The sequence below is a fragment of the Rhipicephalus sanguineus genome, chromosome 4 (genome assembly GCF_013339695.2).
Source record: "Rhipicephalus sanguineus isolate Rsan-2018 chromosome 4, BIME_Rsan_1.4, whole genome shotgun sequence".
In the NCBI taxonomy this organism is placed as follows: Eukaryota; Metazoa; Arthropoda; class Arachnida; order Ixodida; family Ixodidae; genus Rhipicephalus; species Rhipicephalus sanguineus.
Genome location: NC_051179.1, coordinates 170,211,961 through 170,284,049, shown reverse-complemented (window position 1 = coordinate 170,284,049; position 72,089 = coordinate 170,211,961). Strand labels below are relative to the sequence as shown.

At 45.8% G+C, this 72,089-nt stretch overlaps 2 protein-coding genes across 2 annotated transcripts; one reads left to right on the top strand and one right to left on the bottom strand.

The window, feature by feature from the left end:
* Nucleotides 1-27,092: 27,092 nt before the first annotated feature.
* Nucleotides 27,093-52,993, bottom strand: LOC119390890 (uncharacterized). Its single transcript, XM_037658594.2, has 3 exons — nucleotides 51,694-52,993; nucleotides 45,387-45,570; nucleotides 27,093-28,157 (listed from the first exon to the last, which is right to left on the bottom strand). The coding sequence occupies exons 1-2, from the start codon at nucleotides 52,983-52,985 to the stop codon at nucleotides 45,564-45,566; spliced, it is 1,299 nt and encodes a 432-aa protein (XP_037514522.1). The 5' UTR covers nucleotides 52,986-52,993; the 3' UTR covers nucleotides 27,093-28,157; nucleotides 45,387-45,563.
* A 15,522-nt stretch (nucleotides 52,994-68,515) lies between these two features.
* Nucleotides 68,516-70,924, top strand: LOC119391832 (neprilysin-1). The gene has a single exon (XM_037659481.1). It carries the CDS (start codon nucleotides 68,516-68,518, stop codon nucleotides 70,922-70,924), a length of 2,409 nt encoding a protein of 802 aa, XP_037515409.1.
* Nucleotides 70,925-72,089: the final 1,165 nt, after the last annotated feature.

Below are 72,089 nucleotides of genomic sequence, written 5' to 3'. Positions count from 1 at the left end.
TTGCAGCATTAAGCAGCCTAATGAAGTTAAATAACCGCTATTTGTCCACTCAGGAAGCCTGCGCGAATGTGCACACTAAGTTTCAGGCCGTTTGAAGAAGCACGCTGTGCGTGATGCCTGTGTACAATTGTACACACCGTGACTGAAAGGGATAACGACAAACAGCCGAGCACTACGTGCACAAGCGTCCCACATATCTTCAACCGTGGCCTCCATGACTAACTCGTGACGTGCCCTTGCCGGAGTTAATCGAAGAGGCCGCGCTTCAGCAGTGCTGCTGTTGCAGATAACGTGACGTACCGAGGATGACGTCACCGCGTTCGCTCGGCATCTCAAGAAGCCCTGCGGTCACAGCCTCCGTTTTTTCGCCAAAAAGTGCTATTTGCGTTCCCGTTTGAGAGATGTCACATCCCTTTTCGAATTCAACAGGGATCAAACTTACACGCTTAAAAGTCATTTTTTTTTAAAAGTGCTTCAGCCAACCGGCGGCATGATGCACAATAAACGGCTCGCAAAAAAGGAAGTTACCGTGGTAATGCGGCTCCGTCAGCTCCGTCGTACTGAAAACTGTAGTCGTACACCTGGTATACGCACGGCTTGTCTGTGCGGCTATTCACCAATATGGCGACCGCAGTAGGACCGCAGCAATGGTGACGTCACGTGCAAGCCGCTCAAGATATTTATTATGCGTAAATAACTTCATTCTTGCCAGCTGCTATTTGTTGTGGCTGCCGAAATGATCAGTGGGCAGGCATATTCTAATCCGTTCGCAAAAAGACACTGTCTGGTAATTGGCAGTTTTAAAAAAATTCACCGACGATCACGATGCTGCCTAATGCGAGTTCTGAGCGCAGCTGTTTAGGTGTTATGATTTTGCGATAAGCTGACGCGCAACTGCCTCGCTAACCGGGAGACCGCAGAAAGCAGCGCGTGGGCGCTTCCCACAACAGCCGCCGCAGACAGGCCTCCGTTCATGCAGCGCTTTATTTCTGAACGCTGCTAAATGAACAAATGATAATGTTTACGCTTAGTTCTCATGCGAGTGCAGCGAGGTGCTCACGCGGCAGCGCGTTTTTCGATCGCGCGTCCCCTTTGCTGTCAGTTTTGTCACAAACATAGAAGGATGTACATACGTGTGTGTGAACGCAGTGCCGAGGGTTTTGTCACTGCAGGCGGACCGTCATCGAGAGCGAGTCGCATTCGGCTTCATCAACACGCATCGGCCTCCGCTTGCCGTTTTTCGTGTCGCTGTTTTTTTCCACGCGCTCATGTCGCGCAGTGCCTGTATGCTTGAAGCTTTAGCCGGTTCTTTATTCTATGGCCAAGTCGTAGAAACGGCGCCCAGCCTGGTTTCGTCTCGTCGATCAACGGGGACGGCTTTCCTGCGAACACAAAAGAGCACACGCGTTAATTAGTGTCTTCATATCTCCCCTCTTTTTCGCTTGCCTACTATGTCAAGTGCGCTCCGCACACGGGGTTTTCTTCGTCGCAATTTGCACGCCTTATGTGCGCCAGCCAGGTCTTCCGACGGTTGGCGCTGAGCATTTTAGTGCGCTCGCACTGGCCTTCAATAACCTTTGGTATTCGAAAGAAGGTCATATACTAGTTGGCTGCTTCTTTCCTCCGCAGCTGTGGCTTCGATTAAAGCAGCCTACAACTGCGCATACAACCATAGTGAAGGGAGAAACTCGCCGGTGCGGCACAGCAGCGCTGAACAAGGTCTAACCACTGTTCACCAATGTGGCCGACTCGCTCCAAGCAGTGACGTCAAGTGACGCAGGTGCAAGCCATGTATAATGCTGTCGTTTCGTTCGTGTGCTCAGAAGACAGCATTGCGTGAACTCTTCTTTACTGAGGAAGCTTTCTTTTTAAATCCTAGTTGCAAGTCACTGCGATCTTTTCAAGCCACCGCATGATAAGCAAGGCAATGTAGGTTAACCTTACAGAGCATAAGCTTGGGCATGTCGGTAATCCATGTTAACCTTCATAATGCACAAAAAGAACAAGGACAGAAAGGGGCGACGTCGACACTGCGCGCTGTGTCCGCGTCGCCCCTTTCTGTCTTGGTTATTCCAGTGCGCTGTAAAAGTTAACGAAGAAAATGAATTGAGGACGCTGGCGCAACCCTTATACCCCAGTGTTTCGATTTAGCTCTGCGAATTCGGCCCAATTGAAACACTCAACACTTTTGGCGCTCATCTGCTCACAGCAGGGGCGTAGCCAGAAATTTTTTTCGGGGGGGGGGGGGGGTTCAACCATACCTTATGTATGCTCGTGCGTGCGTTTGTATGTGCGCGTGTATATATACGCAAGCAAAACTGAAAAATTTCGGGGCGTGGGGGGTTGATCACCCCCCCCCCCCCCCCCGCTCCTGGCTCACAGCTAGAAGCCGAGGAGGCAAACCAGGCAATGCTATTCGTTCTCGAAGGAAGGAAAAATAATTTACTTTAAACAGCAAGGGCGTTTTATTAGCATCTTCAAGAAAGTGTTGCCGGTTCCCGCCCCTCCTCGCGTGACTGGTTATTTGAAGTTGACGTCAGACAAAACGGAATCAAAAATTCACTGACGATTACGGTACTGCATGATGCGAATTCTGAGCGCAGCTTCGTGTTGGTGCAAGGCCAACTGTGTTTGAAGTTTTGGCGTTCCGCAAGGTATCGACTACGACATAAAGCATAATTTTTGTGAAGTACGAGCACCCACTACGCCATTATTCGTCTTTCTGCGGAGGAGCGAGGTACCGGCGGCCGCTACACATTAGTAAGCTATTGTGCACACTTTGTTGATGCTGCACGCGGCTGATGACGATGAAGAATTATGGCTGAGCACTTTGCAGCGAGTGGGAATCATGAAACTACACACTCGTTGCGCAATTATCATTGTGTGATGACTGGTTGTTATTTTACTTTTCTGCCACGCTATATTACATAGGTTAACGCGATTCCTTGCCCGACATGACGCCTGTATAGCGTCTTTTTGCAAATGAGTTTCAAGCAGCAGCGTGGCTCTGTGGTAGAATACTCGACTGCCACGCACAGGGCCCGGGGATCCTGGGTATTTTTTTCCTGATTTTATTTTTTCATGCCTATCGGTTACGCCACCGACGGCGACGGCGACGCCGCTAAACGCAGGAACGGGCGCCTAAGAGTTGCGCTCTAAAACAGGACGGAACAGTTTCACGCCACAGGGTGTTTCAAGAAATGTGTTCCAATACATGGCTTGCACCTACGTCACTCGACGTCACTGCTCGGAGCGAGTCGGCCATATTGGTGAACAGCGGTTAGACCTTGCTCAGCGCTGCCTCGCAGCACCGGCGAGTTTTTCCCTTGACTATCGTTATATGCGCAGTTGTAGGCTGCTATAATCGTAGCGACAACTGGGAAAGAAAGAAGCAGCCCACTAGTACGAGCTTCTTTCGAATACCAAAGGCTATTCAAGGCCAGTGCGTGCGTACGAAAATGCTCAGCGCCAACCGTCGTATGACCTCGCTGGCGCACATAAGGCGTGCAAATTTCGACGAAGAAAACCCCGAAGTTCGTGTGTGTGGAGCGCACTTCGTAGCAGGCAAGCGAAAAAGAGAGGAGATATGAAGACACTAATTAACACGGATGCTCTTGTGTTCGTAGGAAAGCCGTCCGCGTTGTTCGACGAGACGAACCCAGATTGGGCGCCGTCTCTACGACTCGGCTACAGCTTCAAATGCAGGCGCTGCGCGACATAAGCGCGCAGAAAACAGCGTCACGAAAAGCGGCAAGCGGAGGCCGAACGGCGCCGAGCACAGGCCGATGCGTGTTCATGAAGCCGAATGTGGCTCGCTCTCGATGACGGTCCGCATGCAGTGACAAAACCCTCAGCACTACGTTCACACACGCGTACATACGTCCCTCTACGTATATGACAAAACGGACAGCAAAGGGGAGGCGCGATCGAAAAACACGCTACCACGTGAGCACCTCGCTACGCTCGCATGATAACTAAGCGCATTCGTTGATTTAGCAGCGTTCGTGCATCGCTTTTGATAACTCAGGGCTGGCGAATGGGTCAATTTGATGAACCATTGAACTTACCTCTACAAGCACGATCACATTCGTGGTCGCGAAGCTCTTTTGCAGACAGGCTCTTTACCCATCCGCTGGTAAAGTAGTTGTGCGATTCCATGGACTTGTACGCCTTTATTTCGCCCAGAGTAACAAGGTTACTGCTGAAAACCAAATAGTTCGCGATGTCGCCGTGCGACACTTCTGGGAAGGTGGAGGTGTTCCAAGTCGTGTCCGTTCCGGGTCGAAGCGTATGATCCACTCTGTCGCACAACCGCACTTTTACATCATAGCGAGAACACGCTTGCCCTATCAGTTCTGAATGTTACGCCGCATTTAACAGCTGCCTTGTGCCAACCGGCGGCACGATGCACAATAAACGGCTCACGAAAAAAAAAAGTGACCGTGGCAATGCGGCTCCGTCAGCTCCACCGTACTGAACACTGTAGTCACACGGCTGGTACGTACGGCTTGTCTGTGCGGGTGTTCACCAATATGGCCGCCGCAGCAGGACCGCAGCAATGGTGACGTCACGTGCAAGCCATGTATATCGTAAAACGTAGGGGGGATGCAATATTTATTTGCTGCCTTCGTAATTACATTTATGTGTGGAGCACTATAGGGGCCCGGGCTATCGTACGATGTATGTCGTATGCTGTCGTCTCATGTAGCTTGGCGTCACGCAGGCAAAACCATGTATAAACATAGCCATGTATATTATAGTATTAGCCCCGGATGGATGGATGGGAAAGTACAGGAATTCAGAGTTTCTCTTCAGAATAGGTACGCGGCTTTAACCGAGGAAACCGACCTTAGCGTTGACGCAATGAATGATAATCTGACTAGTATCATTAAGGAGTGTGCAGTGGAAGTCGGGGGTACAGTCGTTAGACAGGATACTGGTAAGCTATCCCAAGAGACGAAAAACCTCATTAAGAAACGTCAAGCTATGAAAGCCTCAAATGCAACAGACAAAATAGAGCTGGCGGAGCTTTCGAAGTTGATCAATAGGCGTAAAGTAGCCGACATAAGAAAGTATAATATGGAGAGAATTGAGCATGCTCTAAAGAACGGAAGAAGCCTCAAAGCTACGAAGACAAAACTGTGCATAGGCAAAAATCAGATGTATGCGTTAAGGGACAAGGATGGCAAGGTCACAACCAATATGGATAGAATTGTTGAGATAGCGGAAGAGTTCTACAGAGATCTGTACAGCAGCCGAGACAGTCAGGATGATAACGTAAGAAGCAGTAATATCCCAGAAGAATCTGACATCCCACCAGTATTAACAGGAGAAGTAAAGAAAGCCCTAAAGGGAATGCAAAGAGGCAAAGCCGCTGGTGAGGATCAGGTAACATCAGACCTGTTGAAAGACGGTGGAGAGATTATGTTAGAGAAACTGGCCACCCTGTATACGAAGTGTCTCTCGACAGGGAGGATACCAGAATCTTGGAAGAATGCCAACATCATCTTGATCCATAAGAAAGGGGACGTCAAGGACCTGAAAAATTACAGGCCCATCAGCTTACTGTCCGTTGTCTACAAGCTATTCACAAAAGTAATTGCTAACAGAATTAATATGACATTAGAGTTTAATCAACCAAGGGACCAGGCAGGATTTCGTACAGGCTTCTCAACAATAGACCATATTCATACTATCAATCAGGTGATAGAGAAATGCGCGGAATACAACCAACCCCTATACATAGCCTTCATAGATTACGAGAAGGCATTTGATTCGGTGGAGACATCAGCAGTCATGCAGGCACTGCGGAATCAGGGCATCGACGAAGCCTATATAAACATAATGGAAGAAATCTACAGCGCATCCACAGCCACTATAGTCCTTCATAAAGAAAGCGACAGAATCCCAATAAAGAAGGGCGTACGACAGGGAGACACGATCTCTCCAATGCTATTCACCGCGTGTTTACAGGAGGTTTTCAGGGCCCTAGATTGGGAAGAATTAGGGATAAGAGTTAATGGAGAGTATCTCAGTAACCTGCGCTTCGCTGATGACATTGCATTGATGAGTAATGCGGGAGACGAATTACAGCTCATGATTACTGAACTGGATACGGAAAGTAGAAGAGTAGGTCTGAAAATTAATATGCATAAAACTAAAGTAATGTGGAACAATCTTGGCAGAGAACAGCGCTTCGCGATAGGTGGCGAGACGCTGGAAGTTGTAAAGGAGTACGTCTACTTAGGACAGGTAGTAACCGCGGAGCCGAACCATGAGAGTGAAATAACTAGAAGAATAAGGATGGGATGGGGCTCATTCGGCAAGCATTATCAAATCATGAATGGTAGTCTACCACTATCTCTCAAGAGGAAGGTATATAACAGCTGCATCTTACCGGTACTTACCTACGGAGCAGAAACCTGGAGACTTACAAAGAGGGTTCAACTTAAATTGAGGACGACGCAGCGAGCGATGGAAAGGAAAATGATAGGTGTAACCTTAAGAGACAGGAAGAGAGCAGAGTGGGTCAGGGAACAAACGGGGGTTAAGGATATCATAGTTGAAATTAAGAAGAAGAAATGGATATGGGCCGGCCACGTAGCACGTCGCCAGGATAACCGGTGGTCATTAGGGGAACTGACTGGATTCCAAGAGAGGGCAAACGCGTGAGGGGAAGACAGAAAATTAGGTGGGTAGATGAGATTAAGAAGTTTGCAGGTATAACGTGGCAACAGAAAGCACAGGACCGGGTTGATTGGCGGAACATGGGAGAGGCCTTTGCCCTGCAGTGGGCGTAGACAGGCTGATGATGATGATGATGATGATGATGATGGATGGATGGATGCTATGAGCGTCCCCTTTATAACGGGGCGGTGACATGTCTGCCACCAGGCTCGAAGGCGAAAAAAAAGAGAAAGAAGAAAAAAAGCTTCCTTGTTTCATGTTGTCCTAATGCCTTATCTACATTGATTAAATCTATGTTATTATACCAAAAAATATAAATTCACGGTCCATCTCTCTGCCTCTTAAGGCAGAATGACCTTATTTTCCCCCATTATTTATTTTTGTACTTTATCTCTACTTTTCTGCCACCAATACTCTAACCGTCTCTTACTTATTTCTATCGCGGACGTGTTCAGCTTTCCATTGTTGTCCCTAAAACCCAAGGCTTCATGTAGACTCGTGCCCACACGTATACCTGGGTGAATATCGCCACATTCAATCAGTACATGTTCCATCGTTTCCTTAGTTCCCCCGCAGCATGTACAATGTTCTTCTTCGTTACTGAATCTCGCTTTATAACTACGCGTTCTAAGGCAGCCCGACCTTGCTTCAAACAGTAAAGCGCTTCCCCTTGAATTATCATAAAACCTTTCCCTCCTTATTTCGTTTTTTCCTTTTCGGTAGTTACTCAGAGCCGGCTTCTTTTCCATCGCTGTCATCCAATAAGTCCTCTCCGCCTCTCTGACCTTCCGCTTAATGCTCCTTGTTGCCATATCGCCCGCACTGCCAGCCGTATATTTACTGGTGAGCCTCCTAGTTCTTTTTCTCCACTGCGTGTCAACGCTTTTTCTATACAAATGCCTGAAAACCTTCTCTGCCCATCTACTCTCCTTCATTTTCCTCAGCCTCTCTTCGAATCTCATTTTGCTCTGCGCTTCCCTCACTTCAAAGCCTGTCCATCCCATATCACCCTTTACCGCCTCATTTGTCGTCTTCCCGTGAGCGCCCAACGCGAGGCGGCCCACCGTCCTTTGATTTACATCCATTCCTGATTGCACCTCTGACTTCATGCACACCACTGAGTTCCCAAATGTAAGCCCCGGAACCATCACACCCTTCCACAGCCCTCGAAGCACCTCGTACCTATTGTATCCCCATAAAGCTCTGTGCTTCATAATTGCAGCATTCCTCTTTCCCTTTGCTACCGATGCTTTCTCTTGTACCTCCATATATCTATCCCCCTCATTTACCCATACTCCGAGGTACTTGTACTCGCTTACCCTCGGTATTTTCTGGCCCTGTATTAAGACCGTATGGTCTCCGTGATCATTGAATACCATCAATCCACATTTTGTTGCACTAAATCCTAGTCCTAGAGCCTCACACTCCCTTCCGCATATATCTGCCAGTCGCTGTATATCATCTTGACTGTCCGCAAACAAGACAATATCATCAGCATAAAATAGACCTGGAAGTTTCTGCTCAACCATCGCTCCGACCTGTTTGTGTGACAAATTAAATCCAATGTTGCTACCTTCTAGCGCTTTTTCCATCCTCGCCATGTACAGCATGAATAACAGCGGGGACAAAGGGCATCCCTGTCTCAGCCCCTTGCTAATTTCAACGCTGTCCTTGCTACTTATTCCTTCCCATTCTATACAAACTGTATTTTCTCGGTATATTTCCATCAAAAGCTGTACACAGTCGTCACCTATGCCCACTTCCTTCAATATATCCCACAAAATTTCCTGATTAACGTTGTCATACGCCCCGGTGATATCTAGATAAGCTACGTATAAGGGCCTGTTTTCTATTTTAGATATTTCTATACACTGGGTAAGAACAAACAGATTATCGTCTAACCGCCTGTCGATTCGAAATCCATTCTGAAGGTCTCCCAAAATATCATTTTGTTCTACCCACGCTTCTATTTTTAATTTTACTGCCTGCATCGCCAACCTGTATAGCACCGATGTAATTGTTAGCGGTCTATACGAGCGAATGTTATCCCTTTCTCCCTTGCCTTTATAGATTAAGTTCATTCTACTTTTTCGCCAACTGTCTGGTATTTCCCTCTCCTGTAAGCACTTTTCTACGGCTTTCTTTCAGCAGTGTTTCTTTAGTGTTATGTCCGAGTTCGTTCATGAGGCTGACGGGAACCCCATCTAAGCCCGGAGTAGTGCGCTTAGGAATTTTTCCTTCGGCCTTCTTCCAATTGAAATTCTCTAGTACTACATCTTCGTCGGTTGCACCCCTTTGCGTACTTTTACTCACCGGGGGAATCCCCTGGGGGACCTTTTTTAAACGAATCGGCTGTTATCTTTCGGATGTAACCTAGCGCTTCATACCCTTCCAATTGATTTCCTCCTTCATCTACCATATGTTGTTGCATTGTGACAGACTTCCTACCCAGCGCTTTTAGGTGGCTCCAAAGTATCCTAGGCGCGGCCTTCTTCTTTTCGCGAATCTCTGTGATCCAGCGTTCACTTTCACCTTTAATTTTTGCCTCGACTAATTTCTGCACAATGGATTTTTGCTCTAAATATATTTCCCATATTTGGTTGACTTCGTCCTGTGGCCGCTTCTCCTTTTTTGCCTGTCTGTGCTCCCGTGATGCCTGACGTCGCATCTCGATCGCTTCCCGGATTTCTTTGTTCCACCAACTTTTTGGCTTTTTCTTTCCTTTCCAACAAATAGTTTTCTTCTCTATTTCCATTTCTTTCGTGATTACATGTAGCAGCTCACTATACTTCCAGTCTTTGCCTGGTAGTTCGTCTACTTTTTCCTCGACTCTTGCGGCTATATTTGTTATTTGTTTGTCATTTAGATACGAGCTGCCAAACTTTGATTCTATGTTCTTATTTTCAGTTTTATATCCCATTTGTAATATTATGCGTTTATGATCACTACCCAAGCTGTTAATGCCTTCTTCGTCTATTCTCATCTCTCTAAGTTTGTCATATATTCCTTCTGTCATGAGACAGTAATCAATGCTCGATTGCCTGTTTCTGACTTCCCACGTGATCTGCCCCTCACACTTAGGCCCCACGTTAACTATCTCAAGACTATGTTGCTCGCAGAGATCTAGCAATAACTTGCCATTGGTGTCTGAATATCCGTCAAGGTCATGAATGTGAGCGTTCATGTCCCCTAGAAGGATTATCTCGGCATCATGACAAAATTCTTTAATATCGGTGCTTATGCATTTCACTATCTCCAGATTCTTTTCTCAGCAGTTATTCCCTGTCCACAAGTAAGCTACACCTAGCCACGTTTTCTTTCCACCTACTGTGCCCGAAACCCATATGTGCTCTGAACACGTTTGTTTCACTCTCTCCCATTTTGTTCTGCTATGAATTAGCATTCCAACCCCCCCACCTCTCCTTTCTGATGTGATCCTGTTACATCCTTCCCAAACATAATTTTCAGTATGTGGTGGCTCTTCCAAGTCTCTAAGGTGTGTTTCTGTAACCGCATAAACACCTATCTGTTCCTTGTTTAACTGTCCGTCAATCTCTAACCATTTTGCCTTTTTTTGCCACCCTGCATGTTAATGTAACTAATTGCAACACGCGCCTTCTCCCTTCTTTTACCTTTTCTCTGTTTTTTCGCTATACTACACTCTTAGAAGAAAGGGCATCGGGGCACTCCCTTTGTGAGAGTTTTGGCTTGTCCCGCTGGGCACTCCCTTTTCCGGGGTGAAACAACTCCCTGTAGACAGGGAGTGATTCAACGCCTCCTCATGGAGTACAGCACTCCGTCTGCGATAGAGTGAAAGCACTCCTCCGAGGGAGTAAAGCTATCACGTTGAAACAGCTTTGAAATAAAATTAATCGAGCACAGAAAATGGCACATTCATACGCGCACACATTCACGCAACCAAAACACGTAGAGCGCTCGCAACCGAAACGCATACATTAGAGGATTTTAGTCTGTCCGGCACCGGAATACCGGGTGTGAACTGCGCATACGCACGCCCGGTAAACATGGCCGCGCCGCTGAAAGCGATTGCCGTCCACCTCGAATCTATGAAGTGGTCGTCGCGCGCTCTGTCGCTCGTTATCTCCGAACTGATGCTTTTATTTGCTTTAGGTTCACGTCCTGAAGCTTCGACAGCAAGGTATTCGTGTCGATTCGGCACCGTTTTCGAGAGCCATACTCAAATAATCAACGATGCGGGCTTAGCGAGCGACAATCCCGGAATCTCGAAGGTCATACATTATGTATCGGTTAGTTGTTTTTATCCTCCATAGATGGCGCAACTTGACGTGGCGGCAGCTACGGCACACAAAGCGGCTGCGAAAAAGAAAAATTTTGGCACTCGAACAGCGTTTCACGGAATAATTTCTGCAATGCTTATCTCTAGGGGTAATTAGATAATGGACATCAATGTAAACACGCACATATGACAACACATACAAATCGCACATGACACAGGAATCGAACTCATGACCACAAGCACCGAAAGCAGACACTCTAACTACTACGCCACAGAGGCACCGCGTGCTTCGTTGACTTTTCACGGCCTTATATATTTACCAAGTGGTTTGCAACGAGAGGGCGGAGCTTGCTACTTCTTTTTTTGCATCATCGGCGTGTGTTTGCGCGTGGATTAGGTTAGTAAATAGTTAGCGCGGCGCCATGAACTCACGAAGGCCACCGTTAGCACCTTCAGCTCCGACTTCTGTTCGTCGTTTGTCGTGCCGCAAGAGAAATGATAAACGTGTGTTTTTTGTGTGTTCACCATACATCGTGGATGTCTCGCTCGCCCAAAAATTTGCCCATACCGGCGTGAAAAGTACCTTTAGATAGCGAAACTCACGTATGTGTATTCTACGAGCGTGTGCTGTTGGAGCAGTTTTAGTTATTTTTGCCGCGAGCTGCAAGTGTCGGCAGTGCGTTCTCAGCTGTTCGAAGACCATCATATGTCGCATATTTTTGTTACATACGTCGATGTCAGAGTTCCAAGGGTATTTTAGCGTACACCTATACAAGCATGTGCATTTATTGCGCGTGTAGGTGCTGTTGCGATCTGCACGCAGGGTCAGCGGCACCTCTGAGCAGTTAGACGAATATTTGCGTGATGAGCACTTACGCGCGTTGAAGCACGACATACAGTGCTTCTGAATTAGTCATAGTCAGTATTTATTTGCTTTTATACTCGGAGACTAGCTACCTTTTACTAAGTAACCCTTACTCTTCCGTATCACGCCGTCGTTCAAATGTATGTCGAAGGTGTCCACCAAGGTTAAGCACGATGTCCATTAATTCGCGAGTGACATGTCTCCCTTAAAATAGAAAAGATAATACTGTTGCGCCTCTGTATTGCGAACGTCCGCGTGTAGTTGGCACTACTCCTGAAGAGATTGTGCAGTACCTATTAAAAAAAAAAAAAGGCATTATTGTATGCCTCAGTGAAACAGCTGTTCTTCAGAAAATAAGGTGTCATTTTAATTAGAATATTTTTGTCACGGTAGGACACAACTTGACTTTTTCGTGATTCAGGATTACACATAGCACGAACATGAGTGCAGCAGATAAATAAAAACTGAAAAAAGTGGGTGCCATGTGCACTCCTACTACCTCGTGTACCTGTAGTTGATTCCAAATCTACAAATTATGCGACCATTGATAAATGATCAACCCATCAATGTTCGATCACAGTTGATCTGTTTCCGTTTACTGCCTGTCGCTTATTTGCACGATGTTTTGTAAGAATCATTAAACCCATCTGGTAACGCAAGCATTATCTATAGCATGCAGTGGTTCTAAAGCGGGGGGGGGGGGGGGGGGGGGGGGGGGGGGGTTCAGCGAAGCCATTTCTGGGGGTCCGCGAAACGCATCTTCGAACAAAAAAGAAAATACGCCTTTTTTGAAGAAACAATATGTCCAATGACAGCGGCCCCCACTATTTTTTGTTTTGCTTCACCGCATAACGGTTATGCATTGCAGCGGAGCTGACTTATCCTTTCCATGAGATGGCTGTAAAGCTTTTACTGCAATTTTCTACCACATGTGCTTTTCCAGGCTTGCATATTTGAAGAGAAAGCGTAGCGAGAAACAGCTGAAATGTGGCGGCAGATCGCACAACTTAGTGACAAGCTGTTGAGATTGAATTGGCGTGGCACTTTAGTTTGACCATTCTTTGCCACGGAGAAACGCAAGGCACCTGTTTCACGCTGCATGTTGTGCTAATTTATAAGCCCTCACCCCCCCTCCTTACTTCTCACTGCAAGGGGTCCCTCATCACTTCCACCAGTCCACAAGGGGTCTCCAAAACATCCATGGCTGAGAACCACGACCTATATATCACAGCCTGAACAATTTCTTTACATGTACAAGGACTTTTTTGTTTGAATGCATTACAAATTCTTAAACTTCAAATGATACAATAAATGCTGGTTGTAGCACTTTATTAGAATCAAACAATAACATTCACAATGTCAATGTAAATTATACATTTTCATCTACCACAGAACCTATGCTCATTATTGAAGAGATGAAACAACATACACAATGCAACCTGAGCACTAATTCACAGCAGTAAAATATTATGAAAGTATAGTTCGAAATTCATCACAAAGCAAGACACATACACTTCGAAATGCCAGTATGCAAGTACAATCCAAGAGATGGCATGCACAGCAGTGGCGTAGCCAGGGGGGCACACCACCGGGCATCCCTCGCCCCCCCCCCCCCCTCGAAATTTTTTTTTGCTATGGCATACAGAGCCCAAAATGACAACTGAACACATCTGCCTGCCCGGCTCCCACTTCAAATCAAGGAGACGACCCCCCCCCCCCCCCGAAAAAAATTTCTGCCTATGCCTCTGATGCACAGAGAACTTGGTGTCTGCTTACACATGAAGGCAACTTGATAAGTAATAAAGGCTTGCAACACTTAGGCATGGTGGTGTACCATTTTTCTTATATATAGCATTAGTTTGCCCTCAGGCATGAAAACATGTTACGCATGATTGTGCAGTTCAATGTTTTGTATAAAGACCTGTGGTGTCGACCATAGATCCATCTGCCAAGGTTTGTAAACACAGTCGCCTTTATTCACATATTTTTAAGAAATAATGTAAATTTATAAAGTTAAGCTTGGGAACATGGCATTATTTCGCAACCCTATTCACCCGCATTATTATGCATAAATAGTAGACCAATGGTTACAATATTTATATGCCCGCTAGTGCCATGAAATGCGACCGGAAAATTGGTTCCTCGTCACCTTCAACAGCTCAATTTATGGCTCATGCAGAAGTGCCACATTGAAAATGAATCCGCGAATACCGTGACAGGAAAGTTACCTCGGAGTTAGGCAATAACATGCTTTGAATTAAAAATTGCCCATCAATACTGGTGCTGGCTTGGCACATTAGAGCCAAGGACTGGACATGCCATGAGGTTGAATAAAAATTGACCAGGGAATAAATAACGGCTGTAAAACAGTAAAGAACCATGCTTAGTAAATTAAATGAGTTTACATTCAGCATCTTTTCAAGCCATGTAAAATTTTCAAATGCATACTGTTATTGGAAAGTTTGGACTCAGCACCGTGCATAACACAGTGCAGCAGTCTAAGTGCTGACAATCCTAAATACTGAGAGATGTACAAGATCATCAGTATAGTATACTGTAAGGCACAGGAGTGTTCACAGAAGAGACCGTCTTGTAGACAAACAGGTGGGCCAGGACTGTTGCTGCTTTGCCAAAAGTGTTCAGTCTTCCTGAAAAAGATATCAAGCAAAGAAGTCTTAAGCTTTCTGCATCCATACAAAATACCCACTTGTCTTCTCTTACTGCAGACTTTTCCAAAAAAACAGAAAAATACAAAATTAAGAAGCTGCCAAGTATTTTCTTGTGAGATATGCAGAGTGTGCAGCACACTTTCATTCTTGTAATATCTAGAAAGACGCAGCATTATAATACAGAAAGACGAGGCTCAATTGCTTGTCCATGTTTTGCTGCCATGTTTTTATACACCTAGCAAAAGAACAAGGTACAATAGCTAGTGTGCAGTGTTGTTGTTTTGTGGAGGCAACTCCTATTACAAAAATAATTCATTTATCCTCAAAACTTAGTGCAAGTTCTCCCAAATAAATTATTTAAAATCCTAGGCTAGACGGGACAAATATAGATATATAGTACTTATGAGGCATGCCACAGTGGACAGCCTCAATTTTTTAATTTACATTTAAACATAAAGCTCTGTTTATGCCAAAGCAACATCTAGATGTTGTCTTTCTCACAGCACTTCGGACTAAACCAGCTGTGCACATAACACCTGCCTGTAAGCACTGCACCATCCTGCTTCTGCCAACTATGAAATGCGTGCATACTGAAAATTTTATATGCTGCTTACTGCTTGCTGTTACCTTAAATCTCCCCTAGCCAACACAAACTAGACAAGCAATTAATATAACTATCAAGTGGAAATGAATGTAAAAATTTTCCTAACAGTAATAACTTAAATCACAAGGCACATGCAGCCCATCCTATGTTAGTCCTGTTGTGACTCACAACAGGACTAACATTTGTGTCGCAAATTGTGAATGGTTTTGAAACTACCAAACACAAAAATAAAGTTAAACACCATAATAACAATGCGCTAGTGAGCTTCAATGTATATCGATGTATATGCCACTTCATTGTTAAGGTAATGCATCACAATACTGACTGTTTGAAGCAAAACGGGAATGTGAACTAGTTGGCGGGTAATAGGCGAGGTTCAAGTTTAGGCAATAAAGCTTTCAGTTGTGAGTAAGCGCTCTTGATGTGCACTTTCTTGTCCTTGTCTTCTTAGCACTGCCGTTATATAAGTACTGATCACTTCGCCAGGAACACTATGAATCCCTCACAATACAGTCAATATCATGCTACAGGTGTCTATTATCGAGGCACTCCACTGTAAATTAAATATAGTGTTATAGGCATGACAGAGTGCAGGTGCAGATTCTGCATACTGTATCGGATGACTGAGATAAGAGCTGCCATGACATTGGACTCAAAATAGTGATACTCTCAATGTTTCCAATGTATCAATGACTTGCTTCATTAAACACAGGTATGCATTGCACAATTCAGAAATGGATTCTATTTGATCACTCTCTCCTAACGAGATTACTGCTACCAACCCAGGTTCTGTGAAGCATCCAGATGAGCTTCAAGAGTTCTTATCAAGCTGCTGGTGTCCACAGCTGCATAGCGTTGCATGTGCCATCTTGAGCACCATCTGCAAAGAAAACAAAATGTACAGATTTTTTGCAGTGACTATTTCATGCTGCACTAAACAGCTGTAAAGCACACCAATACCTGATTCAGATAACCGGCATAAATTCAGTTAGACGTCCATGCATGTAACAATCTTTTAACTCTAAATTTATTATCCTAATGCACTCGAACACCAAGAACTAATTCAGTACATAATACAAAACTGGCAGTGTAGATTAAGCGTTTTTTTTTTAATCTCAGGAAAAACAGATTCCACAGCTTTTTTATTGCTGCTCCCGTTTGATGTTAGCATTGAAAGTGCTGCTGTGCTTCTTACGCAAAAGTGAGCTTAGAGACAGACTTTACGAGGCATCATACTCTTCTTTCCTGCTTTGTTCTTTTTCTGTAAAGTTTCTTTTGTATATCCTTTATTCCTCGTACCCTCTTCGTTTGCATAGCATGGCCAGCCAGTTTGAGAAGTGGCTAACCTGCCTGTCTTCCCATCTATTTCTTTCTTTCCTTCCTTCATTTTAAGTCTTGCAGCATTTACAAATATACACATCAAGTTCAGTAGTGTAGTGTTGCCAACTGCACAAACATTCATAACCTACAGCCAACCTACAGCCAACCACAAATTTCACTGCCTGTGCGAGACTAGAAAGCAAATACTTGTGGTTTCAAGTTCACCCCACACCTACCATTTCGTCAAAAACACAGCATTTGAGTTTCTGATAAATTAAGTTGTTTGCCGTGTATCATGCTAATGAAAGAGCTCAAAACAAAGCATGATACAGCACGGAGAAGGTGCACAACAGCGCATCCTTTGAGAATTTGCGATAGAGTCATCTGGTGATCTGCGTGCCATTGTCTACTGCTTCTGGTGCTGCACTAAACACAATATTCACATTCATCAAGAAGCATGAAGGTAGGAAGCTTACATATGACTTAAAGAAGTAAACCATAAGAAATGACGAAAGGTGTTCTGTTCTTGCTGAACATTAGTTTTTTTTTAACTGTGATAATGTTTAATGGCTGCTTAGCCTTGCTTCAAAGCTTCATAATAGTCTTATGAGAGCCACATTTTTTTAATTATTGTCCCTCTGCCATCAGTATTGCATTGAGCTGACTTGCACTGATGTGACTGAATAAGCCTGGCACAGCTCGCACATCTTCAACTCGATGAGAATATCCACATGAAATTCAGGAAAGTTCAAGATGTCACTAATTATGTCACAAAATTGTCACGGATTAAGTGACAATATCGTAAAATGCACGTGCTTCACCATAAACGCTGTCACTTAGCAGACAACTTTCACATAATATGGCCATAATCATATCTCTGCAGCATAATTTATTCGTTCTAGTCCAACCTAATGACGTTATTACCCTATATATGGTATGCTGTTTCTTTTTTTGTCTTAGAGACGAACAAAGTGAGCAACGCAAGATTGTTATCGAAAAGTATTCCCACTTACTAATATTAGGGATATTTGGAATAGCGTACGCCAGGCCCGTAGCCACAGGGGAAGGGGGGGAGCGAAATTCTGATGGAGGGGGGTGTTTTACCGAAAATGAATTATGAAAATAGGCGTTTTTCTAAAAAAGTGAAGGGCGCGACGAAGGGCTCCTGAAGTTTCGCCCATCTGTTTTCTTTAACGTGCACTGACATCGCAGAGTACACAGGCGTTTAGCGTTTCGCCTCCACCGAAATGCTACCGCCGCGGCCGAGATCGAAGCCGCGACTTTCGGGTCGGCAGCGAGCACCGCAACCATCGTACAACCGAGGCTGACAACTACAATAACTGAATCAACTGAAAACAAAAGTTAGCCTTAATACACACATGACGGAGTGATAACCGCGGCCTCTCGCTTGTTTATATTTTCTGAAAGCACGCTGCCGCATTCACGCTTTATGTCAAGCAAAGAAATTGTATAGCACAAATTGTCTTCATTGAGGCGTGCCCGCTCTTCGATAGACTGGCCGTGCGAAGCGTGTGCCTTCACAAAAGCTTTTTAAACGCGCATCAGGCATCACACGTATGTGCGCCTAATGCTTTTCCATTCTGCTTTTTATTGTACTTTCCACGCGACACACTGTGCAGCACTACACACGTGAGCGACACGAAACTGAGAACACAGAAGCACCACTTACCGTTCGCATTTCCGACTGTGCCTAACCAGGTGCTGGCCGAACACGAATACACGAAGGTGCAAGCACGCTTGAGTCTTCAGACCATCATGAAACCAACACGAACACGCTCACAGTACGCGATGTTGCACTGCCGTCGCTAAATGCCGTTCACGTCCAGCGTTGAGATCAGAGTCGCGCACACACAGGACACGGGCACGCACAGCCGGCACAGCTGAGCAATTCGGAAACTTCGATGACCGGGTTGACCGGGCAACGGGAGAAAATGGCGAACGCAGCGACGGGCGACGGCGAGACTTCGACTTGAGCACGCACGCTTCTCCTCTCCTGGTGCGCGTGTGTGAGTGTGTGCGTGTGTGTGTGTCTGTTTTTTTTTATTTTGTCTTTCCTCGCTCGCGCCTGCGTGCCTGCGTCGTAAGGTTGCGTTATCGTGTTGCTCTCGGCGGCTCATGTAACAGCCCTCCCGTTTAGCGGCTGCTTGAAGGAAGTCGCGTTTATATATATATCATTTTTTTTTTGGACGCGATAGCGTCAAAGAGCTCGTCTCGCAGAAATTCCGGTGTCGGCGGCGTCGGCGTCATTGGTTCTGAGCGAAAAAGCCGCGTTGGTTGGTCGTGAGCGAAAAGTCCAGGTAGATGCAAAGAGAGAGAGGGCGTTTGCACTTTGGCTTTCCTTGCGCCACTGTGTATACGTCTCCATCGAGAAGCGCAGGCAAGCTAGCGATTGAGAAGGCGATAGTGCGTGTGTGTGTGTGTGTGTGTGTGTGTGTGTGTGTGTGTGTGTGTGTGTGTGTGTGTGTGTGTGTGTGTGTGCGTGCGTGCGCGTGTGTGTGTGTGTCAGGGGCGTAGCCAAGGGGGGGGGTTGGGGGGGTTCAAACCCCCCCCGAAATTTTTCAATTTTGCTTGCGTATATAGGCACGCACACATACAAACGCACGCACGAACATACATAAAGTATGGTTGAACCCCCCCCGAAAAAAATTTCTGGCTACGCCCCTGGTGTGCGTGTGCGTGTGTGTGTGTGTGTGTGTGTGTGTGCGCGCGACCATGCGTGTGTACGAATACCGCTGTCGCGTTTTAAAGGCGAAACTAAAGGTACCCCCCCCCCCCCCTTTTTTTTTTCTTTTTTTTTTCTCGTGCTTTCTGTCCACAGCATTTTATTGCGTACGCTGCGGCGTGCCGCCTCTAGACAGTTAATAACTAGGACCTGACTCAGAGTGTGCGTACGTGTGAGTATAATCGCGTACATTTATGATCGCAGATTCTTTGTGCATGTCAGCGGTTTTCGTTGCGATAAGTTGACGAGGAATCTATCGCCGTCACTTCATCGATTGAGCTACTGCCAAAGATATTAGAATGCACGAAATTTTCTTTACAGCTCGTTATATTTGGAGCGTTGCAAGACTAAAACAAGCTCTGAAACAAGCTTTTATATGGCAAGAGAGTAAAACAACCTTTTACTCTCTCGTGCGATGCGGGAGTGAAACAGGCACTTTACTCTCTTTCGCCAGGAGGAGTGAAAGGCCTTTTCACTCCTCCTGGCCAAAAGAGAGTAAAGCGACTCCCTGAGAGAGAGTATAATGAGATCTGTGGGAGTAACAGAGCTCTATAACTCTCACTGCAGGAGTTTCAGTTTTTAGAGTGTACCTGTCAAAGAGTCCCCCTGGTTGTTTTCCTCATTACAAGCTACCATGGGCACCGAAGGGCCCGCGTGCCCCCCAAAAAAGCTACTGCGCGTCCTGCAAGACGCCAACCCACCTCATGGCCAAGCCTCCTATCGAAGTGTATTCCGTCTCTTCGAAAACCACCCCACGTGTGCACCTCTCTGTTTATTTCCACTACCTCGATGCCTTTCTCTCTACTCATCTGCCATATCTCTTTGTTTGCGTCGACAACCGCTCTTTGCAGGTTGCCGTCACGCACCGGTACCTCCGGTATTGTGCATACCACTATCTGCACCTGAGGGGAAATGGCGCGCATGTCATCGACCCCTTTCGCCAATGTGGTCGCTAGTTCGGCTGATTCGTTACTCAAGACGTCGTTTAGACCTCCCGCGATTATCACGAGGTTACGTCCATTAGACTTAGTTGCGAGTTTTGCGTTAGCTTGTCTCATCACTGATCCCAGCCTATGGCCCGGGAACTTCCCTATTAAAACTCGTTTGTCGCCTCTCACCCTTTCCTTGACTGCTTCTGCGCATGTAGCTAAATTCGAGTCCCCGGCGATTATCACGTGATCCGACTTTTCTGCTGGACTTTCCCGCACCTGGCCACTGCACCTGTTACTAGCGCGTGCTACTGCTGTTGTTTTGTCCCCTCCCGTTCCCAAGACTACTTCGCGGAAGGTGGGTCCTGTGACCCTTGCACCTGTCTTTTCCAAACCTGTTTCCCCCTTCGCGCCTACCACTGTGAGGGTCGATGCCCCATTGTTCCCGCTGTCGCTTGCTTCCTTGTTCCCCGTGGCTACCTTTGCTGGCATGGCTACCTTTGCTAATCCCTCCTCGGCTGACTTAAGCCTTTCCGCCATAGCCATCGTTTTTTCCCGCTCTGTCGCTACCGCTTTCTCCAGCTCGGAGATTCTCACCATGAGCTCATTCTGGGCGGCCATCATTATTTCCATCTTCGCCTCTAACTCGCATTGCTTACACTTGGCGTCAGCTCTCTCTGTCGTCTCATCCTCACAAACCTCTATTTTCCGCCCCATTCCGCATCCTGAACACTTTACGGTCTTTTTGACCATGGCTATAGATCGTTCACGCGGCGTATTGGATACACTTAAAGCCAAATGATATCACAAAACTCCGCAAGTATGTTACACTTCAAATCACCCGTGCACCTTTCAGCCACGTGGTGGCCGAACAAACAAATATAAAAAAAACAAAAAAAAAACACCCGAAGCGACTGTCACACCCCTTTGTACCAACAGTACAAAGTTGTAAGCTCTATTAAGCTGCAATAAGCTCTATTAAGCTAGTGGCTTAACTAAAAAAACAAGCTCGAATCATGCAAAAAAAAAAACAACTTATCTGACGCTGTCATTCCGGAGCGGCGCCACCGAGAAGTTGTGGTGGCGCCGCCTGGCGGGAGGCCTGGATGACGTCACGGCACGGACTCTTCGACGCCCGCCGTGACGCGCCGGCATATCATGCGCTTGCTTCGTACGCTGTTGCGCTGTTTGCGCTTGCTTTTTGCCTGTCTCAAGCTTCAGAAGATTGACGAAAAACCAGCATCGATAATGTTCCTATTAAAACGACAAAAAGCTATACAATTTTTCTTCACAGTCGCCAACGGTGCCCGCGCTCCATCGTGCACACTTTGAAAGGGGTGATCAGGTTTGTTGTGTCGCGCTGCTAACCTCGAGGATGTGTCTGATTCCCGACCACAGCAGCTGCATTCCGATGGTTGTGAAAAGCAAAGTCATTCTGCTTAGATACAGGATCACGTTAAAGAATTCGAGGCGGTCAAAATTAATCTGCACCGCGCCTCACCACCATGTCGTGGTCTTTGCACGCAAGACGCCTCAATCACATTGTTAGGTTGCGTTGTTCACGGGCGATTGCATTAAAAATTATCATGGCTTCGCCTCCACAAAAGTGTCATTTGCATCGGACGTATCCGCGATCTGCGGACAGCGTTTTTGCCGGTGTCCCAAGCCCCGCGCACGAATGCAAAAACGCATGCAGTATTGGCTTTCGCAAAATATCTAGAAAGCGCTCGCCTGAGAATACCGCCGCAGTTGTGTTTGTTTTCTTGTGTACTCGCTCAGTCATCACGTTGTTTAGTTTCACGTTTTCCTCGAAATAATTTCGGGGCTTCATTTCACTACAAAAACAAGTTGAGGTTCATTGCGGAAACTTCTTATTGCTGTCAGATTGTGTCTTCATGCAGCATCGCAGCAACGGCGCTGTTACACTTGTATAAGTACTAGTTTAGATAGCCAGCTCGTAAATTATTTTTCCTTGCATTTGATTCACCCCTGAGCATCATCAACCTTTATGCGGACATGACGTGCGAGACAATTCATTGACTCATTGAGGCGAAGGACGTTTAACTATTACGTGGGCCACCTCGCAGAGAGCGCCATCGAAACAGTTCATGACGCTCATTTCGACTTTCAGGCGTTTGTTTTGCAGACGATTGCTAACATTGCTCCCACGAGAATTTAACATTACCGCTTGTGACCCGGTGGTTGATCTGACCAGCAGTTCATGCAAATCAGGATATACGGCCACATAATCCCAGACGAGTGTTGAGAAGAAATCTTTACATAATCTAGGTATACTAAGATCTCAGCATTTCCGAAACCATTGTGTGTGGCGGTATTATTTTGTTTAATGTATTAAGTGATTCTTTATGATAGACAGATTCATCTAAAGTCTCCTGAAGCAGAAAGCGCAATTATGTCAAATCACCTAGATAATCTGCAAAAGCAGACATAACTTCTACGATAAGCCGCAATGTAGTTAGTGAATTGAAAACGTCCTCATTTCATTTGTAATTCTTCGGGACGCATGTTCTAACCGTGGAGTCCACGCCAAGTAGTAATGAAGTTAGAACCACTAGCATAAGTTTTATTAGCACAGATGTCTTGGAATACGCGGTGAAAACAACGAATGTCTTGCTCTCGTGCCTCGCCATTTTCACGGTGAATCTTCCGTTCGGACGGGAATTCGCCCATCATAAGCTATATTATCCAAACTTTCTACAACTTACTTAGCTTTCGCTAGTAGTGTAAACTTCCACCTTCTACCTTGTGATATTTGCATCGCAAGAATGAGCAGTCATCACCACCGTATCGCGAAAGAGCGGATACGTGGCGGGCGCAGAAAACGCGCTTGCTCCGCGGCCGCTTGCTCCTGAGCAAGCGAGTCCTTGCCGTGACGTCACATCGCCGCGACTGCCGCGCCGCCAGTGTTCGTTCTCGGGGCTAATAGCTAAGGGGCGGGGAAAGAAAGTGAGAGTGAGGAGGAGGTAAAGGAGGAAGGGAGGGAGTAAAGCATAACGTAGCCATGTATGGCGTCACGCAAGCAAAACGATGCGTAGCACAGCCATACGTAGTAAATGTAGCAAGAGGTGGGAAAGGGAAGTAAGGGTGAAGAGGAGGGAAAGGAGGAGGGGAGGGTAATGTAATGTAGCCGTGTATATAGTATAGCAAAAGGGTGGGAATGGGAAGTGAGGATGAGGAATATGTAAAGGAGGAGGGTACAGCATAGCACGGCCGTATATAGTAAAGTATAAGAAGTGGCTGGAAAAGGGACGTAAGGGTAGGAGAGATGTGAGGGTGAGGAGGAGGGGAGAGGGCACCACTGCACAACAAATGAAGGTTTCCCTTCCCGCCATGGACGGGCTGCACGTTTGGAACGCCAGCGCGCGCTTGACCGTGAACGCGAGCGTCGCAGGCGAATCACTGCTCCGCACTTTCTACAGCTTTCATGTTGAGTGCAACTGCACACATTTTTCTGTGGCAGCACACATCTTAACATGACCGGAGTGGAGACATCAATTACGGGAGCAATTATAGAATCTAAAATTACCTTTTTAATTGGTGCAGACAGGTGGCCGGGTCAAATGGAAGAATTGGAGCAATTCCTGCGAAGAGCCCATTGCTGCTTTGAGATTTTATGAAGCTGTCACTGGTAATTTTAGCAGAACGATGAAATCGGATCAATTTCGCCGGCAAAACCGGAACCGAAACGCAAAAGAGCGCAACTGCCGTATTCTTCCAAGATGTCCAAAAGGGGGGATGCGTCGTTATATCAACCATTGATCGACTTGTAAACAGGTGCGCGGGCTGCACCCTACAATGATCGATTGCACCACTGCAATCGTCGTTGTGAACAGTGATGTCTTTATGGCCATCTGTTGGTTGCGCTCATCTGCGCTTCGGTTTCGGTTCTGTCGGTGAATCTGGTCACATTTCATTACTCTGCAATAATTAACAGATCTCGCTTATTCGGAATCTCAGAGCACCAATGGACTCGGCGGAGGAAGGACTTTAACTCTCTCATTTGATTCGACCCTCTGCTAAAGGTTAATTAAAAAGTGAATTACTTTAACTATTATCGTGATTGGTGTCTCTAGCCATCTTAAGATGTCTGCCACAAAAGAACAGGTAATCATAAAGGCAGCGAGCAAATGTCCCCTTTCCCGTAGTTTCTTAGCATCTTTTGTACAGATTTATTAAAACACCCTGTGAAGCAGCGGTAGCCTCCACCGCGATGCTGGCGCTCGATCAAGGCGCGAGAGCATTACATAGGCGGAGGAAGGGGGAGGTGGGAGGGTACACAGACGATGTGCCCAAAAGTTCACAAAAACAGGGCACACGTTTTCCGTGGCAAGCGCGCCCTTGCCCCTAGCAACTTTCCTGAAAATGAGGACGTATCTCGTAAACAATGCCGAGCAGTCGCCGTTATAATACTTCGCAGTCGAAACATTGTCAGTCAAACCATAGGCGTGCGCAGGGTTCCCCATCAGGGGGGCGCGAAGGTTCACCGCAGCGCCCCCCCCACCCTACTAAGTCAATGTATGGGGCAGATTTTGCGCCTCCCCCCCCCCCCCTCTTAGGTGACTAGAAGGGTCAATGTACGGGGCAGATTTTGCGCCCCCCCCCCCACTTAGGTGACTAGGAGGGGCGGCCGGCCCCCCTGCCCCCCCCCCCTTGTGCGCACGCCTATGATTCAAACTTAAACCTAATATAGCAGTACTATATGTTTGCCACAATGGCACTAAAAAGCTCACAAGCACAACTTCATACATGCAGAGTGATCAGCTTGGTGATGTCGCCTTTAAAAAGGGACACTAAACGTTAATTCCTGAAATAGCGCTCCAGAAACATCGTAGTGCTTGTTTCGTGTCAAGGAAATGCTTGTTTTGAAAGAAAATCGCATTTTCGTGGTCCGCACAGCGTTAGCGCACTTCGAATCGCCCGCCCGTAGCGTTTGCTTTGCCCAACGTTGCCCGCTTTTACTGCCCGGTAGCCGACGCTGTGCGGTTTCTGCTCTAAGGGCACATTACTACAAGCCTTGCCCACGTTGCGGTTGAACTCGTAATCCTCTGCACGAAAGTGCAGCCAGCACACACGCAGATTTCTTGGTTGTTTAGCACACTGTCGAAGAGGCGCCGGGGCTTATTCGTGGCATCCATTGGAAAGTCACGTCGGTTTCTTCGCTGCAGCTGCTGTTGCTCAAACGGCGCACACCATTCAGGCATCCGGCAACATAACAGGGTCGCGGCACTTCGTTGAACTTTCCGTAAGAGCGACTTTCATGGCGTGCAAAGCACACGCAACAGTACGCAGTAACGAAACTACCACTGACACGTGACCGACGTGACAGCGCAAGCGGGGAGCAGCCCGGCGAAAACTGCACTTTTAAACCACCCGCGCTGTTCTCCTTGGTAATGCCAAGTTCTTTTTTCTATGAATGAAACAGAAACGCACAAGCAGCATTTTATTACGTCTTGTAAAGTACGCAATGTTATTTTTTTATTATAAGTTGTTTGAGTACTAGCGACTCGGAACTCACGTCATCGGGCTCATTCCAAAATGTCCCCCTGGTGGCGCATATCATGTCCTACATTTACCTTAATTTCTCGATTAGTAGAGCACTGCTGTTGATAATATTGACGTTTTAGACGTTTTCAAACCTAGGCCTTTCACTCTGACATAAATTGTTATTTACCTTTAGTTTCCCTTTAACGACTCCACTGGAAGTGCTTCAACTAACAAGCAGTTTATTGCTTTATTTTTGAATGAACTGGTTTACCATTGCAGATTAACGTGAGTGGGCCAGTTGATTCTCGCTGGTTGTGCCTGCAGCCTACATTGTCTGCATTTTTGTTAGATTTTTAGTGTGTTCAGGGATCTAAAAAACGAAATAGAATTCTCAAGAACATGATAATACAGCATTTTGGAATAACTGTCTTTCCAGGACTGCACAAAAAGAAAAAAAGAGAAGACATGGGAGCCGATAAATAGTAAGACCATTCAGTCCTTTCTTTTATTAAAACAATCACTAAAGCATGGGTGCAAGACTCGGGTATGTCTTTCCTGTCTTCAGTGTGATTACATCCAGTTGGGTGAAGCTTCCATCTCTGGTTTGGATTGAAGTGATGAAGCTTATATCAGGCAGTGATGAGCATCTGTCAGAAGATTCTACACCTCTTTGTTGGTAAGTTATTTGCTTGACTACTAGAAAGGTGGCTGTATAAAATGAACAACAACAACAATATTAATAATTTTACTTTGTGTAAGGGTGCAAAGACCCCCAATGATGTGTGATAAAAGAACTAGACACTTAACAATCTTCTAGAATTGTAGCAAATACATGAGGAAATGTGTGCTACAACAAATGAGTCATTATAAATGCCCAAGCTGTTACCAGAACTGTTCCTTTAAATGGCCTGGAAAGTACACAGGGCATTTGTGTCCAAAGCTGACTTGACATCCAGTAATATCAGCAATATTATTAGAACACCTTTAGCATGGCACACTGATGCATGTTGATGCATATGGTGGGTATCATGGAACTGTACAGCTGTCTCCAGCAAGAACTTCCTTCACAGCTTACAATACTTAGCAAGCCAACAGGAAAACAACAAGGCACAGCCAATGAAGTGTGGTACTGCTTTCACTAGAAAACAATAAAGAGTTACTTATAGTACTGCTGTAAGAAAACAGAGAATGAAAACAGGGGAGAGACAAAATCGCTTCACACCTAAAGCTTATCTAAGCTGCAAGAAAGAGCTATCTGGCAGAAAGAAGTGTTGCTGCTGTCACATTTGCTGCCAAAAGGGCAGAGAGACTAGTTGAGGGGGAAGACCATGCTCTCATTGGCAGGAAAAGTACGGAAGAAAAAGAATAATCATAGGCATGTGCAGGGTTCTCCTTCAGAGGGGCGAAGGTTCCTCCCTATTAAGTCAATGTAGGGGGCAGACTTTGCCCCCCCCCCCCATCTCAGGTTACTAGGGGCAGCGGCTGCCCCCCCCCCCCCCCGTGTGCACGCCTATGAGAATAATACAGAACCACAGGAACCAATGTCACTGCTACTTCTGAGGTGCAGACATAAAGGGTATCCTAACAATCTAGCACCAAGGTTTTAAGAAAGAGGAAGAGTGTTCTGGAAATAAAACCTGGTATAAGTGTTTCTCCTAGTATAATGGAGTAGCCACTAGTAATTTTTCATTAACGTGATTTAACTAGTGAACTATAATAAATGTTGCAACTCTGCAAGTGCTCACCTAATTATCAAGATGTCAATGCCTGATATTCATTAATAATTACCTGATTATATTCATATCATCCTCCTTGCATTAAGTGAGCCTCTTGGGCAATCAAAACTAGACATCATAAGATGGGAGCAAGATTTGCTGCGAGCGCTTTATGACAGCAGCCTCTCACAATTTGCCAAGTTGGAATGTGCAGACCTGAAAGGCAGCAAAAATTTTTCCCTCACCGACAATGTAACTCCTTCTTGTACAAAACTTGAGAGAGAGAAAGGTAACAGGAAGGCAGGGGAGTCAACAACAGGAAATCTCCGGTTGGCTACCTTGTAACTGCTAAGGACCCGCCATGACGGTCTAGTGGTTATGGCGCGCCACTGCTGACCTGAAGGTCGTGGCATCGAATCCTGGCCGCGGTGGCCGCATTTCAACGGAGGCGAAATGTTGAGGCCCATGTGTGCAGATTTAGGTGCACGTTAATGAACCCCAGGTGATTGAAAATTCCCAAGCCCTCCACTACGGCGTCTCTCATAATCATATCGTGATGTTGGGACGTACCACTCCAACAATTATTATTATTATTGTAATTGGGAAGGGGAAAGGGGTGAGGCAGAATGAAGTGAAGAGTCTGTGATGAGTCTGATGACACTACACAGTGATTATGACTATAGCAATGTCGAAATAAAACATACCAACATTTCCAGTAGACTGTCCCAATGTCTCATCCAGTTTTGTTTCTCTAAATAAGTGCAGCAACTCCCTCATAGCGACTCGTGCTGAAGTCCAAGTAGGCTAGGGCCCAAGCTCACTTGCATACCTTGCATCTTGCCACTGTGAGTAGACTGGATACCTAAACATGCAGTGAAATGAGCAAAAAAACATTTTGCGGTGATCGTTCTGGTCTACATTCAGACTTACACATGTGCTAATCTCTATTCTTGACTACACACAGATAGAGGGTAAGGAGACCGAACCAAGCAGACAAAGCACACCACCAGAGAAAACGATTCATTTTTCATCGTGTTCCACACGTGAAACCCTCTCGATAAGCGACATCAGCAATTGTAATGAAATGATGCCATTGCCAAAAAGTTCTACACTTTAAAGTCAACCACTGAACGCTCTTGTTGTGCTTAAGCCTTTCTTCATCGCCGTGCTCAGTACACTGCTCTTGTTAGTCATGAAACCAACACAGACATGCCTAAATTTTCTCTCCTCCTCATGGTAGTTATGCTTGCATATAAATACTTGCACTTGGGAATTGAATACCATGTCAAGTTTGAAAAAGTATGTTAAAAGAAGTGCGGAAAGAAGTGCAGAAGGTAGAAGAGAACCAAGTGTTGGCACGAGAGGAGAGCTTGTGCTTGGTGGGCAGCAAGAAATATATGCGCGATACGGACATGTTGGGGTCTCTTTGATTTATTACAACTATTTTCTGCTTCACTCTACTGGTGAAGACACCTTTATTCCAAGTTGTATTGTGTAAATGTTGAGTAATTCATCAAGCAGAGAAACCAGTTTTCTTTGTGCACAGTAAGTGTCAACAAACTGCTGTTGTCTGCCAAAAACTATGTAACATGTATGAGTAGATGCTCCATGAAAGGCTGCAGGAGCATGGCTGCCATGGGCACATCACTACGGCATCTACTTGGAGCATAAGCGCATAGGCGCTGCTGGTTATGGGCACCGACACCAGGGGAGCGTGTGGAATGGTGGGGTGAAACTCCTCCCCACCCTCCCCCCCCATTTCAATTTTTTAATACCACTGTATGTAAGGCCAAGGAGAGAGGCTGAGAAATGCAGGAAGATGATGAGGAAGTAAGAATAAAGGAAATTTTCAGGAGTGGTGCTTTGTCTTGATTCCTCTTTATAGTTCGTACATCACATTTGCACATATAAGCACACACATGCACACGCACAATACGGCCAGGAACGTCTTCCTCTTGAAATAAAATTCTAGCTATGCCGCCGCTCTTGGTGCCATGATGCCTGTAGTCGTGCAAGCTTTCCTACCGCACTCGACTTCCAGGGAACCTTGCACACAATGCCAAGCAATCACTGCTGTCTGAACTTGCCAGCGGATTGTGAATAGTAAGGAAGAGAGGGGTGCATGTTTGGAGCCCTGCTCCTAACATCGAATAATGAACCATATGCCAGCCACTGATTTTTCTACAGAAATTACTCGAGGATTCTGGAACTGCGATCATTCAGGTACCATGCTAAATGATGGTCATATTACGTGAATTTCACTAATCTGTGGAATCGGTACATGTGACATTCTTGTGCCATTACTGGCTGTGATGGCACAAGCATTAGAAGCTTTTGAAATGCAGCGAGGCAATTTGTCTCTGTGCACATGCCTAAACATTCCAAACAGTTCAGTTCCTGATGTGATGTTTTGCTCAACATGATAAATTTGCAAGACGGTTTGGAACGAAAAGGAGGAAATTTAGGCAAGCACACGTATACTCTCTATCATGCTTGTGCTGGCTGTGCCACCATACCAACAAATCAGGTAAGATATTTTTACAGGAAACTCTACAGCCCCACACATTTCACATTACTGCATTCTGGGCCATTAGATTTCGTAAGGCAGTAAGGGAAATGTGGCATGTTTATTCAATCTTACTCCTAGGGCGTAGAATCGTTTAACCATGTCTCAGCCACTCCTAGTTGAAAAGTGAGGCCAAGTAGGTACTGGTTAAAGAAATTAAGAAAAAACTGCCAAAGCATATGAAAAGAAAGCCAAGGTGCTCTGAACTACAGTTACTTTTCAGTCCGCTAAGCACTACTACTGCAGGCAGACCCACTTAGTGGCTAAGGTGTTGCAATGCTTAGGTTGAGGATGTGTGTTTGATTCATGGAAACGGCAGTTGCATTTAAAAGGGGTCATTATGCCAAGACACCTGTGCACGTAGATTTAGGTGCACGTTAAAGAAGCCCAGGTTATCAAAATTAATGCGGAATCCCCCACTACAGCGTACCTCCTATTCATATTGTAGTTTTGGCACACAACACCCCAGCAATTACTAATTACAGTAGAATCTTATAGAACAAAACCTGAAGGAACCAGAAAAATATGTTCCGTTTAACAAGAGTTACATTTACTGAGAGCTGAACAGTGATGCAGAACTAAAGTATGAAACCAATTGTATTTGGGCCACTTGTTCCACTCAAGTGGCAGTGTCGTTTAAAAAATTTCCGTTTACTAATTACTAAGAGTCTACTGTAATTATACTGCAGGCAGCCTTCCTTGCAGCGACAGTGTAGGAAAGCTTTTCATAAAACTGGGTTAGGCCCACAGAGCCAGAGTACTGTTGACATATATTGCAGAAACCAGCCTCCATTTATGGATTTATTTGTGTATACCGTTGTGTAAAATATTGAATTACAAGAAACACTGGGTTATCAGAAGTAACAAGCGACACTGGAAGCAGTGCTATGGCATGATCAAGTGGGCTTGTTATAAGAACTTTTAGCGAAAAACACCAAAGAAGCGAGCATTTAGGCAGAAGGATGCTGGAAGTTTAACTTGTAGCTTGCAGCTTTGAATGCAGCACTTTTAGCAGACTAAGCACTTTTCTACCGTATTCTTTTTCTGTTGATTCTTCTGTGCAAGCCCACTCGCTTCCTTCCTTAGTATTTTTCAATGGAAATCCTTATAAGGCAGCTGATGCAGACTCAACCATTCTAACTCTCAGCTCTAAAAGCCACAATCGAAGGAACATAAGCTATGTGGCTATGTAATGCATGTGCAAGCATGCAATAATTGAGCCCAAAGGGTTTGTTCACTTGCGAGTAAGGCCCCAATCATTATTCGATATTTTATGTTCTGATGCTTGTTGCAACCTTTGTTGTTTTTTATTTTCATGCCCCTCTTTTATTATTTTTTTAGGTTGATTTCCTGCAAGTAACATAACTGGATGCTTATATAGATCGGCATTTGCAGCGTAATTTAAATTGAGAAAAATAGTAAAACATAAAGTATGCAAGTTTTTTCACTGTTTTCACTAAAAAAAAATGCCAGGCCTGCGCGGAAAGCGCAGCACAGTTACAGCGAAAGCTAGAAGAGCGCCATTTCTAGAGCCCGATATAAACTCTCTTGTGGCTACTAATACAAGTAAACTAGCAACGTACCCACTACGCCACAAATTATAATTTTTGTGAATGTCGGAAACAACCACCACGAGATTATTCGTCATTCTGCAGAGAAACGAGCTACCACATGTAAGGCATTACGTGCAGTTTGTTGATGCGACAGTTGATGACGATGAAGAATAATGGCTGAGCCATTTGTAATGGGTTGGAAGCTTTAAACGACCCACAATTCACATCCTGTGACGCCTGGTCGTTATTTTACTCTCCCACCACGCTATATAACATAGGTCAACGTGAGAAAGAGAGAGACAGGGAAAGAACTTTATTGAGACCCTGAGGAAATGCATCATGGGAGCCTTATGGGCTTCCTTGGCAACCTATAGAAGTGCACTTGCAAGGAACCCACTACGCTATAAATGATCGTATCCGCTAAACACCTTTAAGGCATTCTGTGCGCATTGTTGATGCTGCGGCTGATGACGATGAAGAATTATGGGAGAGCCCTTTGTAATGGGTTGGAAGCATTCAACAACCCACTCGTTGTGCAATACGCATTGAGTGATGCCTGGTTACAAAATTCGCGTTGTGTGACGCTTGGTTGTTATTTTACTCTTCTACCATGCTACATTACATGTGTTAATGTGGTTCCTTTGCGACATAAAGCGTGCATACGGTATTTTTGCAACGCACTTTCAAGCACCGGCATGGCTACGAGGTAGAACACTGGGCTCCCACGCAGAGGGCCCAGGTTCGAACCTCGTTCCATCCAGGAAATTTTTGCTTATTTCGTTTTTTTTCTTATTTCGAGCGATAGTAATTACGGACACCGGCGGCGGTGGCGGCGGCGGACAACTACGGCGCCAAAAACGGCCCTTGTTGTGATCTCATAACAGCTTTCGCTGTAAAATAGCTAATGAAGGCCAATTAGTATGCACTAGTATGTAGAGCAGTCGGGAAGCTCTGATCAGGGTCTCAATAGCTTTTGTGCCTTGGCCACTGGGGTGAGTGAATGAACAGCAGATGTACAAATGGTAATTCAGGGTCGCACATTAGTAATCATCCCCATATTTTCAATTGCTGAATCCCTGTAACTAAATAAAGGTATGAATAAAGACTAGGGATGGGCGAATATTCGGGCGTTTCGAATATTCGAACGAATATTACAGTATTCGAATTCGCTTCGATACGAATTCAGATTATTCGAAATTTCGAAGTATTCGAAATTTCGAAGTATTAGAAATGAACGAATATATGTATACATTTGACCGCACATAACCCCCTGTAAAGGCGGTTTCACTGCAGCGCCTGGTTGCTGTGCCGTGAAACAACCCATCCAGGAGAATCTGCACTACCGCGAAGCCACACTTCAAGGTTAAGTGTACATATTTTTTAAAATTTAAAAGCGTGTTATATGGGCTTATATGCACTAAGTACAGTAATTTTTAACTTTTACCGTATTGCACCACTTATAACTTGCACCCTACTGCTATTCAAATCTTGATACTATTCAAGGCTGCTTCCACTTCATTTCAAACCAAAAAAGTGACATTCACTCATACCTAGTTCAAATTCTTAAAAATATTGTGCAAGGGTCATGACAAAAATGCTCATTTTTCTTAATATTTTGCGGTAAATACTATTCGAACTATTCGATTCGAAATTATTCGACCAAATCACTATTCGCTTCGGATTCGCTTCGAACCTCAAATTCACTATTCGCCCATCCCTAATAAAGACCCATTCTATTCATATTCAAACATCAAATGTACCTACTGTTAATTTCTGCATAGTTACATTACCATACGTTGCACATTTGTCAGACTGCTTTTTGCAAAGCTTTGTTACCTGTTGTATTACTTGAGGCAAAAAGTATTAAACACATGACTGCAGAATGCATCAAATAAGTTATACTTAGTATTACTTACTTGATGTAAGTAATACTGTTGCACCAAGTAATATTTCTTTTATTACTTGATGCAACAAATATTAAACAAATGACACCACAGTGATACGAGTTATAGCGCCACCTAAAGTAGTGAACTGCAGATATAAACTTCAGTATGACATACCAACACGCCCAAAACACCGCGTTACTATGCAAATATTAACAGACAAAAAAAACAATTGATATGTTGATACTATAAAGGATAATGTATTAAAAATCCAGCGGAAATTAATCTCAAATTCTAGAATAGCTTGTCTTTTGGTAAGCCACTTTCCTAGAATTTATCCACGGACCAACTAGCCCAGCACTGCATTTTATTAATCCAAAAAGGAAGAAAAAGACTACTTTTGGGTAACATGGAATTTTGTGGAAGAAAAAAAGAACGGTCTCCAGACTGGCAATGCATGCACAACAGCACTTTTAAATGTTGGCTGACTCCTCTCATTTGGCTCAGTTAATACGAACCATTTTAAAATAATGCTATACCTAATCATTCAAAACTAATCAGCAGAGGATGTGTAAGTTCCAAAGGTCAACACAGCTTGTTCTTGTCGCACTTTCTAGCAAATGCTACAGCAAACATACAGCCACAGAAATGCAGTACTCGTGTTTTGAACCTACTCATCTGTTTGAAAACAAATCATGTTTGAAAACAAAAGGGATAGGTTCCACTATTCTTATGGGATGGGTCAACTTAATAAATATGCTGCTCAGCACATCAAATGGTATGGATCCACTGCAATAATTCTAGACATGGCAGTAAAAAATTATACTTCCAAAATATGTCTTTTTGTCTCGTGAGTACTGCCGAAATGACCTATTTGCCTGCTTTAATCAAGATTCAAGGAGTATTCACCAACATGAAAACGGGCTATCAGCTCAATAATTATGGTATGACACATTCATATATTGCGAAATTCCATTAGTTTCATCGCTTTCTTTGCAATCAGTTCAAAACAGAAAGTGTAGCACTGTTTAAGATGTGAAGAAAGACTCTTTTCAAGCCACGAAAACTGGAGCTTGCAGTCATGCGCTACCGCAAATGATAAACACATTCAGAGGCAGGACTACAAAAGTGGTTGGAGGCCATAAGTAGATCATGACAGAACTGACCTCATCTGAAACCTCGTCAACTATTAGCGTGTGGGTTTGGTCGAATTGGTGTTGGTGATCCATAACGTCATTTTTTTGTGCCAAATCTAAGTCAGCAAGGTCACAGAAAGGTGAAACGTGCACGTTTCCTCTTTCCGTGTCTTTGTTCACAAGGATTTCGTGCAACAACTACATTGCAGATCATCAACTATTAATTGCACGCTTCTCTAAAGGCATGCCCTTCTCTCATGTTTGGTCAAATACTAGTGAACAGGCTTTTGGCAACACACGAACAGCCTTCACGTCCAACGAGCTCGCAATGCACCAAACGACACATTGCTTGTCGTGCAGCAAGTTCTCGCCGAGAATAGCACACCGGTCGTCCCTCAACAATCGTACTCTCGCATCTCATTTTACTTTTTGACTGTTCCTTACTCTGAAAATGGGCCCCAGGAGAGGGGACACATTTTGAAACCGTGGAAGACATCAAAGCTAATGCGACGGCTAAGCTCCAAAGGAAGCCTTCTACCACTGCTTCTGAGAATGGCAGGAGCAATAGAGCAAGTGTGTTTGCGTGAGGGTCCTACTTCGAAGGCTACTAGGTAAGCATTGCCACATGCTGCGACATTAGCACACTGAAACACCCTTCCGGAAATTTGTGACTACCCCTTGTATGAACACTACAGAAATTAAACCAAGTGCTTCTTCCTTTCCGAAGAAAGTGGAATACAGTAAAACTGCTTTAATTCGGATTTCACGGGCCCGGAAAAAATGCCTGAATTAACTGAATGCCAAATTATTGAAAGTATCAAGAAAACAATAAACAAATGTCTGTTGCATCAATAAACTCATATTCTTGATAAATATGTAAATCCTTTACTTATTTTGCAAAAGAGCAGCGTAAAAGCCGCAATTTTCGTCGTCCTACGACTTTGTTCTCAATGCGACCATGGTGCCAGACTCATGTGTTTAATTAGCCTGAAACATGCTTTGCACCCCTCCCTTGTCGCCACCACAACTAGGTGTATGTGACAATATTCCTTTTTCAGGTAAAATGGCCGGCAACTGAGAGCTCGTCCATCGCGATGTAGCAAACAAGTTTTATGTCTGCATACCAACCGTGGCTGAAAGCTTTTCATCTTCAACAGCTTCCACTATGTCTGAGTTTTGTTACACTGCGTGCATTGCATCAAGTTAAAGCTGAGCTGCCGAGTACCGGATTCGCATGTGGACAAAACCGTGGCCACTAACGGATGAGATAGCGATGCGGACAGTGCAGCCTCATTTCGGTTATCTGCAAATGCCGTTTTCAGTCTCTTGTGCCACACATTTGCAGCGCTTCGCGCTCAGTGCTCTCTGAGGATCATCTGAATTAACTGGGTTGCGGCCAAATGTGATCGAATTAAGAAGAATTTGATTAGAATGTTTCACTGGGCAAGGTATTTATTCAAGATGAAGAGTTTGATGCCAGTCAACAATGCATATACTGGCTGGGACTAGAGAATACGTCCGAATTATCCGATTTTTCGAATGAATGAGGATCGAATTAACGACTTTTACTGTATTATAAAGCTTCTATCGGATCCATCCATTCCATTTCATAAAAAATTAGCCTAGTTTGCATTATGTACTAGGTAGTACACTTAACTTTCCTCAGTGTGTGTATGGTCATCTCAAAAGCATGTATGTATAAATTATAAATGACTGCCTCCAGTTGCCTGGCAACCTATCATGATTGTAATGAAATAAGGAGACAGCATGTCACCACACGCACGTGAAATGTAGCGTTTCATTAAAGAAGTGTGTTACTATGGCTCTTCACATGACGCATTCATGGCAAGACACGTTTGCTATGCTCAGACAACAAGAATGTATAAAAACTACAGCGGGGGTTGATCTTCAGCCCAGCTAGAAGCCTTTATTTACCTAAATTTATCCTTTGTACGCCCTGTGGCGACCAGTCTACCCACCCCTGAAAAAGAAGTTGACAAGCCATCTTGAAGAGCGATGCATCCTTATCAAAAGACTGCAAATCACTGACCGGATATTTTTACCTCACATGTTTGACCAGGAGCTAGTGGCTTTCTGCATAAAAACCATGACACTTCAACAGTGCAATTGTTCGGAACAGTGTTGATAGGTATCAATCTCTCTGCCTCAAGCTTTTTATCCCTGATATTTGATAATTTCAAATGGCAAATTTTGAAATTCTATAGGACTATTTCATTTCCGTTCAAAATTTCAAGACCGCCTGTGGTGGTGTAAAGGTAGGGCTCCGTGTTTTCGGTTTTATCCGAAAAAATCCTATAAACATTCGCCGGTAAAATTTTTGACCATTCAGACTTATCTGATAAACTCCGATTTCTAGGACCAATATGACCTGGTTCCATTCTTTATCGAAAGGGCAAGTTCTAGGCGCTCATTGATACATCTTCTTGTTTGACCGATTTAAAGTTTACCGCGCATAGCTGTATTAGGTGATGTAGCTGTATTGTGCTCCGACTCAGCTTCCTACATGCAGAAGCTTCACAAGGACTTGCAACTCTTCAACCCCGAATTCAAGGCGCTTCACTTCAAAGATCCGTGCCACCTACTCAACAAGGCTCTGGAGGATGGAATCAGGACGAGCTCGTTTAACGTGGTTCACGATTTTGTTGTGCGCTTTCCTGCCCTGTTGAAGCCGTCGCGGGCACTGTGCCGTAAGTTTGGTCTTGTGTGCTTGGCCATGGGCATGTCCTAAAAACCGTATGTCCGTCAAGGTGGTTCTCTTTTTATGAAGCTCTAGAAGATATTTTGGACAACTGGCGCGCCATTTTGTCTTTTTTGAGAAGCCAGAAGCCAAGGGAAAGAAGTGTTAGAAGCTCGAGAGTCTTATTTCATCACCTGAAGCTGTGCACGGTTTGCTCGTTAAGATGAGGTTTCTAAAGAACAATTCGTGTGCCGTGCTCTCGATCATTAAGGAACTTGAGGCAGAGAGTACCCTGGTGCACCAAGTCTGTCCCATACTGGGGGTCCGTTTGCACGCACTCATCACTCAATGGCGTGATCCAACCGAGGTCTTCGCATCAGATGTCACAAGTCTGTTTGACCTCCTTGACGAGACTGACCGCTTAACGACTGCCGCAGACTTTCACGGATACTACGCTGTTGTTGCCAAAAAGTGGAGAGAGACATCTAAGAGGAACCTGTGCAATCAACTACAGTACACCAAAGAATCGTTGTGGTACTGTGTTCAAATTGTGAATACAAATGTGAAGCATGAGCTGCCCTGCGCGTTCGAAACCTATGTGACTATTTTTCAATTAGTGCTTCTTGAGACTGATGACATGAGCCAGCTCCTGAGTGATTTTGCGAACTATCAGTGATACGAAATATATAACATTGTCGAACCCCTGTCGTTTTGGTGACTTCACAATTTCCAGTGGCCAGTGCTTGCTTGCTGCGCGCTGCGTCTTCTGGCGCTTCCTGTTTCTAACGCTAACGTTGAAAGGGCATTTTCAAAGCTGAAAGTCGTCAATCGAAAGGAGCGCGCTTCGATCACTGACAGCAACCTCGCAAAATACGCTTGCATGTTTTACAATAATCTTTAAGCGTAAGGTTGTTATACGCACAAGTATAGGTGTTTTGTGTTCAAGTATTTTGCTTGTGCGTATATGTTTCTGTGCATTCAAACCTTCTAGAAAAAAAATGTGCTTCGTGTGTCTTGATGTTTTAGTATTCAGATATGAATCGATCTAAGATTTTGGGGTTTCGAGAATAATGAAACACTCTGAATTTCGGAGAATTGGGGATTTACGAGAAATAAACTCCAATAAATGCCGAATTTCCGCCAAAAATATAAACTCCGACAAGCACCCGCCGATTTTCAAGAAAAATAAACACCAAAAACATGGAGCCCTATCTAAAGGTTATGGTGCTCTAATGCTGACCCAAAGGTTGCAGGATTGAACCCTGGCCGCGGCCACCACATTTTTAATGCAGGCAAACTGCTAGAGGTCTGTGTGCTTAGATTCAGGCGCATGTTAAAAATAATCCCAGGTGGTCAAAATTTCTGCAGCCCTCCACTACGACATCTGTCATAATAATATCGTGGTTTTGGTATGTAGGACTCAAACAATTATTATAATATTATCAAAATTTGAATATTTATACACAATAGAAATAAATATAAAATTACAGAGGGTGACATTTCAGACTGCACAGTAGGAGTACGTGGATTTCTCCGAGTTGTTAAAGGTTTTAACGAGCATTCTTGCATTGTGCTGGGAATTGAAGCTGTTACCTCTTGCCATGTAGCCGAACACCATTGTGACAGAGCCATAGTAGCAAGATAGACAAGAACTGTGAAAGCAAAATTAAAAAAAAAGACATGCAACACATTGGATTTCAAGTCTCAAAACAAGTTACCAGGCACTCTTGCTTTGTCCTTGGCTGCAGAAACATTGATCTATCGTGTTTGCATAGTAGAAAGAAAACAGATTACTTATTAATCAGTAGACTTGCCTACACTGGTTTCCTCAGCTCCAAAACTGGAGTGTGGAGTCGTACTGCAGCGAGAACGCACTGTCAACGAAATGGTCAAGACCCCAAGTGCAACTACATTGCCACACTGGCAGGTTTGAAAAACATTGACCACAACCCGCCGTGGTAAATTAGCAGGTAAAGTGCTGTGCTGCTAAGCTTCAGGACAGGGATGCAATTCCAGGACATGGCAGCCACCTTTCAATGGGGACGAAATGCAACGCTTGTGTACTCCGACCATACTAGAAGAGAAACTTGGGCTAGCTGGTGGTTCATCATTGTGAAGGAAAAGCAGTGCCAAAAACGGACGAGGACCAAGGAAGACATATGTCGGCAAAAAATGTGACGCTCGCTCCGATTAACTCAAGAACTATATTTTCCGCTTAGAGCTCACTTTAACTCAGACTCACCAAAGTTTTCCTCAACTGGACTCTCTTGGACTCAGATTGACTAAAATTTTTTCTCAACCTGACTCACTCGAACTCACCAATATTGTTGACCCGGACTCACTCGGACTCAGACTCACGGCTCAATCCAAGTCTGAGGAGTGAACTCACGTGTGAGTTTGCCGACCTATGACTTAGACCCAAGTGCACGTTAATCCTTTCACTGCCAATCCTGAGATAACTCGGACAACGATACACGCACAAGCCCGGCTAATCCCGAGTATACTCGTTTTGCCTCTTTCAATCACTCCCTGCCGCTTACGTGACAGCTCTTGTAAAAAAAAATAATGCGGTGCTGTCCCGCCGTGTATGGAGAGAACATATAAACAAATGTAACTTGTAGTGAAATTTTTGACAACAAAGGCAGTGCGTGTTTGCACATCAGCATCAGCTCGGGTCTCTTTGCCAGCGTCTCAGCAGCGCAGTCATGGTGAGTCAGCGTGCCACGTGTGCGCGCTATTTGACAGAAGAATGAATTCAGGAGCTCTTGACTAATTCTGACTCAAAATGAAGTGAATAATCAGTGTCGCTGACTTATTTATTAAAAATTAGCTATATCATTAATTAATTTCGTTGCTTTAAATGCATGCTACTTTTATTTTGATGACATAATCCTTCATTATGATCTTCACACAAAAAGCATCATTCTGCATTGCTAACAGAAAATTTCCGTATAACGTGCAGAAATAAATACCCGGCATGTGGTGTGCAGCAGTGTCAGAAAACCCGGCAGTGAAAGGGTTAGGAAACGCGAGGTGGTCAAAATGATTCTGGGTTCCCCCACTATGGTGTGCCTCGTAATCATATCGTGGTTTTGGCATATAAAACCCCCATGAATTACTATTATGGTTAAAACTAGACCTAAGAAAACCCAATTTTACGAAGTTCCTAATCTAATGAAGAAATTTACATTCGCTGGCAGATATCCATAGGTCTGAATGTCGTCATCAACATGAATTAGCAAAACTAACTTGGCTGCCAAGCCCGATCAAATGAAGTTTCTTTTTAAATAAATGAGTAAGAAAAGTGGTGGTTTGAGTACTCTGAGTAACAAATGAGTAAAAAAGCAGCACAGGATTTTCGGGGAGGACCTCGAAATTTCTGTGCCCAACCCAAGCCAAGAGGTTGATTGTGTCCATCTCTTGAGATGGTTTCTCAGGCCAACGAGGGAACTGAGGACTCAGTGAGAGTGCTTGCTAGTTGCGAAATGTGTGTACGGCCACTGGTGGTCAAGCGCACACTGGCAATATTAACAACTTCCTTCACTGCAAAATAAATGGACAGTTCACTCCAGACCACCAAGATGTTTGTGTGTGTGTGTTTTTCGGTTCGATGCACAGGCACATCGGGCTGCCCTTGTGAACTTTTGACACGTGCAGCTGTGGGTTAGCAGCAAATAAAATACCACAGCCGCTTTTGGGTGCCTCTAAATTATAATTCTGGATTTCAAAGGACTGAAAAATTCCTTTCTAGATTTAACAAAATAATTCGAGCATGGTCATCACTTTGTTAAGTAAAGTTTCAACTGCATTAAGAAACATTGCCCGCATAAATGGTTTGCGTGCCATGCACCCAGGATAGGGCGTTCACTGAGTACCCTTCACCGCAGTCTTCAATTTCTTTTGTCATGTAGGTAGTATTTGGACGCATCACGGGTAAAGCCTTTGTCAAAATTACACGGCTCCTTCGTGCATTTCCAGTATGTGTGTCATTTGGCTGCATGGTGCAATCTCTGTGGCACTCCATTTCTGGGTGACGAGTGAGAGAATTCTATTTATTAAGGCTGCCACGCATTGATGACACCTTGGATCGCCTTCAAGGTGCGCAATTTTTTCTCTTCGCTAAATTTGCGCTCTGGATATTGGCAAGTGCCGATGGCTGAACTAGACTGTCCAAAAAGGGCGTTTGTGACCCTTGACGGTTTATATTTAAGCCTTATGTATATCTCATGCAAGGTGGCCTTGAATGAAAAGCTGGCGCCGACATAAAATTGCATTAAAAGAAATGGAGTGTGCAAGCTGCGTGCTCACTCCGTCTTTTGAGAAAGCAAGACACCAAGGTGATAAAGCAGAATATGAAGAAGATGATCCCCTGGCATACCAGACGTCATGGAGAGCTTCCACAGAGTGATGCCAGCTGCTTGGAGAGTAGAAAAAAAGCAGTGTTCGCCTGACTTACCTTACTGGCAGCTATAGACTAACACGGAAAGGGCGTACTATGGAAAATGCTGAGTGAGGGCCTGGTGGATTATGCGGTAGACCGACGAAGCATGCGACACCAGAGGAGGCTCAACACACGCAAAATGAGGCTCGGCGAGCCAAACGACTAGTCAGATTCTGACGGGAGATTTCAGTCTTCAATGCATCGGCACTCAGGCTTTCACTTTCAAGTCATCTTAGCAATAGAATCATAAACCCTCGCAATCTTTCCACCCAGGGCATTGCAACCACATAAAATAAACAGACTGCAATCAGTATCATGTTAACAGTTACTGCGGCACATCTATTACAGAATGTCTTCATTCCCGCTGGAAGTGGGTTTCATCCATCCCTAAACAGAGAATGGTAATTCAAACTGACCAGGTGTAACTTGGAGATAGATGCAGGTGAAGACACATATCAAGTGCAGAATAATTTTGTTGCCAGCTGCTTTCTAGAAAACCGATATTTTGTATGAGATGTATTGCTTCATCATCAGAGACAATGAAAGTGCTGTGCCACAAGATGACACAACCGTTCAAGATGAAAAGTGAAGCCAAGTATACTGCAATAAAATATTGAAACTATGTCTATGTATTTAAGAAAAGACACTTTTCATCTAAATGAACAAAATAAATGGGCTCCCAAGGCACATACTAAGGAGGTCCTGATGCCCTCCCAAATGTTTGCCTGTATAATTGATCAAACAAGCGTTCCTTCACGTTTGTAACAGACTAGTTATCTGACAGCTGATATTAAAAGGTGTTGTATCCATAGGATTACATTGGGTCCGAGAAGGTTACATACTTTTCATAAACACTTGTAGCACTCTGAAACGTGGTGCCGAAAACACAGTGCGGTTTATTAATGCATCTCCGTTATCATTCCATATACTCCTTCTTTTCTCCTCAGCAGGCTACCCCCTACCAGTTCATGTCCCAAGTGTTCGTGCCAGAAGAAGAAGAAAAGTATGCCACAGATGGGCCCCCACTGCAGACACGTGGCCGTGGGCACTTTAAAGAAAAATGATCAAACGTAGCTTGTCAGAATAGGTGCCGGCTTGACCCTTTCAATGCTGACTTCTGCTCCAGTGTCCACCAGCAAGCGAAGACCTGTGGTTTTGTCGGTGATGTGGAAGAGGCGGCTTGATGAGTGGCCTCGATCGCCCGCCACTGTTATTGACGATCGGGCGGAGCGTTTCCCATGCGCCATGAGCAGGGTGGCACACATCTGCGAGCCGCGGCACGAAAACGCCGGTGATAGTAGCATGAGTTCTGCGATGAAAAGCAGTGCTCGGGCTGGCTGAGGGGCGGTTGCTGAGCAGGCGACGTGAGAGATAGTCGGTGTGGACGAGGCTGGTCATTTAAGTCGCGAATGCTCAGCAATTGCAGACGCAAGTTGGCGACTTCAGCTGCAAGATATATTACCGTTTCTCGAAGGGAATCTGCTTCGGAAATCGGAGAGGTGTGGGCAGCGTTTATGACTGCCGGAGCAACGTCCATCATGTCATCGGTCATTTCTGCCAGCTCTGACAGTCTTATCCTGAGCTGGGACAAAAGCCATTCGCATGTTAGGGGGAAGACGCTGTAGAAACAACTCACGTAGTATGGAAGTTTCCGAGCCGTCCGGCTGGTCCCCAAGCAGGTGTTGCAGGTGACGTAGAAACTGTGTGGGACGGCGGTCCCCGAGCTCTTCGTTGCACAGAAGTTGCTGAATGCGCCGATGCTTAGGCGGAACGAGTCGGTGAAGAAGAGCCTGTTTGACTGTCGTATATGGAGTTTCACCAGGTGGGCCCACGAGGATGTCGCGTATTTCGGCCATTGCCTGTCGCAGCAACATTTCAACGAGTAGCGCATGCTTGTGAACTTCTGACGTGATCCGATGAATGCGGAACTTGTTCTCGACTTGAATGAACCATAAGGAGGGATTGGCAAGCCACAACTGTGGTAGCATTATGGTAGTAGTACCTCCAACAACACCCGAAAAGGGTACATGGCCGGGTGCAGTGGCAGCGGTACCAGGGCTGAGGTCGTTGAGATTCTCATGCTGCTCCATGGAAAGTCGCGTTCGTAGTCTGGGTCAGCAGTAAATGTAGCACTCTGAAACGCGGTTTCAAAAACACCGCGCGCTTTATTAATGCATCTCCGCCATCATTCCAACTACTCCTTCTTTTCTCCTCAGCAGACTACCCACTACCAGTTCACGTCCCAAGTGTTCGTGCCAGAAGATGAAGAAAAGTATGCCACACACTGCATGTGTGTTGACAGATGAAAAAACTAGTAATGGCATAATGCCATTATTGGTTCAACTCAAGACAGCATTTCATCTCGTTCAAGTGGGTGTCCTGTTTGTACAGTGGAAAAAGACAATGTCTAACCAACTAGCCTGACAGGACATTCTTCCAGCAATTATCGCTACTCCGAGAATTTTCAGATCTTTGGGTCCATAAGATCAACTGTATGGCTGGCCATCTTGCTACTAATACATGCAAGTAACATGAATAATTTACATCAAAGGCTGGAGGAATAATGATTTGCAGCAATTAGATAATTAATGCTATCCGAGAAACATCAGACCCACCAAATAAAAAAATCGCACAATGCGATGCAACAATGCGACGAATGGTGCCTCTTGTTTCTATAGCCTTGCATGAGCTGATGAATTTTTCAATTAACGTTGCTCGCGTAATTGGCAAAAATAAGTAGGTAGGTTACTAAATACTCACTTAATTGCAAAGCTCCCATCTAGAGTTGTGCATCTCATTTGAAAGCATCATGTCCAATTGTTTCCAGCTTGCAATATCTTCTCCACTTTTTTTCTCATTTCACTGTTGCAGGTGCTGTGCTCTCACAAAGGGTTTGCACCCTTTCGGATGTTTCGCAGCACAACTTTGAAATGTGAAAAAAAAAGAAAGATAAGCTAAGAAGTATGTAGCAAGCTGGAAACCAATGGCTGTGATGGTTCTCAATGTGACGCACAATTCAACATACAAGCTTGAGCAATTGTACAAATCCTTGGTGCAATTAAATTTTGCTAATTAAGTAAGCAATGGCAACAGAAAAATTCAGCAGGGCTGTTGCTAGCAAAACCCCACCATGCCCATCGATGTAGCTGGCTGGCTTTCTTTCTAATCAGCTTGGCACAAGTCAGCCGGGACATACAGTAAACTCTAAACAGCCACGGTGTTTACAATCCACATGCCACTTACTCAGTGTATAAGCCTTGTTAGCTCAGCATTTTTTGTAATATTTTCAGTGTTTTTGTGTATTTTGGCCACATCAGTTGAATGAAATCTTCTTAAACTTGCTATGTTAAGACCCTGGGTCCCTTAGAATGCCATGTAAACAATATTTACTGATAAAAAATTCTGTAGGCCCTAGCAGATGACGGCATGGTGAGTTGGTGCAGAAACTTCACGGCGGTGTTCCTACGTGCTTTTTCTTTTCACTTTTTTTTGTGCTTACCAGGTGTCTCTTAGTGGTAAAGATGGTGCTTTCGGTATTGTAAAATTGTAATTTACAAATACGAAAAAATCATTATTCCCTTTAGTGTGCTTTTAAGCAGAAACTTCTCTATCACATTCTACTGAATGTGAGCCTGATGGCAGTGTTAAGCTGGTGCACAGTACTTCTAACCAAGATGGCAATAGATCTGAGCTCGTTGCTGTGTTTCCAAGTTCATGTAGTACACAATACCACGTGCCGGCAAGCAAGCCCACTATTGCCATGTTGCAAAGGCGCGTGCACAAGAGGTAAAGATTTGCAGCAGAAAACCCTAACCTTGGCGGAATGGCCATCAGGAAGATGCCGAGAAGCGATAGAAGAAGGTGAGGAGTGTGGTGCACGTGCCGTGGCCCACCTGGGCCTGGCTGGAAGCCATGGACGCTGTTGCCCAGGAGAGCGAGGCTTGCAGCCCGAAGCGGTGTCCACCTCCTTGCAGGGACGATGATACATGACCTATGTGCTATGGTGAAAAAACATTGCTTAAATTGCTCTGGTCACCTAATGTTTTAAGAGGAACTGTTAACTTAGGAGGTCCCACCCAAATCATGTGGGACATTCAAAAGACAATGTTAAGAAGTTGCAACTTTATAGGATATAAATGTTTCATTCAGGCTGTCAATTTATTTTGCAATTGTGCAAATAGCAAAAACAAAGTCAGGCACTAAATTACGATTTATATTTAGGAAATAAATACACATTGATATTGTCAGATATGCACCAGTTAAGATATCAACAGCAGAATAAATTAATCAATTCTACACTGCTTTTAAATGAACAAATTTCAAAGCAGTGCTTCTGCAAAACCTTTGTAAACATAATCTAGGGCAAGCTGTAGATTCATATATAAAACTTGTCCTCTTGAAATGGTCTAGCAGATACACTTCACAGACACGCAATTCCCATTTAGGTGTGGAGTCATACATTTGCAAACTTCGTGTTTCAGTGCTTTTGAACCTTCATAATTTAAAAAAAAATGTGAATAAAAATATTATGTACCCAGCAATAAATCACAAAGCATGACAGTATCTTTGCAATGTACACTGGGCATTGGCTGGTAAGCATATTTCTTGCAATAATTATGCACCAGATGGTTTTTGTTTTGTTTTTATTGATTGTGGTGAGTTAGTCAAATTTAACTTGTCAGTAAAACAGTAAATTTTGCAGTTTTGACCATTCAAGCATGCATTTACCATGTTCTGTTGCCTTTTCATGTTTGAAAAATTAAACTGGCTTGGTTTTCCAGAATTAAGTTTAGTTGGTGCTTGTCATGTCTGCTTTACATTTATTTGGTCTTTTTTTTTTCACTTCAGCACTGTTGTGGAATCACACAAATTGACCTAATTTTCAGTTTTTTAAAGGCTAGAATTAAACTTTTTCTTAGATGTGGCATGAATTCCATTCTAACAAGTTCACGAGCTGTGTAAAAGAAAAAGCATTTACACTTGTGCTTGAATGGGGGATTTGACATATTACTTTAATTAGATATGGCCTCACAGTAGCCCTTCCTGTTGCTCGCGACTTTGGCAGTGTTTGATTTCTTGACTGTCATGGCAACGTGAATCTAAAGTGTCAGAATGTTAAAGGTTCAGTCGACAGTGCAACGGTGCTTTAAGATTGCTCCCTTCGGTCCACGCCGGTACATCTTCCTGGAGACATGTTCTTGTAATATGTATCCAAGTATCCAATGAGCTCAGGCATACAATATTTTCACTGAGTAGGCCACCAGTAGGTAGCATATGCACAATGCACAATGTGAAATGCAATATATAGCTCACAGAACCTTGCAGTAGCTGCTCTTAAAGGGACACTAAATAGAAACAATGAATTGGTTTAGATTGATAAAGTGTGCTCGGAGAACTCTTGTGTAGTTTATTTCACCACCATAGGTTTACTATTAGAGGAGAAAAGTAAGTTCAAAGTTTCATTTTTAAATTTCACGCCGAACTTTGTAATTCGTGACGTAAAAGGTTTCAAAGAGCGTTGAACGTATTTTGGCCCCACTGGCTCGACGAAATTTCCACAAACTCGTTATGTCAAGTCTTTGGCCCCCTCAGAGGACAATGTACTTCGATTTAACCGATTAGGAACTACGTAGGCCCAAGCAGGCGCCGTCAAAAATATGTGACGTCATGGCAAATGGTGCGGGAATTCCAAGGTGGCGTCGCCACCTGTATTTTCTTTTTGCGCATTTTCTCGCTTATTAAGCGTCTTCTCGCAGCAAGCGTGGTGTTTTTGGTATCGTGGAAGACTATTTTACTAATGCGAGAAAAATCGTTTTGCTCTTTAGTGTCCCTTTAATGAATGCTTCATACTCCTGCATATCTCTACATCTTCCATGAAGAAACGATTTGAGGTATCGAGAAACCCCTACAAGATTAGTAACCCATTAAGAGTAAAAACTGCTTCCTTGAGTATGCATACTCATCTCAGTTTCTTTGTTCGATTCCAAGTGTCATCATATTGGTTATGACTCGGAAAAATTTTACTCGGGGCACATACAAAAGCTGCAAAGATATCTAAATTCCTGTAGGAAAGCAACAATGCCTGGGAGCGTGAAACTTTGCAGGCAAGTATCTACTTTCACGGCAATTTAAAAACATCAGTGACACCGTAAGAAGCTTGGTATGTAGTTGCTTCGACACGGCAAAGTACTCCACAGAGCTCATCAGAAGAGAGGATGACAGGTTGGACTTACTAGCATGCTGGCACTACAGTAAAATCTCGGCAAACGGAACTGCTGCCAAAACAGAGTGACTGCCTCTAATTTACTTGGTTTTGCATATCACTGCTGCACCTCTAGACAACTTTCTCAGCAAACGGAACTCCTGCTGAGCAAAATGTTTACAACACAACGCGAGGCAATGAAATCAGGGCAGGAAAGAGTGTAAACTTGGAGCTAGATTTATTTGAAGAGGATGGTTTCCCTAATACAGGTGCGCCAGCACATTTACACAGAATAATCAATGTAAAACCACATGCTTATGTAATCATGCTCCCAACCGCATGTATAAACATGTGGTTTTTCTTTGGTTATCCTGTGAAAATGTAGTTGTGCACCTGGTTGTTTCGTATAAAAGGGATACCATCTTCTTTAAGTAAATCTAGTTGCAAGTTGATGCTCTTTGCTGCCCTGAATTCTTTGCCTTGTGTTGTGTTGTAGCCATTTTGCACAATAATGAGCCGACTAGCCCAACAACATGCTTTGATATGAAGCTCCTGTTTAGTGAAATTTTTGTGGTCCCATGGAGAGAAACTGTGTCATGCTTGTACTTTGGGGCACTTCAGCAATGTTGTCAGCAGTGGTGCGACAGTCACATGAGCTCACAAAATGAAGCCCATACTTGCCAGGGCATATTCAATAGCAAATAATTTTGTATATGCCATGTACAAAACGGACCCTAATTAAATTATCAAGTTTTAATCCCAAAACTGCACTACGATAGTCGAATGAGAGATTTCAGATTACACTGACCACCTGATGTTGTTTAGCATCGAAGGCAGCCCTTTGGTAAGTGTTTACCAAGCATTTGCGTAAACCTCACGGAGATTTCTGGCCCTACTTGTCGAGATAGTGTTTACAGGGGACACTCGAGCTGCAGTGGTAATGGTGCCATCAACCTGTCCCGCGTTCAACAGTTTCCGCATCGAATGTTGGAGGTCACATAACCAGCTGTAGATGTGGACAAGAGGTTAAGGCAAGAAGGCTGATGCTTTGACGAGCACTGCATGTTAGAGTGTATTCAAAGTAAGCAGCAGTTCGTTTGGGTGCAAAAAATCACCCATCAGGCTCTGCTTATGTTCGGCAGCATTCAGCACTTAAATGCAGTCACGAGTGTTGGGTGCACGCAGACAAATGTTCTTGCTGCGCAGCTGTGAGCAAACACAGCTTTGTGTAAGGCAAACACTAAAAAGTAGGCTGAAGCTCATAAGCTGAAACTTCAATAGAATAAACATGGGCCACCAAAGAACATCTAAAATATTTATCGTGAATGTCAGCTTGCAACGAAAATAGGCTTAGTATGTATTTTTTGGATACGACAAAACTACCGTATTGTCTCGCATATAACCCGCCCCTGCATATAACCTGCACCCCCACTTTTTAAGCACGTTTTTTTTTCGTTTTTTGGTGGTGGTTATATGCGAGAAAACACGGCATTTTCTCATTGGATGAGAATTTGTTCACCCTTCAACCCACAGGGCTGAACTGTACGTGTCATTGGAGGAGGTTTTACTGAAATCACCAATGACGACTCGCATTCCTTCAGCCTGACATTGGATCGTTTCGCAGCTAAAAATGAGCAATGCATCACAATTGGCTTTTAATTAAAGAAATTATAGGGTGCCAGAAGTACCGAAACAATGGTGTTTTGCACCCTTGCGCTGTGTTGAGCTCACACACAATCTTAAAATGGTGGCATGCACAACCACCGCACAGAGAGGAAATATCGCCAGAAGAAAAGCTGCTACTTGGAGTAGCTCTGACCGCAGTATTGCTCAAGATTACAAATGCTACTCTGAAAGTGAGTGCAGCATTTCTGAAGGGCCTTTGTATCTGTTTCCGAGAGCGAGACCGTTTGTACACTAATGCCAGATGATTTAAGACGACGATAATGGCGTGCTAGGTTGAGATTGTGCAAGTATAAAGCAACATCTATCCGCCTCACAGTTTTTATAATGTGCTGGTTGAAATAAATACGTCGTGTTTCAGCATGTTGTATCTCGTTACTATGACAGGCATTGATAATTACCGAGATTCCACATGCCAAAATCATGATATGATTATAAGGCTTGCCATAGTGGTGGACTCCGGATTAATTTTGACGACCTGGGGTTCTTTAACTTGCACCTAAATCTTGGCACCCGGGTGTTGTCTGCATTTCGTCCCCATCGAACGGCGGCATGACATGCATTGAGGGAAAGCTGCCTTTAGAAGCAGTTCTACTGAAATTTTATCAGCCAATTATAACCAGTTGCCAATTAAGTACTGCATTATCAGCTATCACAATCGCACTCACCCTCATGCCTCACTCAAGTGACTCTGTAGCAGGGAAAGATTTGCTACGGTCACGAACGCTGTACTCACACACAAATATCATCTTGCTCGGCACCTCTTTGCTAATCATAACACTCAATTTTAGCGGAATAAGGAGAATTGATACGTCATCAGTGCTCAGCCCCAGTGGCAGCAGTAGTTATTTTTCTCTACAGCACTTCTCCAAAAAACAACATTTGGTGGCATCTTCACGACAAACATCCTTGATTTTGTTTCGTGTTAGTGGCAAACATCATACCAGAGTGCACTGCGCAAGGTAATCCATGTATACTTTAATGGATTCAAAGCTTCCAACTTTTGTTCAACTCAGACATCCTCAAAGTGGTGAGAGAGCAGCACTTCTTCCAGATAACATAAAAAATGTGCCAGAAGGAAATATTTTTACATTACTTTTGGATGATAAAATAATGTTACATAACTGCATACTGTGTGCACAAGCACAATAATGCTGCAGTGTAAAAAAGAAAAGAAAAATTTGCCACTTTTACAATAGAATCACACGAAATAAGACCATAACAAGGAAACCTTCTTGAACAGTGCAAGCTTTCAAGAACTTTCACATGGGCTAGCTAGACTGATCTTAGATTCAGAACAGTTCAAGTGACACAAACAAAAGATGGCAATATGGAGATATGTTAGTTCTTTGATTGTTCTGTGCTCTCTGGTGCTGTTCAAAAACAAACTGCCATTCACTCCAGTTCATTAATAGAATCCTCCCAATTTCTACAGGTATTACATTAATAAAAAAACACTTCTGTTTTGTGGACATGACGGGATATATTTCAAAACAGGACTGCAAATACTTCCGAGAAAGATGCATTGCAATAAAGCTCATGCATGACTTGTCCAAACAACTTTTTCTTGCATAGAAAACATACACAACAAGACTGTTGTTTCCAAATGATAGGTGTTAACGACAGCAAAGAATGCTTTGAATGCATACTGGCATTCAGTAAAGTTCAATAATATTGCCTACCGAAAAGTGTAACAACAAAATGACAAGTGAGGTAGCAAAATACTTTGGGATGCTTGAGCTCCAAAAAGAAAACCCAGGACTGCAATTGTGTACAGCTCAACACCAAAAGATGCCAACACAGGAACACTAAGCACTGCTTAGGGTACAGAGAAATGGGAAGAGAAAAAGAAAAGTGGTACAAGGAGCCCATTATCACAGTTAAATGCAAGCATTCACCATTAACAAATCAAATGGCAAAGCATGGATCACATCTTACAGATCACAGCTTCACTGCACAAGAGTAGGCAGATGTTGCAGAGTGATGACCTTTTTTTTTGCAGGCTCGTCGTATGCACAGTGGTGGCACATGCAATCTAGTTGGCACCTGCCTACAAAGTGGCTTCAGGTGTTTCGAACACGTGTGCGCTTTTTCGTACGTACTATTAATCTGCACACCACATCTGCTTGAAACATTGTAGCAGACTCGGTCAAACAAACACACGCGCACGAATACAAAACAGAAAAGCAGCAGGAAACAAGGGCTTCAGCTTTAGGCGGCTAAGGTCCAAGCTTACCTCTTCTTCTGCCTTTTCTTCTTCTTCTTCTTTTTGGGCTTGTACTTGCGCAAATAAGACTTTGCCTTGCTCGATTGCTCTTTGGCCGAAGGTCCGGGCTCTGCTTCATCGCCCGACGCGTTCATGGCTTCCGACTGCGACCCCGCGTCTTCAGAGGACGACTCACTCGCTGCCGGCGCTGACTGAGAAGCCTCGGCGCGGTCGCCACCAGCAAGGACTTCGCGCCGAAGCTCCACTCCGCTGGAAGTTCCAGGCGTTGCTTCGTCGTGGGTCAGGTCCATGGATTCCGTGTGGGACTCGGCGATTGACTCACTCGCTGCAGACACTGACAGAGAGCCTTCGGCGAAGGCGTGGTCGCCACCAGCGGTGACGTCGCGCAGCGGTTCTGCTCTGCCCGGACTATCGGGTGCCGCTTGGTCGCAGGTCACATCCATGGCTTCAGACTCGGCGACCGACTCGCTCGCTGCCGGAGAGGACCTCTCGACAGACTCGACGCCGACGTAGTCCGCTCCAGGTGCCGCCTCGACACGGGGCGCGTCTGCTGGCTGTGCATCCGCGACTTCAGCCGCTGGCGCTGCCAGGGCGACGTTATCGTTGCCACATTCGAAGTCGAAGTGGCCGACACGTGCGCAGAGACCGCACTGCGGAGCGCGGCAGTACTTGCGCAAGTGCCCCTTCTGGGAGCATCGCAGGCACGTCGGGGTGCCGCCCACTACGACGGCCAGAGACGCCATGCCGTTCTTGAAGCTCACCTTGTGCGGAAAGTTGTCAGTAGATAGGCCCTCCTTGAGAGTTATGCTAGCGAACAGTGTCCCCCATTCGGGATTCTGCGGCTTTTCCGCGAATTTGAGTTCTGGTTCCATCGGACAGACTCGGCCGAAGCGCCTGAGCACCTTACGAACGCACTTGACGGTCACGTCCCGCGGCACCCAATGGAGAATAACGTGGATGTACTTAGCCTGTGGGTCGATAACGAAGCACTTCCTTCGTTTCACCTCAAGTTCCCGAGCCTCGAGGAGCCGCAACCGGTCGTCTGGTGTCTTAAAGCACACCTCCCAGAAGTGGTTTCTTAGGTACGGTCCACATGCTCTGATATTCCCCAGGATAGAAAGACGTTCAAATTCGTCCACGAAGTCCGCAAATATGTACGGCCGGACTTCTGGGTCGCAGTGAAGGTAAGCGGTGTTGAGTGTATTCAGCTGCGCCGGTAGAGGTGGTACAAAAAATTTGTAATCGCCAAACTTGGCGGCGTTCACATTATCGTCGTACTCATGCTGGTTGGGCGGCGCCATCTTGGAATATCCCGCCGTTGTGACGGCGATGGTGGCGATGGTGATAATGAATAAATATGCTCCCGCTATGCCAGTGGTGGCGTGGCACTCACTAGCGACTTTTTTCTGTAGTAAGATGGATTTAATCGAAGTGGAGGCCAACGGTATGAGACCAAGTGGAAAAAGCGAATTCTTTTTCAAAGTGTCACTTTTCAGTTTTTGGTCATATTAAATGAGCAATTTATCGCCCATTATTTTGCTGAATAAAGTTTCTGTCTACGCAGTTCCTTTCAAAAAATACAAGCGAAAATGTTACACCTATCGTCATCTACAAAACCAAAACTGAAAGTGTTTTTTTGTGTACATCATAAAATTAGCTTGATATGTTGTATTTTGGTAGTTATTTAACAATAATATCAAGTGCTAACATGTAATAATGCTCTAATAGCATTGCAAATTCATCATTTTAATCACTTTAATCAGAAACTAAGGGCTGTTGGTACTGAACCAAAATTAATAGACTGGATTACTGCCAATCTGTGCAATCGTAGACAGTATGTCTGTTAATAATACTAACTCTGATTTACTTTAGGTGTATTCAGGGGTACCTCAAGGGTCAGTATTAGGACCGCTATTGTTTCTAATTTACATCAATGACGTGGTTAGTTGTGTTGAAGGAGGCGTGAAAGTGCGTTTATTTGCCGATGATATACACTTGTGTGCGCGGTACTGACGATCAAAAGCTTCTAGATGCTTCCCTAGATAAAATTGCTCAATGGTGCGTAACCTGGGGTATGGAAATAAACGTCAACAAAACAAAGTGTATGACTATTAGCCATAAGAAATCACCTGTTACATTCACCTATAAAATGGCGGGCTATGATATAACACGCAGAGACTCTATAAAATATTTCGGTATAACCTTCACAAGCGACCTAAAATGGAACGTTCATATTGAAAACACATGCACAAAAGCATTTAAAACACTCGGGTTTCGGCGAAGGAAGTTGGCTGCGGCTCCTGCATCCGTTAAGTTAGGTGATTATAAAACTCTAGTGCGCCCCATCCTTGAATATGGCAGTATAGTTTGGAACCCCCACCAGGTATACCTCACAGATAGACTGGAAAGAATCCAAAACAAGGCACTACGTTTTATTTTTTCAAAGTATTCCCGTCATGATAGTGTCACTGATCTTCGAAATGCCGCAGGAATTCCTACACTAGCCTGCCGGCGGCGGGTATTAATAATATCTGGGGTTTAACGTCCCAAAACCACCATATGATTATGAGAGACGCCGTAGTGGAGGGCTCCGGAAATTTCGACCACCTGGGGTTTTTTAACGCGGACCTAACTCTAAGTACACGGGCCTCAAACATTTTCGCCTCCATCGAAAACGCAGCCGCCGCGGCCGGGATTCGATCCCGCGACTTTCGGGTCAGCAGTCGAGCGCCCTAACCACTAGACCACCGTGGCGGGTCTGCCGGCGGCGGGTGTCAGCGGTGAAATGTTGTTTCTTGCTTTATAATGATCGCCTAAATATAGATAAGCACGAGCCCTTGAAACCACCGCATCGTCACTGCCGTAGAAAGTGCCATGATAAGCACATCAGGCAATACGTCACACGCTGCGACACATTCAAATTTTCATTCTTTACGGCTTCCATTGAAATATGGAACGCGTTGCCGCAAGAAATTATTGGCATGAATAGCGTAGACAGCTTTGTGGAAAGGGTAGAAGAATATTTTTGTACGCTATAGCATAGCGGTATTTTTTTGTATATTCTTTTTCTTCGCCTGATTACGAGGTATATGCATTGCTTGTTGTTTTGGTTGTCATTATTAATGTCTTGTTTGATTTATTGTGCACTGTACTTCTATGTGCACCTTTCGACCCACTCCCTGTAACGGCCTGTGAAAGGCTGACAGTATTTGGCAAATAAATGAATAATAAAAGTAATAAAATTCTCACCATGTGGACGCGCAACGTTGTACATCTAAAGTCCGTACATTTATATTCTAGGCACTATAGTACATCTCATGGCGTCTTCATGAAATCGCCTTGGTGCGCACCGGGACGACGGCCGCCATTGCGCCTCCCGCCGCAGCGCGGCAGCATGCGAAACGCGCTACACAGTGCGCTTGCGGTGCGCCAATACGTCCGGAAATAAGTCCACGCTAGCGGGCTTTTTCTTTTTCTTTTCTTTTTTTGGAGTTTGGGCAGCCTTTAGTGCTGCTGTTGCCTAAATGTTTATTAAGGGAACATGTAATTCATCACAATAATAATAATATCTGGGGTTTAACGTCCCAAAACCACCATATGACATGTAATTCATGTAAGCTGACGGCCTGTGCATGTGTTATGCGCTAGAGGTATACACGCAGACTCCGTTATGTTGAAAACGAATCCTCTTCCTTACGTCGGAAACGACAGAGATCGGTCTAAAGCCTTACTCAATTTTCTGGTAAACTCTGCATTCCAAATACACAAATAAGCGTTTAAAGTATTTATATACATGTCAGCAGCAGCTGCAGTATATGTATCTCAACACATACATTTTAGTGTTGCGAAGCTACCGAAGCGCGATTAAGGTGGCCTATTTTTTATTTTGCCAAGTTCACAAGCAATTTACTCGTTTATTATAAATGGGATCCCACATATTGTACACAGAATAAAAGGCCGAGGGGCAGTATGGTGCAAATATCCAGCTAAAGTGGAATGAAACCTTCTTCATCATTATTATTGATGACATTTCTTGCTCACAATCTGTGGCCGCTATTGTATCAGCACTCGAGTTGCACCTTGAGTCCTTATCAAAATGATGAATACGTTGTTGTGTAGTATGGAATAAAGTTTTGCATACGCGCAGTATCTAGCTGTGCGTTTTTCCTTCTTTTTTGTATCTTCAGTTTCTTTTTCCGTAGTTTTGCTCTTTTTTGAATGGCCGTGTTATTGAGTGTTTCCAATACTGTTTTGCATTTTGTGCAGCAGATCCATTGGATTGTTCATTTGTCTCTTTAATTAATAATATTATCTAGGGTTTGACGTGCCAAAACCACGATATGATCATGAGGCACGCCGTAGTGGAGGGCTCCATGAATTTTGACCATGTTGTGTTCTTTAACCTGCACTGACGTCGCACAGTACACGGGCCTCTAGCATTTCGCCTCCACCGAAATGCAACCGCCGCGGCTGGGATCGAACCCGTGACTTTCGGGTCAGCAGCCGAGCACCGTAGCCACTTATACCACCGAGGCGGACGTTTTTTAAGGGCGAAAGCCTTAAATGCCTTATCAAACGCGAAATTTGACCGTCGGCGTCCCGCGTCTACGACGTCAGCGTACCGCAGCGTCGGGGACGAGGGATGAAAAAAAATCATTGTCACTTGATGTCGCTAATGACGTCATCATGACGTCACAAATTTTGGCGTGACGTCACATGATGCCGTTATCACATGATATCGCAGCTTGGTCAAAAGTCGGCAGATCACGGAGGCAGTGCGAAACCAGGTGAGGTTCCGCCAATCTTGGAGGCAATGCAAAACCACGCTAGGTGCGCAAAAAACTGAGAAGAAGAAGCTGGCTTTCTCCTTCGAGTCGTCTTAACTGAATGCACAAGGGACCCTGTGAGTTTTTATTGTATTAACTGGTTTTCCATGAGTTACTCATTGTACAACTTGACTTTGTTTCTTTTATCTTTTTTTACCGACGTAGCGTGTGTACTGCACACAATGCTGCCCCGTCTTCTTGTTTTCATACGTCTCCTTGTTACAGAAGCTTCGCGAGTACTGTTTGTATGCGCACTCCTGTATGAACCTTCATGACTTACACTATTAATAAATAAATAAATTATGCTTGCTCAAAGAACTTAAATACTTAATGTGTGTGTGTGTGTGTGTGCGTGTGCGTGTGTGTGTGTGTGTGTGCGTGTGTGTGTGTGTGTGTGTGTGTGTGTGTGTGTGTGTGTGTGTGTGTGTGTAAACGCCTGCCGTTCCCCTATCCAGCGTACAGGTCATTTATTTGTGCGCGTTGATACTGCGCTGACAGAAATAATAACACAAATAAAGTGCTCCATGGCATAATTTGCTAAGGCCTGCCACTAGTCCCTTCACAGTGATCGTGCATGATTTAAAAAAAGTCCCAGTTTGACCGCAAGGGCGAAGCAATGAATGCGATAGCAACAAATTGTAGTGTTACATAAAGTGAGGCTGGCAGCTAACTGTTTTTTATCCGACCTCGCGTAACTACAAAACGCTGGTGTAAGAGAATACGGCCGCTCCAGGGAGCGATGCTCTTCGCATAGTCACTTCGCGTTGAGAGCGCAGTACGTAGAAGGGTATACGAGCCGCCCGCTGCAATGGCTTTCGAGATAGCGCGCGCGCCAGCGATCGCGACCGCGCCCTTAGATTCAAATTTCGAATTCCCCCCCCCCCCCCCCTCGCGTCTTCGCCTCTTTTTTCATGCTCGTTAAAGATGGGTGAGGCGTTTCCTGTCTGCTTCGACGGCAGGCCTCACGAGCGGGGTGATATTATCGCATGCATCCCTCGAGCGACGGTGCTTCGACCGCTTTCGTCGCCCCCGCTCGCGCGCTCTTAGCCGCGGTAGAACATACGATGCGCGGGCGGATTTTATCGATTTGGACTTCATACGGGAAGAACATGACGGCGACGGTGACGGCAAAAACCCGTCGAGACTGTCCATATAATTGCAATCGCAATAAAACAGAAACTGCGTATTTATTTAGGACAGGGCAAAAAGGCAACCTTGAAACACAGAAACAGTGAAGAATAAAAAAGATCTAACTGCACACATATACACGTGGGCATCAGCCGACACAGAAGACGTACTTAAACCACGGAAAAGAATATAGAAAACAAGAACCCGCCGTGGTTTTCTAGTGGTTATGGTGCTCGACTGCTGACCCGAAGATCGCTGATCGAATACCGGACACAGAGGCCCCATTTCGATGGAGGCGAAATGCCAGAGGCCCGTGCACGTTAAAGAACAACAGATGGTCGAAATTTCGGGAGCCCTCCACTACGGCGTCTCTCATAATGATATCGTGGTTTTGGGACGTGAATTCCCACAAATAATTATTATTAAAAAAAAAAGGATATCATGTGCAGACAAACACGCATATATATTACATGATACATTTCACATCACAAAAACAGGCAAAACAAAAATCAAAGGCAGATACAGGACCAACCAAGTGCAGTAAGGAATGTTTACGAAGTAAGGTGTAGGATTCATGCACCCGTGAACCAAAATCTTTTAAGCATACATACCAAAATCTTTTAAGCGGCATCGTGGGCCCCTTGGATTGCCCGAAGCTGACGGTGACGATCCGTACTTTTGATGGCGGAATAAAACCCTTGTCTTGGGATGATTTGCGCCTTGAGGGGGCAGTCCCACATCATGTGCTCAAATGTACACACACATCCACAGTCCGGGCAGTCAAGAGATATATCCATATAAATAGATAGATTAGCTGGGCAGGGGCAAACCCCTGTCTGTAGTAGTCTGAGCGTGACTTCTTGTCCTCTGGTAAGATGCGAATGGGGTGGAGGAAAGACCCTACGACTCAAACGATAATGTGAAGTGACTTCGTTAAATGTCGCTAGAACATCCCGCGACCCTCGATCAGCCGCACCCCCATCCAGAGGATCGGCCCCGGGCGGGGCGGAGCGTTCCAACGTGCCAGGGCCGCTGAAGCCCCGCGCGGAAGGCAAGTCCTCGCGCCCGGGCGTGGGCCAATTCGTTGGAGTTGGTGATGCCGCCGATCGTGGAGCCCATATGGGCCGGGAACCAAATGATCTCGTGTGGAGTGATGGTCCTACCTAACATGTGGGGAGACCCTGCCAGAGGCGAAGGCTCTAACCGCCGAACGGGAATCAGAATAGATGTGAACACGGGATGAGTCCAAAAGCCCTAGTGCGATGGATACCTGTTCAGCTATTGCCGGAGAGGTTGCCTTGACAGAGCATGCCAACATTACTGTACCTCGCTCAGAGACCGCAACGGCCACATAACGATTCCTATCCGCACGCGCAGCGTCCGTGAAGGTCGACGATCCCGACTTCGAGTGCACCTGCTCCAAAATTTTTAGACTCTAGCCCTTCTCCTTGCGACGTTAAATTGAGGGTGCATATTCCTAGCAATAGAATAAACTACGAGTGCCTGTCTAACGGCGTCAAGTCAAGAGAAGTCATCCGCTCTTCCTGCAGTATTGTAGAAATTCCGGCACGTGCCAAAATCTCCCGACCCGCCTGGGTGACCGAGAGGCGAGAGATCTGCGCCGTGCGTTGAGCCTCTACAATTTCATCCAACGTGTTGTGAATTCCTAATGCTAACAGCCCCTCCGTGTTAGTTCGGATTGGAAGGCCGAGTGCCCTTTTAACAGTTTTACGGATCAGTGCATTGAGCTTCTCCCTTTCTGCAGCGAGCCGATGATGCATAGACGCAACATAATGAGCGTGACTTATGAGGAAGGCATGAAAGAGGCGAAGAAGATTGTCCTCCTTCATGCCGCCTTTCCTGTCAGAAACTCTAATAATGAGGCGAAGCGTAGCCGCAGTATGTTGCTCTAATCTACGTAAAGTTTCCGTGTTACGTCCCATCCGCTGAAATGAGCATGCCTAATATCCTGATACAGCTAACCTTGGGAATTCTAGCCCCACTAGCAGTCAATATTGTCACATCCACCTGCTCAGGGGGGACCCAGTCCTTAGGTCGCCGTCCTTGTCTGGTGGGCCTGTATAATAATAGCTCCGATTTACTACTTGAAAGCTTTAAAGACATACGACTGATGTTTCTTTCAACCGTGTTGACCGCCTCCTGCAATCTGTCCTCAAGGCGCCCTATGGCACCGCCTCGGACCCACACCGTGATGTCATCCGCTTAGCGCACTTTCCAACCCCTCGAGTTCGTCCAGTTCGCGAGCAAGGCGAGTCATGCCAATATCGAAAAGAAGCGGGGAGACGACTGCCCCCTGAGGGGTTCCACGTGAACCTAATTCGTCGCGTTCTGATTTCAGCTCCCCCAACTTAAGAGTAGCCGTTCGCTCACTGAGAAAAGCAGCGGCAAAATTATAAATTCGCGCACCCAGGTTCATGTCATTTATGGATTCCAATATGTGGGCATGAGATATGTGATCAAACGCCTCAGCCAGATCGAGACCAAGTATGGCCCTGGCATCGCGAGTGCTGTCGTCAATGATGTGAGACTTAAGGAGAAGCATCACATCCTGCGTTGAGAGATGTGGACGGAAACCCACCATATTCGGAGAGAGGAGACCCTCATCCTCGATAAACGCACAGAACCTATTATTCAAGACATGCTCATAGACCTTTCCAACACAAGATGTAAGTGAGATGGGGCGGAGGCTGTCAAGGCTGGGCTTTTTGCCCGGTTTAGGGATGAGGATCACATCCGCATCTCTCCATTCCTCGGGGAACGTGCCATCATCCCAGTGTTTGTTAAAAAGGTCGGTGAGAATGTCAATTGAGGCGTCATCAAGGTTCCTCAGAGTCTTGTTAGTGACCTGGTCAGCCCCGGGTGCCGACCTGCCATTGAGATCCATTAGCGCCATCCGAACTTCAGCTGTCGTGATATTCTCATCAAGCTTGGATTGCATCCGCCCACTATAGAGGGGGGGCTTGGAAAGGGTGGGATCCATCCCTCTAAGCGGCAAATACTTGCCTGCAAGCATGTCGCAAACCTCCTTTTCTGAGCTATCTCTGAGAGCCGCGTTGACTATGCGGTCGACCACCCGGCACTGACTACCCTTGCTTTTTTTCGGGCTCCATCAGATGTTTGAGTAAGTTACATTTCCCCCCAACACGCATTTGTCCATCTACCATGTTGCATGTCTCCACCAATCGCGCTCTCTCAAGCTGCATGGAGTAAGTCTCGATCTCCCTGTTAATTTCAGCAATCCTTCGCCTTAACCGCCGATTGAGCTTGTTCTGTTTCCAGCGCTCCCTAAGGCCATTTCTGGCCTCGAAGAGGTGAGCAAGTTTGCTATCCATGGTCCCAATCTCTGGTTGCGTCTCGATGACCTTTGTGGCCCTCTTAACTGCGCTAGATAAGTTTTGTTTCTAATCTGCAAAATTCTCCCAGCAGCCCCTATCTTTACGAATATCGCGGAAAAGATCCAAGTCTACTATAGTGTATTTCCTGCTGGCTGCGACAGTTGCCGACAGCGTAGTTTCTAGTATATAATGGTCGCTACCTAATTCTTCATATAAATTAATCCACTCGCAGTGATCCTGAAAATTTGTAAAAGTCAAATAAGGCGTAGTGTCCCTACAAACTGAATTTCCTATTCGCGACGGATAACGGGGATCAGTCAGCATATACATGCCCAAGTCATGCGTGAGTGAGTCGCCCTTCGTTGTAGTTCTTGGATACCCCCACGCAGTGTGTGGCGCGTTAAAATCTCCAGACACCAAAAGCGGAATCTTCCCGCGGTTCGCGAGACTCATAGCCTTTGAAATAAGGGCATAAAAGCGGTCCTTCGAACGTTTCGGGGAACTGTAAACATGTAAAATTAGCAACCCCTTGAGCAGTCGTCTCCCGGGGAGAAGCTCAATGCACTGATATTCTGATTTAAATCGCTTGTCAAGATCGTGATGTACGAGAACCGAGATTTGCTTGGAAACGCACACTGCTATCCCCCTGCCGTCATCCGATTTGCGGCTGAAAGTCTCATACCCAGAGAGGGTAATCCCCTCTAGGAGAGTCTCCTGCAGCAACAGGACATGTGGCTTGCCTTCTCTAGCTCTAATAAATTGGCACAATGCCGCCTTTTTTCTTTGAAACCCCCAGCAGTTCCACTGCCACACGCGGAGTGCCGGGTGCTGCTTATTTTGCCCCGCCATTTTCGCTGCCAAATTTTGCGTTTCCATCCGCCCCAGCCTTTGACTGTGGCGAAGGGTGATGCGGCGTGCGTCCTTTTCCTGCGGTGTAACTACTTGGACCTCATCAGTCCTAGTCTCCAATGCTCGAAGTCGTTTACCGTGATCAGCGCTCTGCTTATTGAGCTCCGCTACGTCTACTCGAAGCTGTTGGAGTATGTTCGTGATCTCCGATAGCGACTTCTCCATAGTCTCCCGAAACGATTCAAAACCGTCCTTGTCCGAAACAGCTACATCACCTACCGCTTTGCGTTTGCGACCTACAGGTCCTGCCGAAGTCTCCATAGCAACAGGAGCCGACTTAGTAGTAGCCTCCAGAGCTTTCCTCAGCGTTCCGATCTCCTCTTTAAGTGTCATTACCATCTCCTTTAGAAGAGAATTCTCCTCTCTCATCTGTTTAAGTTCCTCACTACCCGGCTGCCATGTAGGACTACCCCCACTTACCTGCTGTGTTTTCACACCACCAGCCTTCTGCGCCCATGTTGTTTGCGGCGGGAGATGACCAGGCCTTGAGCCGGATTGTGACCTAGGGCCAGCGGACTCTGAGCGATGGGTAGAGCCATGGCTCCGCCGTTGGTCGCCCCGCTCTTCGATGCGAGAAAAATCGTCAAATCTTCCGGGAAGCTGTCGTTCCCGTCTTGACTCTTCAATCCGTTCTCTTCGTCGCTGTCTCACGATGAAAGGAGTCTGATAGCGCTGCTTACAAGTCCGATCACCCGTTGGGTGACCCTTTCCGCATAGCTTGCACTTCGCTTTACACTCGTGTGAGTCCGTGATGGGATTTTCCACCCCGCATCCACGACAGGTTTTCTTCTCCGGCGTCGGGCATACATCCGCTCGATGGCCTACTTTTGCGCATATGTAGCACACATCCACCTGCCGCCTATACAGGTAGCACTTGAGAAGAACACCTCCAAACTTGATGTGATTCGGAACTTCATAGCCTTCAAATACGATGACCACGGAACCAGTGTCCTTTATGCGTTTGGCTTGCATGGCTGTCGGATTCCCGGAATGCACAATCATAGTGTTGAGTTCCTTCTCGGCGATTTCCCGGTCCACGTTCCGAATAACACCCTTGCAGTAGCCGTCACCAGCGGAGTAGTAGGCGTTGACGTTGTACACTTTCTCTCCAACCTTGATTTGCTTAATGCGCACGTAGTTCTTCGCGTGCTCCTCCAGCGGCGTACTAACCACGACGATATTTTGTGTAACGTTGGGGCAGACTATGTCTTCTCCCGTAGCGTCGTAAGTGATCTTCGCAGCGGCCATGATTGCCTCTGCAACTTTGCAGTGTCCTGCTTTTCTGAGATCCAAACCATCCCGCGGTCGTATGACGATCCGTTGGTGATCTTCCGGCAAGTCGGGCATGCGAGAGGACGCAATAATCTGTTTTTTTAGTGTTGAACGGCCGCGGCGGGAAGTCGCGCCAGAACCGCCGCCATATCTTCTAGAACCTTCGTCGGGTTCGTGCCCGCCGATTCTTTGCTGTAAAGACCTGCCGCGCACAAAATTCCAGCCCGCATCGCTGAGTTCCTCTTCCTCGATCATTTCGCCTTCTACTTCAACTTGCATCTTCTCGGGAAAGCGGCGAGCAACTGCCCTACTCGTCACTAGGCCTAACTGACGGCGGCGAAGCGGCTAAGCCGCTAAGCCTAATGTTAGGGCTAGCCCTCTTCCGCGGCGTTCCGATCAGAAAAACGGTCGAAAAATGGCAAATACGCACCCAAAGTCCAGAAATCGGATATCCACGTGCGCAAAACCTCCCATATACACAGATGCAGAGCAGAGAACTGGGTTGAAAACTCCATAAAAAAACCCGAAAAAAGCAAAAGATTCAGAGCCGATGCGGAGACGTCCGCGCTGGTCAGCGCCCCCCAACGGACCTCTCATAATAAAGGAAAAAAAATCTAGATAAATATGTCATTTTTAAATTTTGCGCTGACGTCACGGATTTCAAAGTCTATTTTTCGTATCTTGGCGACATTGGCTCAACAAAATTTCCTGAAACTTGGCATGTTAAGTCTATGGCACCCTCACAGGACAATGTACTTCATTTTTACTGATTAACAACTGCGTTGAACCCAATGGATGCCGTCAAAATCTGTGGCGTCAAGGCGTTTGGTGCGGGAATTTCAAGGTGGCGTCACCACTCGAATTTTCTTTCGGCGCGTTTTCTCGCTTACGAGCGTCTTTTCGCGGCAAGCATACTCGTTTCGCAATTGTGAAAAAGTAGTTTACTAATATGAGAAAAATTCTTTTTCTATTTAGTGTTCCTTAAGAATAGATGCAATTAAGTGTGGGCACGACTTTTCTAATCCTTTGCGGAAGCATGGATGAACAATACTTGCTTTTACGAATCTTTTTATGGGCGGAACGGTACGGAAGCATTCGTTTATTGCTCCTTGGTTGGTAAACCCAGGAGGTACGGCGTTTGTGAAAAGTGAAAGCTATGTCAAAAAACCTGAGAGTATTGCTAACAGCCTACTCGCGAGTTAGAGAGGGTGATTTAAACCGTTCGCTGATGAAATTGAGGTAAAACTACGCCTCCAAAATCGGCTGTTGTGTTCTTATAACATCTTTCGCTGCGAAGAAATGCTCACGAACGACCGTGCCCTAACAAGTGGAATGCATAGCTGGTCCGCAATTTTTACAGGCGTCACACAATGCGAATTGCGCAACGACTGGGTGGGTTAAAGCAGCCCACCCATTACAAATGGCTCAGCCATAATTATTCATCGTCATCAGCCAAAGCATCAACAAAGTGCACATAACGCCTGACAAAAGCGTACTGGGTTCCTCGGTTCTCCTCAAAATGTAGAATAAGGGTAGAGAGCATTCTGGTTCACTTTATTCCCTAATTGGCTTCTCTTCTTGGCAAAATTACGATGATTTATGGCTTAGTGGGTATCTTGCAATTGTATTTGCAGTAGTTGCCCCTAGAGAGTTTGCAACGGGCTCTAGAAAGGCCACTCGTGGAGTTTTAAGATAACCACTCCCGAGGAGCGCATGCCCGGAGGACCAACTCTGGGCAGTCCGGCTGGCCGAAGACGCTGCCAAAACTCGAGGTATGGCCGCCGCCTGAGGAAGGGGGGCTCCGGTAGGGCTAGTTTCCTGGCCCCCGCCTTCAAAAATAAAGTTACGCCTCTCTGTCTCTCTCGTCCAGCTTGCGCTGTGACTGTGCTGGGTGTTGCTCGCAGGCCTGGCGTTTTTTTTTTTTTTCGAAATAGTTGGGGCTTATGTGCACGCTGGTTATCCCAAACACTGCTTTCTTTTTTGACAGCAGTATACTATCCAGTTTGAGAGCTTCTCCTGCAAACTGCATGAAAACTGCACTGCCAGGTTTGTCAAAAGTCGTTGTGAGAAGCCTGTTTAGAACGTCTTTGACGGTATGAGAAATACGAAAACAAAATGTAAGAATCGACTGCTGTCATATAACGCGGCTTCTTGCAGACCACATCTTTCAAAGAAGCTCGGATTTTAAACAAGCACCACATTTTTTCGGTTCCACATGGCTGCATCCCATGTTACGTTGTCCACAATGAAGCCCACCGTTTCTGCTAAATCTGTGGACTCAAGAGCAATTTCGGCCAATAGGCCCTTCACGTTCGCGTTGCTCCCGAAAACACAAATAACCTCAGTCCAGCAGTCAACCAGTGATGCAAACATCATAATAAGGCCATCACTGCACGGAAATGTTCCTTCGTGTTCGGGAAAGCATACTCTGTCTGCGTCGTGAACTTCATGTAGAGTCCAGCGCTCCCCAGTTTCATTGATTTTCATCACCGCGGCGACACTCTTTGCCGCATAGACCGCATTGCCACCAGTTGGTACGTTAACCTCTGTCGCCTACGCAAGCTGCCCTTGTGCCTTATTCCGTAGTCGGACTTGGTCATCACCCTCCCCTTCCCTTCTCGCTCGTTCCTCTTGGAAGTGGGCTGCTTGCATAAGTAAGCTGGCAGACGAGGCAAAATTACGGGGACTGCGTCATTGAGTAGGCCTGGCGTCCCACATGGAATGCAACTTCCTCAGCGCTTATGCCGTGCACACGTTGCTCCCGACAACTGAGAGCTGCTCGAAGTGTGGTTCGCATACCGCGCAGTCTGTGGTTAGTGGCTTGCACTGCTCTATGCAGGTTTGTTTCCTAAGTGTATCACTGTTCCTGGTCTGCAGGTGCCTTGAAAAACGACAGCTTCCTCGCGCTGTTTGTTCCGGCGTATCCTGTGCTGCACCCCGACGCGTAGCACTGATTGAGACATTGCTCTGAACTCACAGATTCAAGTGGCTGCATTCATAGGAGAACGCTCGAGAAACAGAATCCCACCGAGCGGAAGGCAACAAAATACACCACTGGAAGTCAATGGTCTTGCGTAACCATACCGGTCGGCTTCGAGTGCCGTCGATTACACCGCCACCGTTTCGCGTGCACTTTGAGCTAGTGCGCTTTGCCGCCTGGTGTCATTTCGGCGCTGTCACACGGGAACACTTCAGTGATGCTCTAAGTCGCTGCAAAACACACTTGCCCGCGAATGCGTTCGCCGAACTGCCTTCACTTAACGGTAATGTCTTCATTTAATTACTTAAAAAGGCGGAAGTTCAGGGGAAGATGGAAGCTTGGGGAGATGAAAAATTTGCGAACGCGGGTTTTCACTGGAGCCGACATTTTGACGAGCGCACTTGTCTTCTTCAAGGCTTAAAGATGACAAGCCCGCTTGTCGAAACGTCGGCTCCAGCGACGCTCCGCGTTCGAAACTTTTTCATCTCTTCATTGAATTACATTTAATTACTCCATGAATTGCTTGTAATTGTCAAACTGCCTTCAAAGAATGCGTTCATGTAATTACTTCATGCATTACTTCCAAGTGAATGGTAATTAAAAATGCCAGGCACGCGCGGAAAGCGCAGCACAGTTACAGCGAAAGCTCGAAGAGCGGCATTTATAGAGCCCGTTATAAACCCTCTTGTGGCTACTAATACAAGCACACTAGCAACGTACCCACTACGCCACAAATCAGAATTTTTGTGAAGTTGGGAAGCACCCACAACGACATTACTCGTCATTCAGCGGAGAAGCGAGGTACCATCTGTAAATCATTATGTGCAGTTTCTTGATGCGACGGCTGATGACGATGAAAAATTATGACTGAGCCTTTTGTAATGGGTTGGAAGCTTTAAAGGACCCACTAGTTACTTATTTGCATTGTGTGACGCCCGGTCATTGTGTCACACTCCCACCACGCTTTATAACACACGTAAACGTGAGAAAGAGATAGAGAGAGTGAACTAACGTTATTGAAACCCCGAAGAAATGGATCATGGGAGCCTTATGGGCTTCCTTGGCAACCAATATAAGTGCATTTTCGAGGAACCCACTACTCTATAAATCATCATAATTTTTGTGAAGTAGAGAAGCAGCCACTATGCAACTTTTCGTCATTCTGCGGAGAACCGTGGTACCTGCTACACACCTGTAAGGCATTATGTGCACTTTGTTGATGCTGTGGCTAATGACGATGAAGAATTATGGCAGAGCCCTCTGTAATGGGTTGGAAGCATTCAACAACCCACTCGTTGCGCAATTCGCATTTTGTGACGCCTGGTTACAGAATTCGCGTTGTGTGACGCTTGGTTGTTATTTTACTCTTCTAACACGCTACATGGCATATGTTAATATGGTTCCTTGTCGACATGAAGCCTGTATAGGGTCTTTTTGCAAAGAAATTTCAAGCACCAGCATGGCCCTGAGGTAGAATACTGGGCTTCCAACGCAGAGGGCCCAGGTTCGAACCTTGTTTCATCCTGGAAGTTTTTTGTTATTTTGGTTTTGTTTCCTATTTCGAGCGATAGTGGTTATGGACAGACACCGGCTGCGGTGGACAACTACGGCGCAAAAAACGGCCCTTGTTTGATCTCATAACAGCTTTCGCCGTAAAACCTACCTATTTCTTGACACCTTCTACGTGACCCGATCGTAGCGGGATCAAATCCCGGCCGCGGCGGCCGTATTTTCGATGGAGGCGTAAATGCTTGAGGCCCGTGTATTTAGATTTAGGTGCACGTTAAATAACCCCAGGTGGCCGTAATTTCCGGAGCCCTGCACTACGGCGTCCCTCATAATTATATCGTGGTGTTTGGATGTTAAACTGCAACAATTATATTAACAATATTATGGCACCTTGTACATAGTGGGTGCAAGAAATGTGTTCGATGGACCATAAGATATACTAAAAAAATGCGAAGTAACGCTGTTTCTTGCTTCAAAAAGTTCTTCGCCGCACAAAAATTTCTACTTTGCTTCATTTACGATACCACGTTTTCAGCGGCAACGCCGTCTCAGTAAAGTAGAGGCCACTGGACGTTGACGTTGAATCGCAGGAATGAAACAATCATTTTGCCTTCTTTGTAATGTCTGGTTGGTTAGTTGTTCCTCAGTAATATGGCGCAACGCACCGCGGGGGATCGGCCATGAAACGGGCTGTAGTGGTTACAGCACGGACCAAAGAAGAAGACAGTATTTACTGCGCTGGCTGGAACGTGCCACGCGCGGGTCCGTGAGTCCATCTCGTGGCTTCCCTCGCTGCTTGCCGTTCGGTTTCGTTCCGTCGACCAGCCTTCTCACCCTTCTGGACGCCCGCCATGCACCACCAGGACGAATGCCAGGGGCAGCGTGCTGAGGGAGATGCTCGTGTTCCTCGACCAGCATCGCGGTCAGGGCAGGGCCGCGTTAGCTCCGTGCCAGCCTTTGCCATTGTGCTGCTTTCAACGGCTGGTTGCACGATCGTGCTTGGAGTCACCGGCGTCGTGTACACGGCTCAACCTCGTCCGGTCTCCACTAAGAACGAGTCGCACGAGCGCCGCGTCGAAATTCGCATCCAGGCCTCCAGGTCTAAGTTGGCCACCGACGGTGCGTGCGAGTCCAGGTTCTGCGAATGGAACAGGGACTATATCCTGCGCGCCGCGGACCCCTCCAAGGACCCCTGCGACGACTTTTATGCTCACGCCTGCAATGCGCAGCGCTGGTACCGAGTAGGAAGTCGGTCGACAAGGCCATTCGCGGAACTCGGCACAGCGCAGCTAATGACGGACATGGAGCACTTTTTCCGGTACTTCGTCCAACTGAAGGGCAGTCCGATAGAGGATAACTTCCTGTCACGCGTGATGTGGATCAGCGACGCCTGCCAGAACAGCACGGCTCCGAGGACGAACATGTCGGCGGAGCTTGAGGAGATGTTCAACGTCTTGGGTCTTGCCGGTGGGCTGCCGGTCAGGGTCGTCGCTAGAGGAAAGCTGGCCGAGCTCGTGGCAGGCGGCGACAGACACTTGCAGCTCCAGCCGCTGTTTAAAGTCAGAGTGCTGCGCCGAAGAGAGCCGGGTGAGACTGGCAGCTTCGACATTGTCCTGTCTGCTCCGGACACGCTGTATCGACGTTTCCTGACCAACTTCGTCGACTCCACCGATTCGATGTACACCGACTTCGTCGCCAAGACGTTGAGTCTCGCCACCCCGGCCGATACTCGATCGACGGCGAGGAAGATAATGCAGCTGGAGAAGCGACAAGAGAGCTTTTCGCTGGCCTCTGCAGATGAGCTCATGATGCCTCCTAGAGAGAAATACGCGTCGATCGATGATCTAGTTCTCTCCGACAACTGGGACTGGCTCGTTTACTTCAACTCGCTTATCTCCAACGCCAACATCAGTAACGACACTAAGGTCTTCGTGAGCGACCCCATATATTTCCGAAACCTGGGTTCTGTCCTTGGGGGGGCCTGGGATGCGATAGTTGCGAACTACATGGCGTATAAAGCGATCGTGGAACTCGCTCCTGTATTGGGCCAGGACGCTGAATACCTGCTCCAGTTCTCTCACAGCTACGACGTGCCAGACCTAGGCGAGCGGCAGACGGCCTGTCTGTCGCTGGTAGAGAAGCTCTTCAGGTACGGCGTGGGCGTAGCCGCCAAGCTCACGCTAGGAAAGGAGTTCGCCACTACACCGCGCAGTTACATGGACGCACAGCTGGAGCATCTGTTCAACGTGTCCAGGCACATGATCTCCGGACTAGTCGACTCCGGACGCTCCTGGCTAGACTCCTTCGACAAAGGCACGGCGTTGCGCAAATTGAGCAACATGCGCTTCGAGTTCGGTGCCCAGTGTAACCTGGTGGAATACGAGCTGTACCGGCGAAACCATGCAGCTTTCAACAGTTCGAATCCACTGCCATTATCAGACGAAGTTGGAAGTGACAACTTCACGAGTCATTCTTGGGACCAACAGCCACTTCCGCACGTTGTATTCCTCTTCTACTCGATCGCTTCGGCCACCTACTGGGATGCCTGGGGTAGCGCCACGTCGCGCGCTTACGACAACCGCTACTCGTTGACTGCTTTTCGAACGGGCTACGAGCTCCAGCATACGGGCAATCTCCTGGTTATTCCGCATGCCACCGTAGCGTTTCTCAGTCAGATGAGCAACGTCGTCCACCCCGTCGTGTACGGCGTGGTCGCGGCGGACCTGGTTCGCGGTCTCGTGGAAGCGCTCGCCAGGAGCGGCTCCTCGGTGGACGCAGACTCGCAGGCTCGTTTTTGGTGGAGCATCGGAACACTTGACGTGTATGAGAACGTGAGCACTTGCCTCCAGTCCCAGTACCAGCCGCCTGTGGCCGAGGGAGCCAGACTGCGTTCTTTAGAAACCGACTTTCTCGACAACGCGGTGGCTTACCCGCTCTTCCAACTATACAGGGATTCGGCGATCGACCTCGGTAACGTGAGCGTCGTTTCTCCTCATGGCGCCGAGGAAGCTGAACGTCCCCTGACGATGGACCAGATGTTCTTCTACAACTTCGCGGCAGCCCTCTGCGACTTCAGGGACGAAGACCTGTGGCAGCAGCAGCGCAAGTTCCACATAACGCCCGCTCCGTGGCGCGTAAACGTGCCGTTGAAGAACCTGCGTGCTTTTTCGGACGCGTTCGCTTGCAAGCCCGGGTCGCCTATGAACCCTGCAAAGCGGTGCATCGTGTGGAAGGAAAAACGTTCTGCTCCCGCTGCGTAAGATGCATGCTTAGCGTTACGTGAATAAATGTGAATTTAAAACGGTACGTGCCTCGCTGCTCTTAAAACCATTGCCGATATTCAATATTCCATTCGAGCCTATATCAACTTAGACTAGTCCTCAAAATTTCGGCACTGTTTACTGCGAGCCGTTGCACTTCTGCCAGAGCAACGGAGTGCAGCAGTAGCGGTTTAGCCGTGATAGTCAGCTCTTATAGAAAAGCTGCAGCTCAGCTTGTCAGGGATATAGATGCTTCTTGCGTACAGATATAAATCTTAAACGAACTGTAAAGGATATACGCCTAAATATAATGACGCAATGAGGTGAATAAATATTAATGCGCAACAAACACGCACGTGCCTATAAAGCGAAGCTGTAGTGAAGAAAGTATCTAGTTCATGCAGCTCAAGCATTTGCGATGCGTGAAACTGCAGTTTAAATATTAATCTCTACGTAGCCTGCATACTCGTGCGTCGTATTGTGCCTGGCCAACATGGTACGCTCAGTGGCTATCCTACTGCTGCTGAGAACGACGTCGCAGTTTTATGGCGCTAACTCTATAGCGGAGAGGCTAACCTCTCTTTACCCCAAAATAGTGACATAAAAAGTGCAACGAAAGTCTGATAAATGACAAATGAAACTTGTAAAATATTCTCCGTCGATTAGGATACTGCCTAATGCAAATTCTGAGCGCAGCTTTGTGTTGGGGCAACGCCAACTGTGCTTGAAGTTTTGGCTTTCCGCAGTCTTAGCAATGTAATATTCGTTACATATTGCCACAGAAACTGCCAGCGCTCGAGTGCTACGCGTTCGCTCACTTTCGTCCTCGTTCGCTCTATCGGTTACGCCGGCGCCAACGGCGACGCTGCTCAACGCAGGAACGGGCGCCCAAGAGCTGTACTCTAAAACGCCAGGTCCGCGCGGAACGCGCAGCACAGTCTCATCGAAAGCTGGAAGTGCGGCCTTTCTAGAGCCCGTTCTAAACTCTCTTGAGCAAGTATTACAAGTACACATGCAAAGTATCCACTACGACATAAATCATGGCGTTGTCAAGTAGGACAGGGCCCGTATTCTCAAACGATCGCAAAAGGCGATAGTATCGCGTTTGGTGACGTAGAATTTGATGCGTTCAATAAGTGAAAAAAACACTTGCCTGTGACGTCAT

What these genes read in the sequence shown, in the direction of transcription:
- LOC119390890 (XM_037658594.2), bottom strand. Translation starts at nt 52,985, where the DNA reads ATGGCGCCGCCCAACCAGCATGAGTACGACGATAATGTGAACGCCGCC.
- LOC119391832 (XM_037659481.1), top strand. Translation starts at nt 68,516, where the DNA reads ATGCACCACCAGGACGAATGCCAGGGGCAGCGTGCTGAGGGAGATGCT.